General features: G+C 60.7%; 4 protein-coding genes across 5 annotated transcripts in view; 3 read left to right on the top strand and 1 right to left on the bottom strand.

Moving 5' to 3' along the window:
• The first annotated feature begins 21,932 nt into the window (after nt 1-21,932).
• On the top strand, nt 21,933-55,874 carry NHSL2 (NHS like 2). 2 transcript variants are annotated; one of them, XM_059824346.1, is made up of 10 exons: nt 21,933-22,156; nt 31,463-31,482; nt 33,335-33,361; nt 48,442-48,594; nt 49,349-49,485; nt 49,637-49,841; nt 50,824-50,955; nt 52,283-54,481; nt 54,587-54,719; nt 55,170-55,874. In XM_059824346.1, exons 1-10 carry the CDS (start codon nt 21,933-21,935, stop codon nt 55,480-55,482), a joined length of 3,543 nt encoding a protein of 1,180 aa, XP_059680329.1. In that variant the 3' UTR covers nt 55,483-55,874. The 2 variants fall into 2 exon arrangements, with proteins under 2 accessions (XP_059680329.1, XP_059680330.1); XM_059824347.1 differs by lacking the exons at nt 21,933-22,156; nt 31,463-31,482; nt 33,335-33,361 and adding an exon at nt 44,155-44,220.
• A 3,091-nt stretch (nt 55,875-58,965) lies between these two features.
• On the top strand, nt 58,966-60,176 carry PIN4 (peptidylprolyl cis/trans isomerase, NIMA-interacting 4). Its single transcript, XM_059824532.1, has 4 exons — nt 58,966-59,009; nt 59,108-59,172; nt 59,286-59,405; nt 60,001-60,176. Exons 1-4 carry the CDS (start codon nt 58,970-58,972, stop codon nt 60,157-60,159), a joined length of 384 nt encoding a protein of 127 aa, XP_059680515.1. The 5' UTR covers nt 58,966-58,969; the 3' UTR covers nt 60,160-60,176.
• A 2,750-nt stretch (nt 60,177-62,926) lies between these two features.
• Nucleotides 62,927-66,460, bottom strand: ERCC6L (ERCC excision repair 6 like, spindle assembly checkpoint helicase). The gene has a single exon (XM_009816646.2). The coding sequence runs from the start codon at nt 66,443-66,445 to the stop codon at nt 62,927-62,929; it is 3,519 nt and encodes a 1,172-aa protein (XP_009814948.2). The 5' UTR covers nt 66,446-66,460.
• Nucleotides 66,461-67,577: 1,117 nt separating this feature from the next.
• Nucleotides 67,578-67,901, top strand: part of OCRL (OCRL inositol polyphosphate-5-phosphatase) — a 22,103-nt gene continuing 21,779 nt past the window's right edge. Inside the window, 2 exon segments of the mRNA XM_059824223.1 lie at nt 67,578-67,689; nt 67,692-67,791. Coding sequence (XP_059680206.1) covers nt 67,578-67,689; nt 67,692-67,791 — 212 coding nt within the window.

The raw sequence follows: 67,901 nt of genomic DNA, 5'->3' as shown, positions 1-67,901 counted from the left end.
TGTTGTGTTCACTCAGTCCTAAGCTAATACAAACAAATGACAGAAGATGAGCATCAATTTGTGAGTTAGAATAAGAGGCAAAGAGAATAAAATAAAAGCAGTTCATAGGCAGGGAAACAGAAAATTGTACTTGTGAAGCCCTGAGCTTGCATAAATCATCTTGTCACTGAATGAACTGTCATGAAGGCTGACAGAAGCTCAATCCAGAAGTAGTTATCCCATTCTCAGATATCAATTACAATTGCTAATTTTGAAACTGAAACCAGCTAATGCTAACTGGGGACCAAGAATTAAACCATCAAGAGTTAAACCACCAAATGCATTTTCTGGTCGTTTTCACCAGGAATTCTGAGTTTGAAATGGCCAAAAACGCTGGGCCAGAAAAGACATACAACTGCCGTGAGATAAAAGAAGAAATCACAAACATCAGCTTTCATCTCAGGTGGATCTGCTTGTAGAAGGAAATGGAAGGCATTTCCACCATGCCTTTGCCACCAGTGACTGAATTACACTGGCGGACTGGTGTGGACACTGTCTGACTCCACGGGGAAAGAGCTGCTGCCTTACGCTGTCCCCGGGTGAGAGAGGCGAAGCAATAGGGAGAGGAAAACATGAGATGCCGTTACGGTCTCCAGCCCGTGAGATCCTGCATGTCACGAAGAGCCGTGGTCCTGACTTGGGCTCATAAGCTCGCATTTCCCAAGCCAGGCTCCAGAGTGGATCTCCGAAGGGTCAGGGGCTGGTGCTGCAGGGAGAGCCTGCTCACAAGGAAAGCTGAGCACCAGATCCATCTCCACCAGGACCTCTGCCCAAAGGTGCAGTGCCTCTTCCCTCCCCTCCTTACTAATGGTCCCACTGGGTAAGAGCAGACCTTCAGCTGGAGTCCAGGCTGGTCTCGTCTGCACTTCTGGGGAGAAAGATGACTAATGGGGTCAGGGAAGGCCGTGCAATTGCTATTTTTAAGTATTTTCTGGCTTCTGACTTTAGAAGCTGAGCTGCATTGGTGTCTCTCTGCAGAGCCACCACCTCCCTGCACTGCCCACCTCCCAGCTGGATTTGTAAGTGGGATGAGATGCCAAAAGGAGTGCGAGACCTGCTGATTTATCGATTTCCTGACAAGAAGAATCGCAGCTCCATCCGTTCCCTACCACTGTTTTCTTTCGTCGCTAGCCTCTGCTGCTCCGTTCCCACAGGAGCTGCTGCCGACAGCCTTGGGCTCAGCGTGAGCATCTTCTGCCTGTTCTCACGCCGCTGCGGAGGGGGGGCTTTGGAGGGTCTGCCACCCCTCCTGAGCAGCTGCACAGAAGTGTCTGAGGAACACGACTCATTCCTTCCCTGCAGGATCTTTCACTGTGGAAACTGAGGGCTGACGCTGGCCATGCCCAGTCTCTCCAGCCCCAGACACACCAGACCCCATCAGAGGGTCTCAGAGCTCTCCTGGGAGTGTTGGTCCATAGCTGAAGGTGTCAGCACTGCACTTGCTGCCTGTCTGCAGTCTGTAGGAAAAGCACACCGGCACAGCACCAAGGTTGAGAAGCTGTCCATGGGCTGTAAGCGCTCTCACCTGGTCCAGACGGCCAGCTGGAAGGCAGTGCTGGCAGCGGTGACAGGCAGAAATAATCTGCAAGGTCCTCCCCCATTTCCCTCCCACTATCCTGTGCTGTCTTTTGTCACCTCCTTGGGGAGTCCAAAGTTGCTGTGATCATTCTTTATGGCACTGTAGGTCCTATCTGTTCCCACCAAGACTGGGCCCACCTATGCAGGAGAAGTGGGATGGCTCCCCATCCCAAATCTGCAGCACAAGGAACCCAGACAGACAGTGTGGGGATGAAAGACAGGGGTGAGTTGCCCAGAGTCTGGGCAGAGCTCAGTCCCAGGTCTCTTATTGCCCCTTCATAGCTCTTCCACTTCTTATGGACACATAATACCACGCTGATCCTTCCATCCACCGCTCTAGGGCATGGTTCTTCCTCCCCTCACACTGCTCTCTGCTCCAAGAGGAGTCTCGGCTACTGCTTTCTGGAGTCCTGTGATACACTGGGATGCCCATGGTCTCATGGTCCCCAGCAGAGTCGGGAGGCCACGTGGGGTGCCAAGCTGCCTTTGCCTGCTGAATATGTCACAGGGCCATGCTGGGTTGAGCACGTCCCTCCCGGAGCCTCATCGTGCCATCAGTGGCCAATCATGACAAATTCCCCACGTGAGATCGTTAACCTGGATGAACCCATTTGATTGCAGTGCGGCAGAAACAGTAATGCCAAACTGCCCTGCAACCCTGGTAATTAAATATCTGTGCTCACTGTGAAGTACTGCGCTGACCCTGTGGCTGAGCTCTTTGGAAAAATTTCTTGACAGTTTTCTACTGCCACAGCACCTCTTGGCCCTTCCTCTCCCCAGCATCCGACAGGATCCAGCAGAGCCATGAGAAAAACCCCAGAAAACCCTCGCCAGGGCAATTCGGAGGAAGGAAATGTGGGAACTCGCCCGTGCCCGCACCCTGCAAGGCAGGAAAGCAGGGAAGTGCAGCGGACTGCGAGCACTTTGCTTCCCAGACTTGCTCCTCACCCTGCTGAGGACATTGCCCCTACTCTGCAAAGTACCCTGGGGGCCGCACAGCCCTCCCACCCCCTGGTCCCCACTCTCCAGAGGTGAACGCTGCTCACCCAGGACACGGCCACCTTCCAAAAGTCCCTAATGAATCTGTGCAAGCCTAGCCACTTCCTCGGGCAGTGCCGTGCGGGGTATGTCAGGGTCTTTCTTGGAAAAGGGTGCTAGGGGCACCCACCCCCACAGATGCGAGGAGCACCCTGGGGCTAATGCTCAGTGTTCCTTCCCATCTCATAGCGACCGCCCCAGGATGTCTGCAGGCTCAGGCCACTGCCTTTGAGCTGCTCGCACAGAGCAGGGCATCCAGTTCCAGGGAACAGCCCCTTCTCCATGATTTCTCAGACTCTAGCAAACATTTTCTGGGTGACTTAACCCACACTACGTTTAAAGCCTTCTCTTTACGACCGTGAGGGTGAGAGACGCTGCGGAAGGGCTGACTCCACTGCAAAAAACGTGCCCCCGGGAGCTGGAGCCCTCAGTGCCCACCGTCCTGGTCATTGCTACGGAGCTGCACAAACACAGCCTGGAAAAAACTCCTTCCCCAAGGAGCTGCTGCTTTCGGGCAAAAAATTAACAGGAGTAGAGAGAAGGGAGTGGGAAGGTGCCAGGGAGTGGTATGGTGTACGTGGCCCGGAGGGTGGGCAGAGGCTGCAAATGCCAGCAGTCTGCTGGGGTCAGGGGTCTTGTATCTGTGATGGGAGGAAGGGTCCTGAGCAGTGAGAGGCTTGAGGTGGGTTTGCCTGGATTTTTTCTATGTAATGAGCTCCTCCAAAAAGAGCTTTTATACTCAGAAAGTGAAGTTTTACCTGAAGAGAAACTGGAACAAGTTGCTTTTGAAAGTGTGAGAACCTCAGCAGCAGCCGAGCGTGTCAGAACAAAAATGAAAGGTGGTCATAAATAAACCTGCCCCCGCCCCGCGTCCTCCCAGCAGGGCCTTTCCGCTCGGTCCGCTTTCCACCCCAGGTCTGTGACTTTCAGGAGTTACAGCAGCTCTTCAAAGCCCCTCTAAAGCCTGTCCTCCTGCGCTCCCTCCTGCTCTTTGCGGCCGTCCCCAGCTGTGCCGTGCTGCCAGCACCCCCTCGCCCCCCTCTCCCCCCCTGCCCACCCCACCCCACACGCACCCTCCCCTCCTCGCAGGCTCAGTGGTCCCAGGGAACCGGCAAGGTGAGAAACTGTGTTTCTCTGGGAGGAAGGTACCTGGGGCATCGCCCGGGCACTGATGGGGCCGTGTTGCGAGCACGCTGCACCAGAGCAGCTCCTGGGCTGGTTTCTATCGCCCGTGCCGATATTTGCGACAAAGCTTTGGATGGGGTGTGGGTGAGGCAAGGTCCAGGCTGGGAACTTGGCAGTGCTGCCCCTAACGTTGCTCCCACCGTGCCTGGAGGGACAGGGGCTTTCTGTCCTGCAGTGAAAAACAAACCCTCCGTAACCCCGCGGGTGGCTCCGCACTGGGCTCCGATTTTCCCAGCTGCTCCTTTTCTTCGGAAGAAAATGTGTGTGTAAGGGGAGAGGCACATAAAGGTGGAGGAACAGAATCTGTGCTCCCCTCCGAGCTTATCGCAAGCATCACACACGGCGGCAGGCTCTGGACAGAGTGGCTGGACCAGCCATTCCTGTCTCATGAGTGGCCTTGGCCTCAGCCGTGCCAAGGACGAGGTGGCATCCGCAGCCCTACGCGCCAGGACCGCTTAACACCGGCAAACCATCAGCTCCCACTTTCCAGCCCAGTGCAGTCTCCTCCCCCGGGCAGGGAAGTCCCAAGCTCCTGCACTGGCCTTATTTACCTCTCTGCTAAACAGAAAACTCCTTTGGGGCCGAGAGATCTTCTGCAGGTTTTGTCACCCTGCTGTCCCCTCCATCCCTAACGAGTCACTGGACCCTAACTCTAGGTGTGCCATAGCCGGGGCATGGCCATTGTTCTCCTGCATGACGGAATACAAAGGACATGCAGAGGTGAAGAGATGCAGTCCCGCGCACAGGGACATGCATAGAGCAAGCCTGAGCTGGCGCGGCGGGCACAGCACCGCTGAGCAACAGCCGTGCACCCCAAGGGAGGGCACCCACTGCGGCAGACCTGCGCTGCCCAGAAGAGACGGGTGGGCACTGGCCTCTCTCCTCCTGGACAGCTGGAGATGTCGACTACTAGGCTATGAGCATCCTTGGTGGCAGCAGACCCAGCAGCACATCAAGGAAGAGTCCAGAGAAAGCAAAAGTCCTCTCGCCAGGCTGACGTGACCACTGGGTTCCCAGGAAAGGGATTGCGTGATTTGAGAGAAACCCTGGCAAATACATTTGCTCTGGTTTTGCCCTCCGAAGCCAGTCCAACCGTCTGTCTCCCAGCTCTTGTCTACAGGCAGGGTAAGTGTTTGCGGTAGACTAGGAAGAGTGAGCTCAGCTGGGCTGATCGTGTTTGTTCTTTGAACCTGCCAGAAGCCTGCTAAGGACTGAGGTATCCAATGCCTTCAGGTGCCCCTCTGTTATTAAAGTCTAATTCCATTTCCCCTTCCACCTGCAGTGCTATTTGTGTGTCCTAACAGCATCACCAACAAAAGATCAAACATTTTGGGACAAAACCCAGTACAGGCAAAGCAAAGAGCAGCAAAACATACCCACTTTCATGGCAACGAGACAAAAGGGTTGGCTCTCCACACCCCAGGATCGGCAGCCCTGTGTCCCAGATGGAAACCCCAGCACTCCTCAGCCCTGGCACCGACACACGGCCCCCAGGAACAGCAGTCAGGATGGGCCGGAGCGTGCCGGGGAAGGGCAATTCCCCGCACGGAGATGAGGGGTCTGCGGCAGGAGAGGTTCCCCCCATAGCCACAGCAGCAGCTATGGATTAGACCAAGCATAAGTGCTTGCTCCGTGGAGTCCTTGGGGCCTCTGCTGGGTTGGGAACGGGATCTCCTCCTCCCCACACCCCTCCACATTTCGTGGCTGAGCTCCTTGTGCGCACGGCCCAGGCTGCCCAGCATCACCCACCTCTTGCCCCGTAGCTGCGGGGTTCAGCATCCCCCACATCCTTCCTCCCCAGAGCCAAGGATTCTCCACATGGATTTTGCTGCTACCGTACAGCCAATGTAACAGGCACAATATAAACAAGCATCTCCACCTGCCAAGATTGTCATCTGCTGCCGGGGCTTTTCCATTTAATGAGTCTCCTCCTCCCCTCCCCAGGAGACCCTAATTAGATCCTATCCTGCTTAAGCAGCAGTAAGGACCTGTGCAGCGGAGGAAAGGGCTGGATGGCTGTGGCAGGACTCGGAGCTCGTGGGAGAGGACACCTCAGGGACTGGAGGCGTGAGGGCTGCTAGCCCTCCTGCTTGTCTTGCTGACACCGTAATTGGGTCTGCAGAGCCAACGGCGGAGTGGCAATTGAAACGTCCGTTCCCTGCAGAAAGCTCTCCACAGCTGCCCACGCACAAGTCCTAAGGCTGCTGGGCTGCGCAGGGAGCGCAGGCATGCCGTAATTATCTCAGTGCGCTGAATGGAAAGGGGGGTCAGCCAGAGATGGAGAGGGCCGTTATACCTGCAGAGCGTGCATGGGCTTGTGAGGGAGGACATGCTCCAGCACTTGCCTTGGCAGCTGTGTCAATGCTGGAGCTGCCCCGGGGCTGCCAGCGTGCAGGTACCTGTGGGACAGGGCAGGGACAACCGCCGAAACCCCGCGTGGGAGGTGCTGTGCCTCCAGACCTCCCTCCCCAGCCATCCCAGGCTGGACGGTGGGTGTAGAGGTCTCAGTCGTCCTGATGCAGCATGTCCTTGGCACTCTCCTCTGCTCGAGCTGAAAGCTGCACATGTCCTAGCCTTGAGACGCCAACAGCCTGTGCTTTTGTTGCTCATTTCAAATGAAAGCGTGAAAAAAGGCTTCTTTTCCCCGCCTGAGGTCTCCACCTGTGCCAGGGATTTATATCAGGGCTGGTGTGCCCCCCAAGAGCCTACTGGAGAGGGGCTTTCTCCACCATAGCTCCAAACTCCTGATCCCACCTGTGATAACTGAAAATTAGAGGATCCCAAATCCCAGCCAGGAGTCATTCAAATTGGTTCATTTGGACAGGTTTGGGTTGTGCTCTTTCAGCTTCAAGAAAGCCTCAAGGAATACAGACATGCTGCAGGGCAGCCGGCAAGGGGCATCTCCGGGAGAGTCCGCCAGAGCCTGGGCTTCCCAGCTCCGGGCCCTCCACCACGGAGCCACGACCATGGGGCACCAGCCGTCGCCGGCAGCCACCCCTCATCACTGGAGGGGACGCTGGGCCAGGTGTCCCGTGGGGCGAGCATCCCAGGGAATCGTGCTGGTGGCCTCCCAGGAGGAGAGGGAGCCGGAGCCGGAGGAGGAGGGGAGAGTCTGAAGGGGGTCCAGGATTTTGGCAGGAGGAAGGCGAGCGCTGCAACTGGAGGAGAACAGGCAGGAGCGAGCGGGTCAAGGGGGAAGAGAGCCCAAAGCAAGCCAGAGCGCTTGGCCATCAGCAGCACTGGGGTCCTTGCAGACAATGAGACATATTTTCCTCTCCTCTTTTGGGCCAAATCCCTTCCCAAGCAGTGATGCTCGGCATTTCTAGAGTGATTGCACAGTGACACCCAGAGGACAGGCCCCGAAAGTTGTCACCGTCACACCCAGCCGCCACGCCGGGACAGAGGTGATGGGGACGCCCGTCCAGAGGAGCTCTGCAGAGCAACCCCGGATCGAGATCAGAGGCAAACGCTCCCCTTCTGTAGTCTGCTTTGATGCTGGACACATCTCACACGAGGAGAATAAATAATTCATTTCTGTTCTAGAAATACATATTTCAATATTGAAAAGTAACACTATTTATTTCCAGGAGAGGAAGTCACCCCCCGGGCCCTATAAATATTTATATAAAGCCAGGCAAAAAATATGTTGGTAATTTAGTATGTCTTTAAAATATATGTTGCATATAAACTAGCCCATATTTAATTAAATATGTTGCAGCATTGTATAAGGCTGCTGCTCAGCCATTTACAGTCACATCAATATGTTAAAAGTTTAGACTAGAAGAGGACTAAAGCCACTGAATATAAATGTAAAATTGTGCTTTGGCAGAGAGGGACTTTGCTCTGGACCCCTCGCCAGCTCTCTGAGATGACCTTTGCTCTGCACTGGTCTGAGTCCAGCTGGGGCAGAGCTGGCCAAGAGCTGATGGACACACATCCCGCCTGTTTTGGGATGAGCCACAGGTCTGCCCCACCTGCCTGGGCTCCTCCCGCTCCATGTGGCCTGTTCTCCATAGGACTGAGTGGGATGTTCTCCTGCTGGGAGGAGATGCTGTCATCAGTCATGCGCAGCAAGAGGCAGCTCAGCACAGTCCGCGCACCACCTCTGTCTGTCCGGGCACGGCTACAAGGTGCTCAGACACCGATGCCACAGCCGGCGCCCGCCCAACCCAGAGCAGCACTCCCATGGCCATGGGCGAATCATGACTTCATGTTGACCAGCCAAAACCAGGGTCTCAAGGTACAGTGCCCTCACGTGCTGGCATCCTCAGCTCCATCCTCCAAATGCCCTTTAGGATCAGTGACGCTTGGTGATGCTTCTCCTGTTTGAAGGAGGCCAAGCAGATCAGGTCCTGGAGGTGCCTACACCTCTCCAGGGTGCCCAGGGTGCCTGGCGCAAGGAGGGCATGTCCACTGCAGGGAAGGCTGGTCATCGTCCCATGTTTCTCTTTATTAAGCTGCATTGGAGTGCGGTCCTGCCCCAAGGGTCCTGATCCCTGGTCCCACCCCAACTCCCAGCAGAGACCCTGGTTGATGCATCTCCCATGTCCCAGCCACCCCGGGCTGATGTTTTTGGGCTGCTGCACAGATGCCCTGGACGTGAGGGGTGTGTGGAGCCTGGTGGTACAGCCAGGCTGGAGCACGGGGCTCCTGCCTCCCAGAACCGTTTCCCTCTGCTCGCAGGTTGAAAGGACTCCACGGGGGAAAGAAAGTGTCCCCATTTGTGTCACAGGACTGTAGGGGAGAAATCCAGGTCGCTGGTGGTGTCTTGAGTCCTTTTAGGATGGGAGGTTCAGCAAAACTCACAGCTTTGCAAACCAGGAACTGGCCACACTTAAAGCTCTGAAAATCAGGGCAAGATACATCCAAAACCGATCTCAGTGCCCTCTGCCTGGAAGAGGTAAGATCGTGCATGCAAACACCGTGTTAGGAGCCAGCTTGAGTAGAGTAGGGCTTGAAGGAACTATGGGAAAACTACGCCTGTGATACATGGACATTTGAGGCATCCTGTGTCTGCCTGATCTCCCCGAGACATGGCTGACCCCAGGCTGCACGTGCACCTCTAGAGACTGGGGACAGGGCTGGGAGGCACTGGAATAAACTGCCCAGGGAGGTGGTGGAGTCACCATCCCTGGAGGTGTTCAAGGAACGTGTGGACGAGGCACTGCGGGACATGGTTTAGTGGGCATGGTGGGGCTGGTTGATGGTTGGACTTGATGATCTTACAGGTCTTTTCCAACCTTAGTGATTCTGTGATTCTGTGATGGCTGGGGCAGCAGCAGTGCACAGCATCCTCTCTGCTGGTGGCCTGCCCGCAGGAAGATGGGACCGGCCAGGTCCCTGTGGCAAAGGAGAGGTAAAACGGTGGTGCTGGGCAGCTCCTCCGTGTCGGGGAGAGCAAGCACCTGAGCACAGCGTCTGCCCTGGCTGTGACCATTAATTAGGCTCTGATCTGCAAATGGCCCAGTGCCATGGTTGCATCAGGACCCCTTGGGTGGTGTGGGCATGCAGGATTACTGCTCACAGCAGCTGGGTTTACGGTCCTAGGTGTCTCAAACTGTGTTTTCTTGTCTTCTATTGAGGTTTGAATGACTTGAGCTCTGCCAGGCGAGACCCTGGCTGGCCCGAGATGTGAAGGAAAGCTGCCTGCAGGTTGCTGGTCACGGCTCAGGAGTTTTGAATCAAAGTCACAGCCCTCTCTGAATCCCTTTCTCTTTCTGCCCCCTCTGAGGGGAAAAATGAAATGTAATGTATGTATTAATGAAACACTGAATTAGCTGTTCCAGCCAGTGAAGTGTACCCATAAAAAAGCTCATTTTCAAACCCATCCAGTAGTATGAAATAACCAGCAATCTCGATCAACAGATCATTTTTGAAACACTCATCTTCCCAAACGAGGCATTAGTTGAACTGCCACCGCCTCTCCTCCCCTCCTCCCCGGCTGCTGTTTGCGGCACGTGAATCGCGCGTGGTGCACACTGCACCGTGAGGCAGCAGCGGGCCAGCCCTGGCATGTGTTCCTGGTTTTCCGCTGAAACATCGAATGTCTCTTTATTAATACGAGCCTTGGCACCCAATGTGCCTCAGTTTCCCGCTTGTGCATCCCTCCCGGGCGGATGCACCAGGACCACCACCACTGGCGGTCCCTCAAGAGGGAGGGCCCAGGCATGGTGCTTCCCAGCTTGCACCCAGCTCCCTCGAGCACCAGCCATTTGCTTTGGCCACTGCTTCCTTTTTGCTTAATTTTTAAAGGCTTTCTCTGCCCTCTGTGTCCCAGTCAGCATTTCAGAGCCCCTTCGCCCCGGTGCCGGGGCTCCGGTGGTGTGGCAGCAGGCAGGGCAGGGGAGCTGCCAGGCTTCCTTCGCCTTGCACAGGGGTTTCCCACGGGAGCCTCGCCGGCGCCCAGTCAGACACGGGGTGCCCCGGTGCAAAAGCTCTCCGTATCTTTGTTTTCTGTCTGATTCTGCTGCTGCTTCAGAAAACGCAGGCCAACGACAGCTTACACATGCTCTCACCGGCTTGGCGCTCGCTCGTGGCCCGGGGCCCAGAGCTCATGGGTGGAACAGCTGATGCACAAGCAGCCATATGTGACCTTATCAACACTTGCGTTAGCAACGGAACAGCTTGTCTGATGCGCTGCTGTGCTGCTTGGGAGGATGGCAGAGGAAGGTTTTGAAACCGTATAGATAGCGATGGGGCCTGGGAGACAGCAGAAAGACGAGCTTTTGCCTCTGTGACGGCTCTGAAGCCTGGGGAGTTGTTTCGGGCAAGGCTCAGCACGGGACTCGGCCGCTGTAGGAGACTCAAGAGCCCTGTGCTGCTGCATTCCCAGTACGGCACTGGTTTGGGGACCAGGGCAACAAGTGTGCAAACCGCGTGCAGACACCTGCCTCCGGCTCCTGGATCTTCACAGGCGGCAGGGCTCCAGGAGAGGAGCTGGGCAGCAAAGGGAGGAGGAGAGCGCGTTTCCTGAGCACGTGGTGGTGCATCGTTAAGGGGAGAAGTTCTAACCAACGTTTATTTAACCTGCTGAGAGTCGCTTAGTGAATGACACGGACAGTAACGACAATGATCGTCATGCATTTAATATGTGTGGGGAGCACAGCCACGGCTGGCAGAACCAGGAGAGCAAATTAGGAAACAGGAGACATTTATTATCGTAATGGGAAGTGACAGTGATTGATCACCCTGAGTGACACTCCTCTCACCACCGCGTGCTAATGGAAGAGAATGAGCTGTTGAGGCAGGCTGGGCTGCAAGGAGCCCTGCCAAACCCTGGGTAAGAATGGGAGGATTTTAACACCTGTATCCCCGATTCTGCCTGGCATTGCTTAAAGGCAACGGCATGTTCTGCTCCCACATGTCAAGGGACTGTGGCAATACTGCAGGTGAGGACACATCCTTGTGAGGTTGTGCTCCCTGTAAGGAGGATGGGTCAGCTGCTGCCTCTGAAAGACATGAGGGGTTCCTCCACAGGGAACACAGCTCCATGAAAAACGGCGGCCCTCATCCCTGGTGCTTTGCAGCCATGTATAATTTTGCAGATTGGCAAAATCTCGGAGCCTTTGGAGGAGGAGCTTTCATGCACACTGTCCCCAAAGCCTGCACCGGGAAAGTACCAACACTACTAGGGCACAAGAGCAGAGCAGATTAGAAATTGGGTCAGGACATGGTGTTAAGCTCCAGGAACAGTCTGCAGGCAGGTGCTGGCTGCTCAGTTAAAAGCTGAATACTGGGAACGGGATGAAGGTTAGTGTTAGGCCAGCGGCTGTCGGGTGATGGTTCATGTTCAGGTTACTTTGGTGCCTACAAAAATGGAACTGAAGTTAAAGCATGCATTGGCTTTTGCATCGGAGTTGAGAACCAGGGTTAAGGGTAAGTTATTGTAATATTTGTTAGGTTTATGGGTGGATGGGGGCTGAAGTTGAGACAGGGCATGTGGGACTGTGATGCTCAGATGTTCTCCAGTGTCACCCATGGGCCAGTCAGGAAAATATCCCAAGTTTCACTAACAGTGCCGTTCCAGCAGAGGCAAAGGCATCCGTGAGCACCAAAACCAAGCAGCCAAGAGATGACCCCTGTGATGTCCTCAGCCAGCCACATCACCCCTGCCAGGCCCTGTGACGGACCTGGCTGCCGGATTGGCAGGGCTGGCTCTGAGATGCTGAGATGGACCATCCTGCCCCACATCACTGATGAACCTCAGCAGGCTGCTTATGCTGCAAACTCCAGGCAGCTACTGGGACATGGCACAGGTGCAGATGTCTATATAACCCTCCATAACCTGGTTATACGAATTCACAGAAATCTTACAACTTCTTCTGGGGAGAAGACACCCTATAACTCAAGCAGGTGGCTGTGGGCAAGGGAATGGGTCAAACCTGTGACCAGTTGGATACTGAGGCATGTACAAAGTGTCCCCCACACAAATAAACATGAGTCTCTGGGAGTTCTCCCCTGCCCAATCTGGCGGTACCTCCACGAGGATGCTGGCGGATGGTCAACATCCCTCAGGCAGTGACTGGCCATCCTGTCCGGAAGCTTTTTGGTTGAGACATACCTCATTTCAGACCCCAGTTCAGAAACTTGTTTCGCAACACATCACTGCAGTTGCCCATGTAACAGGGACTATCTCCAGCCGGTGGACCACAGAGGACCTGAGCCAGAGTCCAACCACTTGCACCTCCTGTCCTGAAGGTGATGGGCAGGCACGGACTCACCAGAAATGGTGAGACTCCTGCAGCAGATGGATGTCAAATGACCTGTTCCCAGCTGTGTCCTCATGAGCTCTAACAGCACCCGGTCTAAATGCTAAAGCCTCCCCAGGGTGCTGGTTATCATTTAACCTGGGGATCTAATTCTCTCTCGAACTACCCCAGAACCAGCCCTTGTTTCGGTTCTCAGGCAGCGAGTGCCACACCTGGTCCCAGCAGGCACATTGTTTTCATGTGCTGAGTGACAAGCACAGGACACCGGTGCGCTCTCCCCTGTCACGGGCACGGACCCGCTCCGGTTCTCCTGGCATCCACGGGTGCATGTCCTCCCACGCCGCTGCCGCATGTCCTCCCACGCCACTGCCAAGCCACTGCCCGCCACAGGGCTACATTAGCCCCTGGCTTTTAACCTGGTAGAAATCTTAGAAAATCTATTGGCTCAGCAAAAAATCTCATTTCATTTGCAAGAGTGAATTACCTTAAGGATGAAATAGAGAACAAAAATGTCGCTGTGGAGAATGCCATGCACTGTCAGCATGCCTGGAGCCCTCTGTTTCAGCAAAAGAAAAGGATAAGTAATTCCGAGTATGAGGCAAGATACATCCACAAAGGCTCTACCCAGGTGACCCATATATCAGGACTCATTCAAAAATCACAGGTATTCGCACAGTATCAAAGTGTCATTTCAGTACAGACACAAATACCTACAGTGTATCTATTAGAAGAACCATGTTTCTTTGCCCTGTAGATTGAATTTTGCCTGTGGGTTTTGTCAGATGATTATTATTTTGCACTAGTTTATTTAAGCACTTACTCATCGTTGCCAGCACATCAAATAATGAGTTCTTTGTCCCCAAAGATTAAATAGCAACATGCTGCAAAATACAGGGGAGGAAATATAGTTGAACTTTGCAAAGTTTTTAATGAACATTTTGATACTGAGAGAGAGCACCTGAATAGTAGGACATTTCCCAGGCACAGCTGAATGGTGCCCAGGATGAGTTTCATTCTTAAGGGCAACCTTACGCCTCCGTGTTAAGATGGGTGGGAGAAGTTCCTTGTGTCCCTGTCAGAGCCACACAACCATCCTGTTTCTGTTGGGAACAGGACAAGATGGATGCCACGGGGGCTGTCCGTGTAACAGGACAAAATAGCCCAACGCGGGGGGGGCTGAGCTGTTAAAAGCCCCGGGAAAGAGGAAGATTGCTTCCTCTGCCTCAAAAGAGTGGTCACAGCACAGAAAAGAGTTTAAAGCATTGCCCTTGCCTTGCACCCCGAGGAACAGCCTGGTGCTCTGCTGTCCCTTTGCACAGAGGCTGGTGGCACCCATGCACCAGCAGCGCAGAGCCCCCTCCCGCCCTGTGCCCCCAGGTCCCCCAGGGCCCGGCCACGGGCAGCGTTGCACAAGCTTGGCCCCCAGCACTGGGGCACTTTACACGTGGGTACAGCAGAGACGCCTCCTCCGTGGGAGGAAACCCCCAACAGACCCCACCACGCACTGCCCCCTTGCACCCCTGCTCGGTTGGTGTCCTGCGTCAGCCAGGGTTCGCGGGGTGGCCCGGGGAGCTCGCTGACAACCAGGCACCAGCACTGGTCTCGGTGTCGACGGAACTCTGGAGGGAGGACAGCAATCTGCACCCTGAGCAACCTATGAAATCCACATAACTTCTTTGCTTAAGTGCAACCCTTCATCCAACGTACCCTTCCAAGCAGGAAGGCCACTATGCCAAGAGTGTGCACGCACCCGCATCCGCGTCTGCAGGATTCAGCATGCAGGCTGTCAGGAGCTGAGGTTCGTAGGGGAATATTACCAGCCTCTAGCTCAAGAAAACCAACTAGGCGCACAACGTGACTCAACAGGGTGTAACAATGTGATAAAAAAGGGGGAGACTTTAATTGTCGATCTGTTTTCAAAAATATGCAGCCCTTTAATGCAGCCCCTGCTCTACCTGGCAGCAAATCATGTACCTGGACCTAAGAGGTCACTAGGGCTTGGAGGAATTACAGGCCAGTAAGCTTTGTATTTGTTCCTGGAAAATATTTTTAAATTGTGATTAAAAATAGACTAATGGAGCACAGATGGGATGACACGAATTCCATGAAGGGAAATGTATCGGTCTCTCCAAAACATCCCCGATACTGCTCCTACTTCCAACAGGATGTACGGCGTATTTGGGCTAGCCAGAGGTCTGAGCAAGGTGCAGCACTAAAGACAGGCAAGAGGGCGGGAGAAGAATACTGTTATAGGAAAAAAATGGCTCAGACAGAAAACTAAAGGGACTTAATCTTTAATTATTTGTGAACACTACCACCATGGATCTCATCACTACATATGTTAATGTTTTCCGCAGTGATCTGGAAAGGAGAAAGAACTGGACGGCAGAGCCCAGTTCGCAGATGACACAGAGGGAAGTTAATTGAATCCAGAAAAACCCATAAGCACCTCAGAGAAACCTAAGCCAGGGAACTGGGCAATGAGTTTGTAGCTGAATATCCACTTCAGCAAACAAACGTGTGCAGCACACAAGTTTCAGCGAGTGCAAAGCCCAGCTCCAGTGCATGCGGCAGTCCCTACCAGGGTAGAGGTGAGCTAATTTAAAGAGAAAAAGAGCTACTACTATAACAATTAGGACCATGTAGCCTACTATAATGATTAGGACCATATGTGAGCTCAGAACAGGGGATGCTGTATCCAATTTTGGTAGCGAATGGCATCAGTGAGAAGACCTGGTTGTAGGAGACGCTCTCGGAGTATCTGGTCTGCCGATTAATTTTTAGTGGGAGGATAGGGACAGGGAGGAGGCAGTAGCTGTGGTCTATTTGCCTGGGTGGGGACATCTACTGCTACTCAGATGAAGTTCTGGGGACCTTGCTTATAACTCAGTTAAAAAGGGGGTTGCATGGAAGAAAAGTCTGACCCCAGGCAATATTCCCTGTCCTGTCCTCGGTGTCCTGGGCCACAGCCCGTGTTGCCTGTGCTGGGCGCGGCTCAATAAAATTACCCGGGATGGTTGGAGAGTCCTGGGAGGAGGCGCAGAGTAAGCAGGGAGGCTGCAGATACTGATGGATTTTGGAGCAGGAGCAGGAAAAGGACTTTCCAGAGGGACCGTAAGAGATGGCGCGGGAGCCGCAGCCCCGCAGGCTCCAAGGCAGCGTGCCCCAACGCCACGGTGAGCGGCACGGCCACGCCACGGTGAGCGGCACGGCCATGCAGCGTGGGCTGGAGGCATTTATCCGCAGCTTGGGCAGATGGAGCAGCCATGCTCCCTCGGCTGCCGATCCACAAAACCACGGCCCCACAGCAAAGGCCTGGGAGGGTAAATAAACGTGGGGCGGGGAGGGGGGCAAACGAGAGGCAGGAGCTGGATCCGGGGAGTGCGGCTCCAGTGGGGGTCCTGCACGGTGCCCGGTGGGGTCCTGCACTGCCTCCTCGCTGGGGAAGGGACTTTACCTGCAGATCCCAGCAAAACCGTTCCAACCTCCACCTTATTTTTGTCTCACCAGTTGCTGCACCAAGGGCTGCTCGGAAGCATCTACGGCACAAACCTTGGCAGAGAGCACCCTCCAGTGGGCACTGGGAGGCCAGTGGAAGCCCCACGCCTGCTGCTCGCTGCACGCTGGGCACAGGAGGGACCCAGGCATCAGGGCAGCATGGCAGGGACCCGGGGTGAAGGGTCCTGGGAGCAGCTGGAGCAGAGCAGCTCTGGCCCGGATCCTGCACCCATTGCCTCTTGCTCCAGTCAGATGCTGCCCATGGGAGCACAAGCTTGATTCACCTCCGCGGCCGTGGGCTCCAGCTGAGCGTTGCCCTCGGGATTGAGGTCTCGGTGTAGTAAGAGGCGGTTCTGAAAAAAATGCAAGTTTGGCTGTTGGATGCTAAACGCCGTAGGCATCGGTCCCAGCCAGTGCTGCTGCTCTGGCTCTATAGGCTTCCAAGAGTGTATCTGGGGTGGACAATTTTGTAAAGAGATGATGATCCTTACTCATATCACCAGATGTTAAGTGAGAAGACACAAGGCAAAGGCATTTTCTCTCTCGCCCTTGCAGCATGTGCACTTGGCCGTCAGCCTCACGGGCTCCCGGCAGGGTTTGCAAGGCAAGGGCAGGACCGGGCACCCCAAGTTGCCCAGCTGGCCACCTTTCAGAGGCTGCAGCAAAACCCAAGGCTGGGTAGTTGCACATCAGCTTGCAGGAGTCCCCAGCAAATGAGAGAGCAGAGGAAATCCCAACCGTACAAGACATCTGGCAGCCCTCGCTGCCAAACTTGTCCACCCCCCTCCTCCAGCTCGGCATTACATCAGCTGCGGGGCGAGGGCGGCCGGGCGAGGCTGCTCCTCTGCCGCGCTTGGGGCTCTGCGCTCCTCGACGTGCCTCCTGCTCCCTCCCTGCTGCTCCTCTCGGCTGGAAGCAAAGTGGAGGCCAAGCCAGCAGCTGTCCGAGCCGGTGCGCTTTGGCAAGTATTTCATAGCTTAAAAGCTGCTGCCTGTTGCTTGCTGCAGTGGGAGGCCCCAGGACAAGCAGGGGAGAAGGAGAAAGGTCAGGTTCCCCTGCTAACCCCCTCCAGGATCCTGGCACCCCCATCCCCTGCCCCCTCACCAGCACGTGAGACTCATGCAAAGCCCTGCCACCCAAAAAAGCCCGCCTGAGGCATCACCTCCAGGGCATGCCATGTCCTCTTCCTCCGGGGAGACACTCCGCTGCAGGGCGGAGCGGAGCCGGAGCAGGAAAAGCATCCTCTGCAGCATCTGGTTGAAATCAATGTTTGCAGAACTGGCTAAGCTCTTTCCCGGCCAGTAGCCAAGTGAGCTGTTTCCCACAGGATCCTGAGCCCATTGCTCCATGCGCCGGGGTTTCGCACGTCCGTTACAGCGAGTTGCATCTCTGGAGCAGCGCCTGGCTCCGGGCTCTGCCCATGCCAAGGGGTCCGGCCCCGGCAGAGAATTGAGACCCTGCACCTCAGGGGAAACAGCCCAGTGCAGGCACGGGGCTACACTGCTCCCGCACTGCTTCCCCACAGGATTTCTTCCCTGGGGCTTGTCCAGCAGCTCCAGAGCTATCGCAGCTCATGTCCAGCCCTCCAGCCCTGGCCAGCCCCGCTCTTAATGTAATGATCACCATAATAATGTGGTGACTTCATTATTCAGCTTACTTCACATTTAAAGGGTCATTTTAGTTTTCTCATGCTAAATATTTGACAGAAGACTTAAGGAAAACACACTCCAATTAGAAAAAAGCCAGTTTAAGTTCCTAAGCAACCAGATTTCATGATTTATTAAGGCTCTTGCACTGTGTGATCGTTTTATGAATCCCCTGCCTACCGGAGTCAGGTGATTACCCGAGGATTTCTGCTTGCACTTGATGGTGAGGTGTTCAGACCTCTCCAGTTGCAGAGAAAGACTTGGAAATGAGGCCAAAGGTGCACAGAAAGCAAAAGAAAAAGCCCTCGCCACTTACCAGGCTTAAAATCCCCCTGCTCGCTAAGCTGGCCTCAAGACCTGGTAACGAGCCGAAGCAAACACTGCTCACCTCAACGCTGCTGCTGTAACAGACCTGCATCACGAGGCAGAGCAAGAGGAAACCACCTCGAAAACAGAAGAAAATCAGATGAACTCATGTTTTGGTAGGGCTCCCTGCCTTCACCCCCAGGCACCAGCCGGATCGCGTCCGGGTGTGCATTGCAGCTGTTAGGAAGGACAGTTTAAACCTGGCTCTTGAATTTTGCTCTAGAAGGACATAAGCAGATCTCTGCTGGAAAAGCCACAAAATTAGGCACATTGTCCGTGTGTGTTCTTTCTCGTTTGGCAGTAGGAGAGGTCAGTGCCGGAAAGGCCGGGTGGGCTGGGGATGGCAGGCGAGCGGAGCAGAGCGGAGCGAGCTCCCTGCACTCAGCACAGCCTGTTCTTCCCCGCTAGACCTATACCAGTGATCCTGATGGGCTCCAGATGCTCTCCTTACGCGGAAGATGATTCATGATCAGGGAGTCACCAGGCCAAAACAATAGCGCTGACTTCACCCTCTTTACCTCCCGGCAGGATGCGACCTCGTGCCTCAGTTTCCCCATATGCAACATGCAGAGACCTGCATGGTGCTGGCAGGGGAGGTGCCTCAACAAAGCTACTGTGAGGTTTCACAGGCAGTACACAAAAGCTGGACACTTCTGTAGAGGGGTACACGGGGAGACACGCATCTGTCTGGGGTAAATAGGTTCAAACCCGTCATCGCGATGCCGTGGTGAATTTGCCCTCTCCAGCTTAACCCCTCATGCTGGAAGGGCTCCCATTCAAGGCGTCAGCCCACATCCATGCGCGCAGGGGAAAGCCAGCCCTCGCCTCTCCACCACCTTCGCGCCGTCTCTGGCAGCTGCTCCGCTTATCTCCAGCCATTCCATCGGGGTTCTCACGCTCCACCCTCTGTCCTGCTCAGACTGGGACAGCCTGCATCTCCCAGGCTCTGCCTGCCCATGGCTCCCAGCCGCAGGTCCAGGCCAACCGGGTGCTTGCAGGCTGTCCTGGCTGCCCCCCAGCTGCTTTGAAACCAATCAGACTAAAAAGAAGCCATCCTGCAGGCTTTCTGCTACCCCTACAACACACCTGCCTCCCCTGACCCGCTGCCATGCCACACATGTGTGCACGGGAGAGAAAAGCCAGGCCAGGCTCCTGCCTCCCAGGATTTGGGCCCCATCCCCGGCATTGCAAGGATCTCAATCCCGTGCCACCTGTGCCCTTGGAGAGACCTGTGTGCAGCGGCGGCTCCCGAGGGTGGCCAGGCTCGAGGGGGGTTCATCCCTGGTGACACCTTGCAAGCTGTAGGAACGCACCTACAGCGAGGTGCCGATCTCTTCTCCCTGGGATCCAGGGACAGGACGTATGGGAATGGTTCAAAGCTGCACCGGGGGAGGTTTAGACTGGACATGAGGAAGCATTTCTTTACTGAGAGGGTGGTCAAACACTGGAACAGGCTGCCTAGAGAGGTGGTCAATGCCCCACGCCTCTCAGATGCCCTTAACATGCTTTAACATTTGGTCAGCCCTGAAGTGGTCAGGCAGTTGGACTAGATGATCGCTGTAGGTCCCTTCCAACTGAAATAGTCTATTCTATTCTATTCTATTCTATTCTATTCTATTCTATTCTATTCTATTCTATTCTATTCACCTAGGAGTCTGGCCGCAGGGAAATGCAGGCAGCAGAGTATAAACGTGCAGCTACAACCTAAAGTCCTGGAGCATCATCTGCTGGGGGCAGAGCCAAGCCCAGCAGTGCTCCTCAGCTCCTACCTGCTGCCCGAACTCCACCTGGGAAGGTGCTGACCACCATGGGAAGAGTCAACCCAGGGAAGAGACAACACAGGAGAGCTCCAATAGTCTCCTGGAAAAGACATTGTCGAGCTCTCATCACAGAGAAGAGCTAAGGGGCACTTAATTAAGCTAAAAAAGGGAAGGGAAGGGAAGGGAAGGGAAGGGAAGGGAAGGGAAGGGAAGGGAAGGGAAGGGAAGGGAAGGGAAGGGAAGGGAAGGGAAGGGAAGGGAAGGGAAGGGAAGGGAAGGGAAGGGAAGGGAAGGGAAGGGAAGGGAAGGGAAGGGAGCGGTGTGTTCTTCACATGGTGGTAGCAGCCCTGTGGAGCTGGGTTTGGATGCACAAACATTTACACGAGCCCAAGCAGAGCATGAACAGCTCAGGAGTCCAGCAAGGTTCACCGTGCAGGGAGAAATGGCATCCAGCTCTGGAAATGCCCAGTAGGAATTCCATTCCTACTCTGCCACAGGCCACTGGGGCTGCTGGGCACGGGGTGCCAGGCTAGCTGGGTCTGGGGGTGCACCACCACGGCCGCTCTTCTCTTGACTTTTGCTGCTGCATGCTGCCCAGGACATGTGCCAGCACAGGGGCGGATGCAGGCCAGGAACTAGTAAATGCATTTTCAGATTAAACCTGGCCTCCCTAGGGACTCTTCTGAGCCACAGAAGGGTTCCCCCAGCCCTCCCGCCCTGGCACTGTGCTTCAGCCCTGTGTCCCTTCCAGGGGACACCCATACATCCTCAAGAATATGCTGCCAATGCACATTTTTTCTTACTGAAGAGGAAAAAATATTGGCATGAAGAACGGATCAAATAAGAACATGTTAAATTTAGCCTGGTTAGGGAAGGGCAAAAGGCTTCTCGAGTGCTGGCAGGGATCCTGCCCTCACCGCTGCCCTCACTGCTGCTCCTGCCGAGGATGCCGAGTTCCTGCGCTTGACTGGGGCCCCGGTGCGAGCAGCCTGGCTGAAGGACTGGAAAACCCAACTCATCATCCTGTGCCTGGCACCCTGATCCTCTCCATGCTTGTCCCTTGGACTGGACACAGCCAGGGGCACACAGCACTGGGTCACTCATCAGCGTGGCTCCAGGGTGACGTACAGACCCGCTGTGGCCGTAAAACGAAGCTTAAAAGTCCAGGGACCTGAGGGAAGAGGCTCTAGAGGCTGCAGTGAGATCTCATTCCAGATGACCACACTCCCCCAGGGAAGAAAGCAGCCCCACATCTCTGCTCAGTGGCTTTGCCTTGCCTGAGCTCAAACCCTGCCCAAGCCTTGCCCAAACCGGGCTGCCCAGAGGGCTGGGGAGCACCCCCTGCACAGGACCGGCAGTGACCTGGGAGCCAGCAGCCAGCACATCTCCGCAGCATCCCAGTGCCACCCCAGACGGATGGCAGGTTGCAGTTTCAAACAGGGGAATTTTTGCTACTGGGCCAGCACAAATATTTGCTTTAGTGTGCGCTGGAGAGAGGGGGGACGGGCAGAGGAGAGCAGCTGCTGGGGGCCAAGAACATCCACAGGAGAGGAATGCCAGAAAAATGCAAGATTAATGAGCTTTCCCTGCTGCGTTCATTGGGCTTCCGCCCTCCTCTTGGAGAACAGCAACCCCAAAGGCCACACCAAAACCCCAGAGAAGCTGAGCCAGGGATCCGTGGGAAGGCCCTCACGCCCCGCCAGCCCTGGCACGGAGGAACCGCCGACGGCGGGGAAAGCAGGAGCCGGCGGGATGCCCGTGCCCTCCCGACCGGGCACCGGGAGGGAGAAGCCGGCACCGGGGGGTGGCCGTGCCCCCAGCCCGAGCAGTGCCAGCGCCGGGGGGCCCCGCCGGGAGACAGCCCGGAGCGGACCCGCGGCTCCCCGCAGCGCACCGCGCCGGCTCCGGTCTCTCCCTCCCGGCTGCCGGGACGCGCCCCCGGGCCCCGCCGCCGGTCGAGCATCCCCGAGCGGGGCCGCCCCTCCCTCCTCTTCCTCCTCCTCCTCCTCCTCCCACCGGCCGGCCCCGAGCCCCGGCGCCGCGGCCGGTCCAGAGCCCTGGCAGCCGCGGGGCTGGCCGGCGGGGAGCCGCGCCGGGCCGGGCCGGGCCGGGCCATGCCCTTCTACAAGCGGAGCGTGGTGCCGCGGCGGGGGCGGTCGGCGGTGCCGCTGGCCGAGCTGCGGGACGTCTGCAGCCTGGCGGCGCTCACCCTGCTCCGGCAGCTCGCCGACCTCTGCGGCCACTCGCTCGCCCTCCTGGGAGACATCGAGGGTCACGTCCTGGCCTTGGGCCGCCGCACCGGGCGGCTGCACCGTCGAGCCGCCCGCCTGCAGGCGCTGCTGCGGGGCCGGCCGCTGCGCGGGGCGCACGCCGCCCCAGGTAAGGCCACCCCCCCCGCCCGCCCCGCCGCCCCCGGGGGTCCCCTGGGTCCCCCAGCCCCGGGGGGATGCGCGGCCGGGGGGTGCCACCCGGCAGGGCTGCGGCCCGCCCCGAGGGGGACCCCGCCTCCCCTCCCCCGCGCAGGGCGGGCTCCGCCGCTTTCCCCGGCGCGGTCCCCGGCGGGTGCCCCGCGTCCCCTCCCCGCGGTGGCTGACCCAGGCCCGCTGTCGTGGTCCCCGCTCCTCCGGCCGTGGGGAGGTCTGGCGGAGCCGGGGAACGGGGCGGCTGGGGAGCGGCGATGCCACCGCCAAGCCCCTTCCGTCCCGGCAGCCGGGGCAGGCCGGGGAAGCGTGCCGGCCTGTTGCCTTGGGGTGAGGCTGGGACAGCTCGGCAGCAGCCTTTCCCTCTGCCTGGCCCTTATTTTCCCGCACGCAGTGGGCATTTTCCAGGCTGCCGGCCAAGCACGCGTTTCACGCTGCGTCCCCGATTACTGGGGGCTGTTTCATTCCAGGCTCTCCGGGAAAGGGGGGATGCTGGGCTGCGAGAGCGGGTCCTCGGTTCCGCCACGCTGTCCCTGCCTTGGATGCGTCACCCCCCTCCCGGGGCTGGGGACCGAGGTGGCCGTCCCTTCGCTGTGCTTTCAGCCAGTGTGTAGCCGCAGAGCAGCACGGAGCAGCTTTCACTCGGGGTTTTGTGTGGCCGGGGAAAATGACAAGCTGTATCCCGGGCGTCCTGTCTGCTCATCCCCTCTCCTGGCAGCGAGCGGCGTTTCTTTTTGCCTGGACTGCTTTCATTTCCCATTTCAAGCGTTTCGGTTTGGCACAGGCTTCTGTGCTGGGTCAGAAGCGGGCAGCCTGTTTCAGAGGAGCTTAAAATAAGCTCGTTTTGGAATTGTTTATAAAAGTTTATTTTAAAAGGCTTTGCGGGGCAGGGAGGGGGAGTGTTGTTCGAGCACGTTTTCCCCAGAACTGCAGTGCATTTCTCAGGCCCTTGGCAAAATGCGTGCCTCTTGTGCTTTCTGCGAACCCCCTTGCAAGCACTGTTTTGCTGCTCCGTCTGCGTGGAGCCATGGGAAATGACTGCCAGACCCTCGCAGCGTGCTCCCCGGATGCAGGGAGCAAGCGGAACGCTCAGCCTTGGCCTGGGAGATGTGCTGCTCTTGCAAATGCTGGTGGAGTAAATCAGTTATCGGGGTAGGAAGAGGCTCCCGCTGTCCTATGCATCAGCCGGTAGAGAAACGAGGGGACAAGGAGGTACCACAGTCGCCCAAGCTGACCCGTGCACAGCACCAGTGCAGCGCCAAACCCTGCAGCGTTGTCACACCATGTGCTGGACCCATGTCTCCCGGAGCAGGAGCTGGCCGTGACGGTGACCAGATGGTCCCTCACTGCCCGCGTCTGGCCGGCAGGTTGGGAATGCTCTTGGTGGCCGCGGGAGCCTTGTGTGCTGCCGTGATGGCTGTGGGAGGCGGGTGGGACAGCGTGGGGGACGGCAGGGATGGCTGCAGGGCGGTGAGGGTGGGGAGGCAGCAGCTGGCGGGTTGGGTTTGTAGCCCCCGGGTTGTGTTTTCAGCTGCGCGTCAGTGCCGTGCGCCTGGAGTTTCTCGTGGAGCAACATCACAGCTAGTTGCAAGGGGTGTGCGTAATGCAGTGGGTAAATAGTCCTCCTGTGCTGCAGCTCCTCATTAGAGCCCCGTGAATATGCATGTATGCAGATGTGCAGGGATGATGCTCTGAGCTGGCTGGCTAGCTGGGGGTCGGAGGTGAGTGGTGATAAAAATGCTTTGATTTTTTTTGTGGGAATAGCTGGGGTGGTGCGAAGCGAGCGGAGCCGTGCCCGCTGCACCTCCAAGGTCCACCCTCGCTCCAGCAGTGCAGAGACTCGGGGGGGGGTTGCATTTCTCCCGCACCCCAAGGGGAGCACAACTCACCCACCCTCCTGCCTGCTCTTCATCCATCCACCACCGCTGTTCCTGCAGCCAGGGGGATGCGGGAGCCTCCGGCTTTACTGAACCCTTTATTGCGGGGAAGAACAAAATTCCGATTGCTGTTTGTTTTTCTAAAAGCTCCAGCATCAGCCTGTCGCGGGGGAACGGTTCATGTCTCTGGAGGCTGGGAGCTCCTTGCAAGCCCCCGGCGCTGCGGGGAGAGCGGAGGCAGCCCCAGGCTGCGCGAGAGCGCTTTGCACAGAGCCGTGGCACCACGCGGAGTCCCTTGAGTGAGGAGCAAATACTTAACAACACCCCACTCGGGGTCTGGGGTTTTTTTTCTCCATTTTTTTCCATTTCTTGAAGAGGATCCAATGGCAAAAATCACATTTCACCTCTTAAACTGGAATAAAACCCCAGTTTCTTGTCCCTGGGAAATGCAGGGGAAAATCACCCAGGACCAAACGTGCCCTGGCGTAGCCTTCACACAGCCAGTGAGGTCTGGGCGACGTGTTGCAGCCAGCCTGACCAGCTTGTAAGGACAGTGATGGATCAGGCCCTGGGAGCGAGTGAGTGCCATCCCTCCCAGGCAGGGCTGGAGCCAACACCAGCCCGGCGCAGCGCCGGCTGCAGCACCTGCTCACCACAACCTCCCCTGGGCTGGGTTAGTCCCATCCGCTAGCTCCTCGCTGACACCGTATAGTGGGGATCAGAGACTTCTTGGGGCTTTCGCAGCAAGTGGGAGCGCTCCAGGTGTTGCCAAACCCCAGCTAGGAAACCGCAGCCGCACTGGCTGGGGGGAGGCAGGGCGCAGGGTCGGCCGCCCAGCCCTGAACGGCCGAGCTCGCTCCAGCTCAGGTCGGCACGTGGTGGTTTGCCCTTCCCAAGGACAGTCCTTGCGCCGCTTCAGCTCCCAGGTTTGGGCATCCTCAAGTGGGTCAGGAGCCTTTGCCTGGCTTCGGTTCCTCCCAGGTGGGTTAAAAGCCGTGGGTCTCCTCGCCGGCAAGGGAAGCCCCACGGCTGGGGAGCTTGGGTCACCACAATGCAGCAGGATGTGTTCATCCGTTTGTCTGGAGGCTGTGAGCCGGCGGGAGCCGCCTCATCTTCTTCATCAGGAGGGGGAGATGCTGGTGTAGTGGCGTGGCTGCCAGACGAAGGAATCACACCGCAAAGGGCCGGGGGAGCACTTAATCTGACGAGGCAGCGTGGTTGTTTCCAGTGCGAGACAGCAGCCAAGGGCTGTTGGATTCTTCTGCTCTTATTCATCGGCAGTTGCATGAGAGCGGGGAGGGTGCGAGCCTGTCCCCAGGGAGCTGGGCACATCCTGCCCGCCAGCAGCAGCTCCGCGCTGATGCCTCCCTGGGCGCGCGGAGGTGAGGATGCCGGGGCTGGGCGCGGGGGTCCTGCTGCGGCCGAGGGCAGAGCAGGGGCCAGGCTCCCTGTCCCACTCCCTGGTCACGTCCATGTCTCAGAGGGGTGGCACTGAACCTGCCAGCACTTGGCGCTGAAGGCGGGGGCCACTTTGCAGCCCAGGAAAGGCCCTGGCAGTCCAGCGGCTCTCATGTTGATCTCCAGCTGGGACACAGCTCCATGGGCACCAGCTGGGTGACGCGAGCCAGCGCTCCCGGCTCAGCCCTCTCCCCTCGGGACCCAGCAGCTCTAGAAATAAACCTCAGCAAAGAAGAGGATGGGGGCCAGGCGCCAAGAGCTATTTAAAACGTCGTCCCTGAAGACGGTTCTCTGGAAGAAACCCTGGACTGTGCTGGCAGGAGGAGCTGTTTACTGCTCTTGCTGAAACATGCAGCGTTCACCGTCCTCTGACCTCCCAGCCTTCGTCTTGAAACAAGCCATCGAGATAGGCAGAGCCACCAGCCAGCCCCGGGGGCTACTGTCCCCTGCGCCCTTTGCTCGGCTCTCTCCTCGATGGGTGGGTAAGAGCCACTGCCAGGGACAGGGGCTGCAGCCATCTCTCACAGCTGTGACCACAGCCCCAGGGATGCACTGGTGTGAACCTACCAGAGACCCATGGCTCTGTTCTGGGGGCTGTTTAGCTGAGCCCTGCTCCCCCTGGCCCCACAGCTGCCCCCGCCAGCTCAAACCCTGAAGAGGCTTCCTAGAGAGGTCGTCGATGCCCCATGCCAGTCAGTGTTGAAGATGCACTTGGACAATGCCCTTAATAACATGCTTAACTTTTTGTCAGCCCTGAAGTGGTCAGGCAGTTGGACTCGGTGATCATTGTAGGTCCCTTCCAACTCAACTCAACTCAACTCAACTCAACGCAACGCAATGCAACGCAACGCAACGCAACGCAACGCAACTCTGATTCGATTCAATTCACTTCGATTCTTCATCCTTCCTCCTTCTTTCCCTACCAGTACATGCTAAGGAAATCTTTGATGACATTTCTTCCCAGCCCCACACTAGCAGAAGGGATTGAATGGGTAATCATGCCCCATCCTAGGCATCCATGGGGTCAGTGCCCTTCAAGCTGGATCAAAGATGCCGGGAGCAGTGCAGGGCTCTCGCCGTGCAGAGTGGAGACACCCCAAACCCAGGGGACGAGAAGGGTTGGTTCGGAGTGAGACGTGCCTTAGGTCCCTGCCTGCCAGCAACTGCTGCCTGCAGGCACAGAGGGAGCGGTGCTCTCCTCCCCGGCAGCCCTGACAGGCTGCAGGCAGCACCACTGCCGGGAAGGGGCATTTGTCACGGGGCAGCTCTGCATCTCCTCGGCCATCAGGACAGGCTGTGGCAAGTGCAGGGTGAAGGCTGCTCGCCCCCATGGCGATGCCAAAGCAGTTTGCAGAGGTCCCCGCCCTGGGAGCCTGGCACTGCTCAGCCTGGCCACAACCCGCCGCATCCTCCTCTGCTGAGCAGAGCAGCTCCCAAAAACCTCTCAGACCTCCAAGATATTTTTTCCGCCTGCTTTTTTCTAAACCAGCAGTGATTTCAGCGTCAGAGAGGAGAGTGCATTTCCCCCAAAGGCTGCCTCGGCGCAGGCAGGAGGTGGGAAGCTGATCAAGGCTGGGATGGATGGCTTTGGCTGCCAGAGGAAGGGGAGCGGGGAGCCGCACCCTCCCTTTTAACAGGAACCGTCTGCAGGAGCGGCTCGGCAAAAAGGCGGACAAATGAATAACGCACGACTCCCACCCGGACCTGCTTTGGCTGATAGCCATCCTCAGTGGTGGGCTGATAGCCGCTCTCCAAAAATGTGTGCTGCAGGCAGAGAGGTGGTTAGGAGGAGACACCGTCCCTGGCTGCAAGGAAAGAGCAGCCCCGGCTGGGCTTTGCCACCCTCCGTGATCGCAAGCCCCGGCCCAGCACACCCTGCCCGTGGGATGGGCAGTCACTGTGGTGCCTGGCCCTGCTCGGGAGGACACGCTCGGGATGCCTTGGGAGCTGACATTGAGGGTGGTGTCTCCAGTTATTGCCGCAACCTCTCTCCCTCCCTGCTGGAGTTTTGCTGGGGCTGGGATTCCTGCTTAGATGGACCGAAATCCTGCTTCCAACTGGAAGCATTTTTCATCCTTTTGAAAGCCTTGACGTGAGAACTGATCTGGCTGGCGGTCTTTCCTCAGGAGCTGGGCTGTGGCGCTCAGGGGCAGCAGGTCCCTTGGGGGCAGCAGGTCCCTTGGGTGCAGCAGGTCCTCAGGACCACCGTCACCCAGCAAGGAGTGCGCAGAGTCAGGAGGGAAGGTGGCCACCACTGTCCCCTTGCAGCCTCACACATCCCTGGTGTTCACGTTTCCTCCTGCCTGGGCCAGCCCCTGCGGCGTGAGCTTGGAAGAGAGACTCCTTTAGTACCAGCATTTCTGCAGTAGAGTGGTTCCTCAGGAAGCACTTACATCACATCGGCTGCAACTATAGCAGCAGTTACGGTGCACAGGAACATGGATTAGCTTCAACTATGTGTCACCAAAGAAGCTTGCATCATCTTAAAGCAGTTTGAAGGATGCATTCACCTCCATGTGGAAGCAAGAGTTGGAGCTCACTTTGGCAACCCATTCTCCAGCTGCGGAGATCTCCTTGATGCTCAGAGAAGGAAGAGGTGTGAGCATGCAGGCAGGACCGCTTCCCGTGGCACGTGTGTGGGTTGTCTGGGCAGCGAGGAGCAGCAGGGATGTCATTTCACTGGCTGGATTTCTGCCCAAAGGAGCATCCTGACTTGCAGAAGGGCCTCCCACTCTCTCCTTCAGCCAATTGCTTTGTAAAGCGCCAGTAGCTGGTGGGGCTGTGTTTTGGAGAGCAGGTGACCCCCTGGGCCAGGCTGGAGGGCTCTGTCCCACCTCGAGAGGATGCCGCTGGGTGGACCCAGGGGTGGGTGGACCCAGGGGTGACACCACAAGCACCCACACTGCTGCGGATCAGCAGCTCATCCCCCCAGCGCCTGCCGTTTGTAGGACTTTCCCAGTTGGCAGGTGCCAGATGCTGTGCAAACCTGATGGACCATCGCCACACGGCACGTGGTGCAGCCCCAGAGCACGGCAAAGGTCATCTTGAGACTGTAATAACTCAAAGGCGGGAGCTGCTCACCCCAGGACCAGCCTCCCCACTGCCAACAGGGACTGGGACACATCCAGCGGGCATGGCCAGGGCTCCTACCCCTGTTTCCAGGGCTGAAATATATGGGGCCAGTGTGTGGAGTGCCCTGTCACAACCCAATGTGGAGCACAGGGCTGCGTGCTGGGGTGTTCAGGGCACCCCATAGACCTGCCCCATGTCCAAAGCCCAAGCCCTGCTTCCCAGCGAGGGGGGATTTCAGGAGTGCAGGCAGCACCGGGCTGCTGTGGCATCGGGGCTGGGGCACGTCAGGGCTGGCAAAGCAAGCAGGGTGCCCAGCTGGCAGCGCTCTGGCACCCGTGGGTGCTGGCTCTGTGCTGCCCACCCGCCCATGCCCTCAGTCACCTCGTGGGGACAGCCACAGCGTGGGGAGGGGATGCCAGTGCAAGCTGCCAGCAACATGTCCTGTTCCCAAACCCCGCAGCACCCCAGTGACCGGCATCCTCCCCCACAGACCCCCATGTCCCAGTGTCCCTCACCCAGCCCTCACTGTCCCCACTGCCCAGCTGATGCTGCCCTGTCCCTTGCACAGCACTGGGACTGAGGGCAGTGGATGCCACTCTGTCCCCCACCCTGGCTGCCAGCCTCCCCGCATGCTGCTGTGGGTGCCAGGGCTTCAGCTTGTGCCTCCAGGCAGGCCAATGAAACCCCCACTCTGACACCCCTGTGCAGCGGGGTGCCATGTGCATCCCCCCAAAGCATGTCCTGTGGCCTCGCTGCCACCCATGGGGGACTGTGGCTGGGGCTGTGCCTGGCACTGCTCAGCACAGCCCAAATACCTCTGAGGGCTCTCACGTGCCAAGCCTGTGCCTGCTGGGCACCCACTTCTTCATTCCTGGTGGGCATGGGGGGGACACAGGGACCCACCAGGGACCTTTCCTGGCTGCTTAGGAACCCATCAGTCCCTTGGGGACTCACATCCAGCTCCCAGCATGGTGCATGCTCCCGAGTACCTGGTGCCCACCACCATGCCCACTGGCCATACCCAGCACCCCGTGGCCGCTGGCACGGGGCCAGGCAGCACGCTGGCTGCTGCGTGCGCACAGGGGCCGTTTGCTGGCAGCACAAAGCCTGGATTGAGGGAGAGCTGGCACGGCGCTGAACGGGCCAAGTATGCTGGCGGGGAGAATCGGCTCTTCTTCTTCTGGCCCATGCCAGCAGGCTCTGCCGCCCTCCTCCTGCACTCGTGCCTGGCAGCGAGGACAGCCGCCCGCCACAGGCACCAGGATGCTGCTGGCGGGAGAGCAGGCTGGCGCTTTGGGCTCCAGCAATGGTGCGTGCACTGCTCTGGGTGAGTACTCGCCGGCACGCTGGGGTGACAGACCCCCCCCGACCCCCGGTGCAGATGCCAGCCTGGCACGGTGTGATGGCTAGCAGCTGGTTGCAGCTCCAGGAGCCTTAGTGGAGCTGCCCGGCGCGGAGGGGGAGACTGAGCGTGGTGGGCAGTATAGAGATCGGGAGCAAGTTGTTAGCCCCTCGAGTTAATCTAATGGTGGCAGATTGAAGCAGCCACATGGGGAACAAACTAATTCCTCCAGTTAACCAGTCAATGGCTGTTAGCGGCAATTTTCCTCCCTTCCCAGCACCTTGAGTCACCGGTTGCATTCTGTACTGAGCAGCATGGCGCCAGCGTGAGCTTGGATCCTGCCTCAGTGTCCCCGTGGCCAGGCAGGAGGATGGGGACAGCAGGGCACCCCACATCCCTGGCTCCAGGTAAACACCATCCTCACACGTATGCTTACGTGTCCATATGTGTCTGAGTGTGCACGCATGTGCCTGTTGCAGAGGCGAGGGGCTCCTGCCATGCAATGCGTGTTGGGATCTGTGCCGCCAGTGCTCCACGACAGCTGCTCTCGGAGGAGCCTCAGCCAGTCCGTGGCTCTCGTGGTCTCTGAAATCCTGAAGGAAAGGGGTTCCTGTAGCTCGCAGCAGGCGCCAACAAAGTTATCAGCCCCCTGACTGCCCGGGCACTGCGAGTTGTCTTGATGTGCTTGCTCTGTGCACAGTGAAACTGGGGGGTCTTTGCTGCTGTGGGGTCAGCCCTGAGACAAACCCCATGCATTTGCAGGATCCCTGCTCCAGCGCCCTTTGCTGTCCCTCACAGCTTGTTTGCTGCACCCATGACTGCCAGCCCCAGCGCGTCAGTGGAGCCGGGGCTGCCCGGGCTCCTTCCCTGCCTGCAGCACTGGGTGCCGGGGCTCTTTCCCAGCACTCCCAGCAGACGCTGGCATCTCCCGCCGGGCAGGGCTCGCCCATCGCCATCCCGGGGGCTCTCGCGTGGCGGCATCCTGCTGAGCGGAGGGAGCAGATCTCTCTTTGCAGATCCAGCTTGTGGGTGCACCCTTCTCCGGTGCACGGAGAAGCTCCCCGGCTCTGGCCAGCCCTCTGGGGTGTTCCCCTTCCCCGCAGCTGCGGCCGGCAGCCGGCAGCCTCCCCGGTGGTCCCGGCTGTCAGGCAGTGCGTGGGCTGCCGAGGCCACCTGCAAGGGGCTGCCTGTGTGGGACCGGCTTCCCTTCCTGCCCGTGCCGGGAGCCCAGCCAAGGAGGGGAGCCTGGACGGCTGCCTCCCCAAAGGCCATGGGGTGCAGTCAGCCCCAGGGGGGCTGTGGGGCCGGCTTTGGGCTTCTTTAGGCTGCTCCCCAGTGATCCCTGGGGCCGATGGCGTTGGCAAAGGGCTGCCAGGAGTCTGAGATGCTCCAACTCATCCCCTTGCAACCCACACTAGAAGAGAAAGCCGACGGCTGTGGGCAGGCCAGGTTTGGGCAGCGGCTGGACGAGGCAGAATGTCCTGCCGGCTGGTGGGTACCCAAGTGAGACGGAGAAGAGGGAGGGTCTCCGAGCTCCTCCAAAGCAGCTGGGGTGTTGCTAATGGGAAGGGGGGTGATAGCGTGTGTTCATCCAGGGAGTTGCTTCTCAGGCTCTGCCCCCCAGGCCCAGGGCTAGAGATGATGTCTGGCCGTAGGAAAGCGTGCGTGGTGGTGGGAAGGAGCTGCATTTGCTCCTTAAAACCCTCCAGACCTGCCTGCACCATCTGGTCTGGAGGTGGCAGATCCATCTTGTACCGCACACCTGACCCACGCACAGGCAGTTCATGGGTGCACGTCAGCTGGTATTCTGTGCAGCATCGCTGGCACGCCAGGTTCGCCTGCACCCGAGCAGTCCATCCATGCATGTCACGCATTTTGGCTGCGCCATGCTTGCCACCTGGCACCTTCACCCTCCACTGTCTCGCAAGCGGCCAGGCGGCATCTCGCACACAGCAGATCTCCTTGCACACCACATCATGGGCACGCACAGCCTTTCCAAACGTGCCCAAATGACCCCCTGAGTGATGGGGCCGGACGCCCAGGAGTTGTTTGCCAGAGCTGGCAGACAGGCAGAGGCTGCCAGATCGTTTCCTGAAGTGGCAGAAAAAGGCTAACGGGGATTTTCTGCTGCAGCAAGCAGAATGGGCAACAGGAGCATGAAGTGAAGCTACTGCACACCTGAACTGGCAGCGGGTGCCTTGGGACGGGAGCTGTTGGAGGGTCGCTGACAGTACTGGTGCCTTTCCTGCCACAGCCCACATTGGCTCCGCGTGGCCATGCAGCACCCTGGCTTTGCAAACCCTCTTTTCCTGGTTTGGCCGGGACAGGCTGTGGATGCCTACGCTGTGTGCATGGGAATGGCTCGTTTCAAGCTTACGTGGAAAGCCCGAGGGCTCCCAATGCAGAGGACTTGGCTGGAAGAAGTCAGGCAAAAGGCTGGGGGGGATTTCCGCCGGCAAAAGCTGCCTGCTGGCCCCCAGGACAGGCATAGCAAGAGGTGAGGGCAGGGTGGCAGGATGCCTTGCCTGCCCCACACGTTGTCCTGCTCCTTCCCTGGGACTTCTCCAGCTCCGGGGAAGGGCCATGGTTAAGGGAAGCCCCCAGGCAGACCCAGGAGCTCTGGGCAGGCAGTGAGGGGCAGGTTGGTGGGTCGCGCATGGTGCCCATCAGCCTGTACCACCCGTGCTTTGGCAAGGGTCTCCTAAAGCCTTTCCCCGAGCCCCCCTGGGAGCGTGCCTGAGCCCAGTGCTCTTGCTGGCATGGAGAGCGCTGTGGGACCGTCCCCTTCCTGTAGATAGGCAAGGGGGGGCTGCTCGACCCGCTCCAGGCTGGAGTCTGGAGCAAAGCCCTTCACCCGGTTGTTAATTACAGGAGAGGGGAGGCTGGCGCTGCCCACAGCAGCCACGCAGGCTGGCACAGCGCGGCAGCGTGGGTGGTGGGGTGGCATCTCCTCTCCAGGGGTCCAACCAATCGTGCCCCTCATTGCGGCTCTCGGGACCTGCTGGAGGGATGCCAGCTGGCAGCCATGCCATCTGGGGCAGGCTGGCAGGATGCTCCGGCCCCGCTCCGTCTCCATGGCTCCGGCATCTGCAGCGGGGACGTGTAGCTATATCTTTAAGAAGGGCCTGGGCTGGGGTGGGAGAAGCATTTCCATCCAGCCTTTCTCCCAGCAAACCTGGATCGAGTTAGCGTTAGCAAGTGAGCAAGCGGCAGAGTTGGCGCCGTGGCTGTTCCCCCACTCCCGGCTGGGGTAGCCGCCAGCTCACCCCATGAGTGGCCATGGGGGTTCGGAGCAGCCCACAGGGCACGGGGCAGTTTTCGTACCCCGTGGCCACGGTCCCTGCAAGGAGAGGAAGAGGAGGAGGCAGAGCTGGGTACGTAGAAGTTTTATCCTCCTCCCCGCCCGCTGGACTCACTGGCAGCACGGCAAGACGAGAGCAGGGAGCATGGTGGGTGCGCGGCACGGGATGGGCAGCCATCTCCAAAGGCGGGTGCTGGCAGTGGGCAGCTCCAGGGCTTTCCTGCATGGCTGGGGCTGGCAGAGCCGCCTGCTTGGCTCCTTCTGGCTCCTACCCTCACGCGCTGAGCGATGGGGATGGCGGTATGGGGCCGGCTGGGCGCCCCGCTGCCTGTCATGCGAGAGTTCACAGCGCTGGGACACACCGATGGTGACAGCGGGCAGAGCCCCATGAGGGGGGATGCAGTGCCCTCCGGTCCCTGGGCAGTGCCCATGCCCAGCCCTAGGGCTGGATGTGTCCCTCCTCTTCCTCACCACTGGCTCGGGCAGGGAGCATCCGCAGGGACCCTGTCAGGAGGAAAGCGCCCAGCATGCCCCTGCGCTGCTGCCCACCTCCTACCGCTGCAGGCAGAGGTGCTGGGGGATCCGGTGGCTGTGTGGGGGGAGATGCCTGTGCCATGCCTTGCACCCCGTCTCCTGTGATGGCTCATAAATGACACAAACTAGTGATGGAATCGTGGCTCGCCCTGGCAGTGCGGGTCTGCGCTGGTTCTCTTGTACAGCAGTTTTGGGGTACGTTCAGTTTTCCTGCGCCAGAGGAAGCTCTGAGTGACTGGGTGTGAAGGTGCAGGTCGTTGGGGTGATCAGGGACGGGGTCCCCGTGTCCCCTGGGCCTGACCTCTGCATGGGCAGCGGTTGCCTTGCAGCGTGTCCTGTGCTGGTGGCACAGTGGCTGTCAGAGGACCCCGGCGCTGAGCCCACCGTGTGTTTTCCCAGCCCTGAGCAGCTGGGAGGGCCCAGAGCGGTGGTCCTGAGCCTGGAGAAGAGCCTGGCTGTGCCACGGCCATAAGCCAGCTGGGCACCGTGATGCCAGGCTCTGGGGCTCGGCGCGCGGGGTCGGCAGGCTGGTGCAGCCCCTTGCAGCACTTGCAGGATGTGTCCCCCCATACGCCCGGCCCGTGCGCGGCTTAGCGACGGGCTCCGGCGGGCTGCGGGGGACAGGGCTGCTCGGCGGGACCAGGCTGCCGCTTCCTCCAGCCGCGGGCAAAGCGGGAGGACGGAGGGCACCGCCGGCGATTCCCCGTCCCAGGGAGGACGGGTTCGTGCCTCGGTGCAGCTCCCGGGGCACGGAGCAAGGAAAGATGTTGCTGCACGGGAGGAATGCCAGGAATGCAGAACCCGGCGGGGACACGAGGTGGCACGGCAGTTTCAGCCCAGCTTTTCCGTCGCTGCAGGCAGATTCCCTGCCAGGGCCGGGCCGGGGCAGCGCGGCCGTGCGGGACGGCGGGAGGTCACCTTCAGCGGGGCGAGCGGAGGGGCTGCCCGCCGTGGGGCTCGGCGGCCTGGGCTCAGCCTCCCAGCTCGGCCGGGGCCCTGCCAGCGGCCGTGCCCCCGCCGGCACCCGCTCTGCCGGCATGCGGGACCCCTCAGGGTCTCGGGCAGCCGTGGGAGCGACGCGCGGTGCTGCCGGCGCCCCGCAGTGCCCGTGCGGGGCCGCGCAGCCCTTGGCCCGCTCCCCGGCCGTGGCCCAGCCCTGAGCCGCTGTTCTCCAATGAGCTCATCTGCCTTGCTGGTTATTGTTTTTTTAACATGGTCTCTTGGCCGGAAAATAATCAGCTCGTCCACTTAGCGAGTGTTTATGGCTTCTTCCAAGAAGCTGCTTTCTCTGCCAGGAGAGGGACTACTTTAGAAAGGGAATGCTGAGCCACTCCCTGCGCTCGGGACTGGATGGAGCCACCGGCGCGGGCTTTTCCCCTGCTCCACGCCGGCAGCGGGCAGCCAGGGCACGCTCGGCCGCGTGCACCCTCCAGCCTTCGCGGGCCCCGTCACGGTGCACCCCTGTGCTGCGGGTGGGAAGGACCCTCCAGGAGCCACCCCGCAGCGCGCGGGGAGCTCGCTTGGGCTGCACGAAGCGCACAGTTGGGAAGGCGCAGGCGAGCTGCATGCACCCACGGGGCTCGGAGGAGGACACGGGGTCTAGGGCTTCGCTGCAAGAGACGACGAGTAGCTAGGAGTGATGCGTAGCTTGCTCGGGTCCCCAGGACTGGGTGCGGAAAGCCGGCTGTGCTGTTGAATTGCGGACCCCATGACCCACAACGGGGCCGTTTGCAGAGGTGCCACTGCAGCCTGGCTCGACACTGCGTGCCTTGGCTTGGCTGGGGGCTTGGGGGAATGGGAGAAAGTATTTTCTCAATGGCTTTTCTACAAACCACCCCAGGCTCGCCTCCATCCTTCATCTTCCTCTTCCTGGAGAGTGTGCGGAGGCCAGGGTGAGGTGATAGCACGCCTGCACTGCCTGCAGCGCCTGCCGTGGCCCCATCGCCGGCTGTCCCTGCGAGCCAAGGCGCTGCCGCAGCCCCGCCCCGGCACGGGGGCACTGCACAGGGCCACGGGAGCTGGGGGTGCCACCGCGGGGCCCCCGCACCGCTGCGGCTGTCACACCCACCTGCTCCCACATCAGTCACACAAACCGCTCCTTGCGCCAAGTACTGATCCAATTTGTGGCTGTTTCCATAACAACCTCCCAGCGCTTTCTGGTCCTTTCTGTCGCTACGCGGATGCAGAGCTTCGGCGTGTAAGGGATGCTCCAGCCTGGGACGGAGCAGCCGGGCTGAGCTATCACCAACTACCTCCAGCTCCTGGGTGCAAAGGGACATTCACTTGCTGGAGGCGGGGGCACACTGAGCAAGTTTACCCCTACCTGGGAGTGTTTTTTTTCCCATCAGAGGGATATGGTGAGGTTTGGGCTGGGGGAAGAAGGAGCCCAAGGGCAATAGTTGATCCAGGCGTGCAGCCCTCTTGTAGGGGGTCCCTGAGTGCAGCTCAGCCTTGTGCAGATGTGGCGCTGCCTGGGATGCTCAGTGCCAGGGATGGGGCTGCTGGAGATGCTGCCAGCCAGAGACACCTCCCCCCCCGCCATTTCTCCTACCAGAGACCTCATCACCCACAGGCCTGGCTCTTGCAGTGTCCCGTGGCTCTCACACAGGCTTTCCCCATGGGGTGCTGGGCGCAGGAGCTCACCCCGCACCTCCTGTCTCCCACCGCACAGTGCACGGCTCAAGCTGCTCTCAGAGCTGCCACGCTCCCCGCCCTCTTGCCTCCCTCCATCCCCTGCTCAGCCTGCCACCCCACCGGGCCAGCCCCGGGTCCCCCATCCAGCCCCAGGACACCCCCACCCAGCCCCATCAGCCCAGGGGCCTGCCAAGCGCCAGGACCCCCCACCCAGCCCTGCCCCCCGGGGGGCTGCCCAGCCCCGGTGCCCCCCACCCTCTCCCAGCACCTTCACCCCAGCCCCCCGGGGGGCTGCCCAGCCCCGGTGCCCCCCACCCACCCCCAGCCCCCCGGGGGGCTGCCCAGCCCCGGTGCCCCCCACCCACCCCCAGCCCCCTGGGGGACTGCCCAGCCCCGGTGCCCCCCACCCTCTCCCAGCACCTTCACCCCAGCCCCCCGGGGGGCTGCCCAGCCCCGGTGCCCCCCACCCACCCCCAGCACCCCGGGGGACTGCCCAGCCCCGGTGCCCCCCACCCACCCCCAGCCCCCCGGGGGGCTGCCCAGCCCCCACCCCCCCCCCCCGCCCGCCCGGCCCCGCTGCCCCCGTCCGTCCGCCCCCCGCAGCAGCCGCCATTGGGCGCCCGCCCGGCAGCGCGGACGCTCCCGGCGCGGCGGCGGGCGGGCTCCGAGGGGGCGGCCGGGCCGGCGGCCGCCGCGCGGATGCGGCGGGGAGGGGGGCGCCCGGTGCGGCGCGATGCGATGCGGCCCGGCTGGGCCCGGCCCGGCCCGGCCCGGCGGCTCCTCCTCCCCGCTCGGCGCGGCGGGGCGGCGCGGCGCGGCGGGCCCGGCGGCGGGGGAGGCATGGAGCCGGCGGGGAGCGGCCCGGGGGCGGCGGCGCTCTGACCACCTGGGCCGGGCGGGCCGCGGCGGAGGATGGGCAACGCGCAGCGGAAGGCGCCGCGCAGCCAGCGGCGGGGCAGGATGCGCTCAGCAACAGGTACCGGGGGACGGGACGGGGCGGGACCGGACCCGCTCCCCGCGCGGCCCCCGCCGCCCCCCCGGGCGCCGCGGGCTGGGATGGAGCCGGCGGCAGCAGCAGGGGAGGGGGGGCCGGCCTCTGCCGCCGCCCCCCCGGGCCACCCGGCCCCTGTGGGTCGCTTGGAGGACGCGGGGAGAGGTCACCTCCAGCTGAGGCTTGGCCTCGCTGGCGGGGCCAGCGAGGGATGGGGCTCGCGGTGGGGCACGCCGTGGGCCTCCGGCGTGTGGAACAGGTGCTGACCCACACCCTAAGCTGCAGGGAGCCAGCTCCAGCCACGGGGAGCCGGCCCCGGGCAGTGGGGAGCCGGCCCCGGGCAGTGGGGAGCCAGCTTCAAGCAGCGAGGAGCCAGCTCCAACCATGGGGAGCCAGCCCTGAGCTGCGGGGAACCAGCTCCAAGGGTGGGGAGCCAGCCCCAGGCAGCAGGAGCCAGCCCCAAGGTGTGGGGAGCCAGCCCCAAGGTGTGGGGAGCCAGCCCCGGGCAGTGGAGAGCCATTCCAGCAGCGGGGAAGCCTTGCGCTTGCTGGCCCTGGAGCTGGGTCCTGCCCAGGCAGGGAGCCCATGCCTGCATAACCCCCCGCACCCCCAGCCCCTTTTCCCCACCGATAGTGAAGGCAGTGGGTGTCTCTGAGGGACCTCATACCACAAATTATCTAAGACAGGCAGAAGGCCCTGCAAATCTGCAGGGAACATTTGCGGGGAGCAGGACGAGCGGAGGGCTCGCTCTGAGCTGGGAGCGGGCAGCCGAGCGCAGGTGCCCTCTAAAAAGCTGGGTCGAACAAGCAGGCAGGACCTGTCCGGTCACTCCCCACCCGGCTGGCCCAGGCAGTTCAGCAACCCTTTCCAGACACCCAGGACTCCAGCTCCCCTCCCCGACCCAGCCCAGCTCCTGGAAATGCCAGAAGACCCGGGAGGCTGGGGTCTGCCATGGCTCCTGGCTCAGGGGCCCATCTCAGGTCTGTTTCCCCATGTGCCCCGGAGTGCAGCGTGACGGGCTCTCCCAGCCCCGGCTCCCGCGCCCACTGCCCTTTGCCTGGCCACTGGCTCGGGAGTCGGGACACAGCAGTGCGGGCAGCAGCAGGGAGCTGCCAGCCCTGGGAGAGACCTCAGGAAAATTGCTTAGAAGCTGCAAGAAAATGGGGAGTGATTGTCACAGCCCGACTGTCACAGCTTAATAATTAGCGGGCAGAGGGGGTGGAAGTACAGCCTGTCTCTTGTCTAATTTTGCAGCCGACGTTGTAGCGATTGTTGCAGAGCACTGAAACGGGGCAAAAGAGCTTTGGTTGCACGGGGGATCAGGAGGGACGCTGATCTGGCAGGTCCTGAGGGATGAAGGATGCTGTGCCGGTTGGTACCCAGCACATCGCCCTCGGCTCCCATCTCACGGGGCACGGGAGGCGAGCAGGGACTGGACTGCTGGGCTCAGAGTGGGCCAGGGGATGCTGGCCTGCTCCCTGCCTGCCTCTCCCACCCTTGCAACTGTCCGGCGCGGCTCAGAGTGGGACAGGAGCTAATCGCACTTCTGCATCATCAAAGGGATTCTTGGGAGTTGCAAATCGCCTTCCCAGCGCTGCCGGGAAGGGCCCAAGGGGGGTTTGCGAGGCCAGCCTTTGCACCGAAGCTTGTTCATCTCCGTCCTCGGGTGCAGGGTGCGTGCGGAGATCTCCAGCAGATCTTCTTCCCTGTGCCTGGCCTCCCCTGGGGAGACAGCAGAGCTGTGCGTGGCTGGCTGCTGGGAGCAGGGAGGAATGGGATTTGGCACTGGACAGCTCGAAACTCATCTCGGGCGTGAAGCTGGGGCGAATGCTTGGATGCTCCCAGGCCATTTAGGCTTGGGGCTGCTGGGACCTCAATGGCTTAGGCATTCCTGAGCAGCTACACGCAGGCTTCCTTGCGGAGAGGCGACGTTGGGTCCAGGCTGGAGCTTATCTGCTGAGGGAAAGGAGCTGAAACTTGATAAGAAGCAGCCCTGCGGTGGGTCTGGGTCGGCGGCAGGGTGGGACACCCGCCGGCTGGGAGAGGAGGGCAGGGACCTGCTGTGCCAGGCGGTACCTTGGCTCATCTTAGGCAGGATCGTTCTTCTGCCCCATGCACAGGGCAGCACACAGAGGGGTCTTTACGCTGGCATCCCTGACCGTTAAAATCCAGCCTTCCTCATGTCTCCATGGGCTGGGAAAGGCTGCATGAGTCTGGGGCATTCGAACCTTGGCGCTGCACACTTGGCCAATATGCATCTTGAATGCTCCTCTAACTCTGGTGAGGGCTCGCGTCCCCCTGCACCCCTTCCTCGCCATCGGAAGAGCCAAGCAGGCTGCTCCTGAGCCCAGGGTGCTTGCTTGCGAGTGTGGCGGTGTGTGGAAGGGCTCGTCAGAGAACGCAGCATGTTCGTAGGCTGCTGGAACCGATGTGATGAGTTCGCAGGTCTCTGTGCCCAATGGTCTGGTGGGGCTGGGGGGCAGCTCTCCAGTTATTGCGTCTGTCCTCGGCTGGCACTGTAACTGAGGGACAGGGTCCCAGAAGAAGCACCGGCCATTGGGGCAGGTCTCCGCGTCCCCCCGTCTGTCAGAGCCACGTGCAAGTGCTGCCTGGGTTGCCAGGGGGAAAATGAACTCTGCTGGTTTGTTCCATCCTTTACCCATCCCATCGTTTGGGTCTGCGGTGTTGCTGCATGCCTGGCATGGGGGTGGACGGTACCAGCCCCTGGCAAGGCACGTGCTCCCTGCGCTGCCCCAGCAGCCCCAAAGCCAATTCCTGAAGTAAGCCAGGGCTCAGGGCTGCATTCCCCATCTCTGCTGCAGTCCTGGCTCCCAGGGGCCTCCGTCCTCTGGGAAAAGCAGGCTCAGCTTTACAAACGCCTGGGGCGCTGGGAAAGTGGTCTCTGAGGAGCCTTTGCTTGCAGCTCTTGGAAGGAGCCAAAGCGAGAGAAAGCTCTGGGGGCTCTTACAGCTTCCAGGGCAAAGTCAGGTGAATTCAGAAAGCTCCCCCACTTTTTTTAGCTAGTAAGTGTTGAGAGCCTGGGGGAAGAGGCAGCTCGACCCAGCTGGGAGGCAGCGGCAGGCTCCAGGGCGCCGATTTCCAGGTGAGGATGCCGACGGCTGCTCCAGCTGGGCTGCTCCAGCTGGGACACGCAGGAACAGCCGTGCTCTGCTGGGGCGGATGAGCCAGCATGCGCTGGTGTCCCCCCAAGTCACCCGTGGCTCTCAGGCAGTGCCGGTTGCTGCTCTGGACGTGGCTGGGGGATGTTTTGGCTCCTAGCCGGGGGGAGCCCAGCCTGTCCTTGCCACGGCCCCCAGGACCCCGTCCCCTCTCCGGGCACTGCAGCGGGGACGTACGGAGAGAGGGACGGGCCCCTCTGCCCCAACCCACCGCCTTTGCAGGACCCCCGGGCGAGCCGCCGGCAGGGTGGTGGACAGGGTGGATGGACGGAGGATGGGCTGTGCAAAACCACAGCCCCTCCGCCATCCCTCCCCCGGGCCGGTGGCGGGGAAGGAAGAGGGGCCGGGGCCGGGGCCGGGACAATGGGCTGCGGCGCTGACTCAAACAGCCAGTTCCTGGTCGCTTCCTCTCCCCCCGGGCTGGAGCCGGCCGCGGGCGGGGAAGGCGGAGGAAGCTCGCTCCGCTCAGCCTGTTTTTGAACCGAGGGCTCCCGGGCGGCAGGAGCGGGCACCCTCCTGCCCGCGCCCGCAGCCATGGCCAAGGCGGAGTGGCTCCTGGCGCCCTGGCACCGGGCAGGTAAGGCAGCGGCGCAGCCTCCTCCGAGAGGAGCGGGCAGCGAGGGTGGTGGAGTTTGCAGGTGCCTTCGCTCTGCAGGGCAAGGCCCCGGGTTGGCGTGACCTCTCGGGCATGGGGATGCGGAGGCTCTCGTCTCCGGAGGCCGTGCAATAGCCATGGGGTCGGTGCTGCCCGGCAGCGTGGGTCTTGTCCCGCCTTTCCCAGCCTGGCCTCAGCTGTGGTCTGTCCCCTTCCCTTTTAAATCCTTGCTGCTGTTCCCCAGCCCCTTGGGGCGTCCTTGTTCTCTGACAAAGCAAGAGAAGCACAGAGAAGCCCGTGCGTCCCACTGACGGCTCCTCCGGCTGCGGCTGAGCCCCTCTGGGACAGATCCTAGCCGGCCCTGTGGTGCTGTACCCTCCTGGCAGCTCTCCCTTGCTGGTGGTGGCAGGAGCGGGGACTGCAGGAGCGTGGGTCAGCCCACATCGCAGTCAGCCGGGGCCCTCACTGCTCTCGCCATCGCTCTTGCTGTGGCTGATTTCACATCTCGGGCCCCTTTGTCCGGGGCCTGGCCGCGTTCCCCTCTCAGGCAACTTCCTCGCATTGTCCCAGCCCCGTGGAGTGTAAAACCAGCCAGGCACAGGGGAAATGGTGCTTTCCTGGAAGCACCCCTGCCCGGTGAGGGGCTGCAGCCTCTCTGGCACAGGCAGCCCACGCGCCTGGGAGAGCTGCGAGCGCTGCCCCAGGCATCCACGCGCTGCCGAACCATCCCAGCCAGGCTGGGGACATCATCAGGGGAAAGCTAGCGGGCAGCTGGCCTCGGCCGCCCTGTGCTTGGGGTGCCCTTGGCCGCGGTGCACAGCAATGCTGTGCCGGGGTGCCAAGGACTGGCTGGGGCTGGGGCTGGGGCTGGCAGGTTGCCGTGCCGGGTTTCCTGAGGCTCTCGGGAAAGGCTCGTGCCTGGTTTTTTGGCTGGGAAGCGCATGAGAGCGAGGGTTGCGATACGAGGAGGAAGCCGGGCTGCTAGGGAGACATGGCAGGGCTGGGAGAAGGGCTCCAAGGGGTCTGATCCTGCCACCCGTGACTGGTGGCTTGCTGCTGGGACCTGGGTCCGGCCAGGCTCTGGGGCGGCAAAGGCAGGGTGATGAAAGCACCCACGGCCAGGCCCAGAGCATCCCCCACCAGTACCAGGGCTGCTGCTCCATCCTCGGGAGCGGCAGCTCTCAGCCCCTTGGCACAGAGCAGCCTGAGTTCATCTTGGCCGGCTGCGGTACCAGGCCAAGCCCCGCTGTGAGCGCGGCTGCGGTCGGTTCCCGTCCCCGCAGCACAGGCGGATGGCGCGCTGGGGCTCCTCCTGTGCCGGGCTCGCTGGCCAAGTCCTCCCCACAGCACACGCGCCTTCCCTGCCTGCCAAAAATCCCTGACAGTGTCCCGGCTCGCGTTGCTGGAGCCAAACGTACCTGGCGCGGCTTTTCACTAGTGGCCCTCACCCACTGCCCGGCCGCCGCACCTGCTGGGCTCAAGGGCAGTCACCAAGCCAGTGGTGCCGCAGCTCACGAGGACTTTGACCAGCATCAGCTGTTCCCCTGTCACCCTGCTGCCACCGCAGCAGGGCACCCCACTGCAGGAGGCTCCCCTGGTCTGTCTGTATGGGGTCATGGCTGGCACTGTCCTTGGGGAGCACACACATCCCCTCCGCTCCTGCCCTACACAAGGCGTGAGGCGAAGGTGATGGATCACTTGGGATCTGGCTGGAGAAAGAGGGCTTTTATCTGTTTTACTGGATCTCATCACAGGGCCAGGCAGGCAGAGTGCCCTAGGACACTATTAACTCTGAGCCCTACTGATGGACAGTGACCTTATTGACTGTTTTGCTGCTGGTGGTTTTAATAGAAACCTCTCAAGTAATCCAGCCTTCTCCCCACAACTGAGCGACCCTCACAGCTGCCAAACCCACCACCCCTGCCAGCAACTTCTGCGGTGCTGTTATCTCCTGCCAGTACAAAAATCAGCTGATTGCATGTTAAACAGGGAGAGTGAGAAGAGCCAAGAGCCTCCGGCAAATTCAGTGCAGCAGGGTGGTGTTATTCTTCAGTGTCCCACGCTCCTGCTGGGCACCTGTGCAGAAGCACGCAGACTTGCTGTGCAGGGCAACATTGGCATCCTGGCATGGGCACCCCCCTAAAAAACTTCCAGCCCCTCCAGCCTCAACCACCAGCAGGTCAGACGGCTGTAAGGATGGCCCTGCCTTGCTGAGGGCTCAGAGACGTGCCCACAAGACGTGTAACAGAGGGACGATGTCCCAGGGAGGGTCCGGATTTGGACAGGGGCACTCTCCAGCCCGCACACGGCAAGCGCTTGCGGCAAGGCGAGCAGGTCCGCATCCCGGCAGGGCAGCTGGACCGGCGGGTCTGAGTTCAGCGGGGGGTGAGCTTGGGACAGGAGGTGCTTTCTGCGGCCACTGCCAGCTCCCGCTGTTTGCTCTTTTCTCTTCCTCTGCGCTCGTCACAGAGCAGTGTGCACTTTGGCTCCGTACCACAGGGAATGTCATCAAGCCGCACGCGCCAGGAGCGAGCAGTCGCGGTGCCGGCGGCGGGCCGGGGCGCTTGCTCGAAGCCGGCGGCGTATGTTGCCGGCACTGCGATGCATCATCTCCTTGCCAGTGGGGTTTGGGTTGCTGTCGGGATCAGTCTCAGCCTCCAAGCTCGCAGTCCTCATCTTCCGGTGTGCTAGGACCGGCAGCGGCGGCTGGCTTGCCGCTGTGCCGATACCCGTTGCCATGGCTGCTCTGCTAATGGTGCATCGCCTGCTGCTGCCGTTACATCACTCCTGTGGTACCTCTGCATCGGCAGCGAGGAGCCGAGCGGCACCATCTGCATTGCTGGTGCTTCCCGCTTGCTTGAAGAGAGCTTGAGAAGGAAAAGTTTGGCGGCGAGCTCGAGTAAGAGGCATCATCTCATGGGAGCTTCGGCCGGAATTGAAACAACTCCTGATGGCTCTGTCGAATATCTCCCTGTGGATCCGGGATGCCTGGGCAGTAGGTAAATAGGGATGCTGGTGTGGAATGGGGGTGACTTGGGGAGATGCTCACGGAGGGCACGTATTCTGTGCTCTGCAGCTGGGGGTCCTGCAGGAACACTCTTTTCCCAGGAGAGAGTGCAGCTCAGCTCCCCTTGGAGCAAACTCCCCTTGGCTTCAGCCCCGGTCCTTATACAGCCACAGTTGCCACGGCATCCCGAGCCTGAACACTTGCTCGCGCTCAGTAAGACTCTGCAAGCAGTTACAGAGGTAGCAGCAGCTGCTGCGGCTGATGGTGCTGGCTCGCACCCCTGCCTGGGGCAGCCCAGCAGGGACCATCCCAGCGGGATGCTGCCGTGGCCCTGCCTGCCGGCACTGCCCCTGCTTCCAGCCCCGGGCGAGGGGCAGAGCTTGCTGCTGCCAGCCTGCAGCCCAAGAGGGGCAGACCCCCTGGGAGACATGGGGACATGCGGGGAGCAGCCTCTGGCAGCCCTGGCCTCCAGCTGCCTGTCCTTAACACCTCTGCCCATACCTGCGCCAGTCTGCGGTCAGCACCGGTCTGCTCCCCTCCACAAGCCCCAGGGCAGGGAGGGGGGACTGACACCAGCAGGGAGCTGTGCCTCAGTTTCCCCCCAGCAGTGAGGCTGGCCAGGCTCAGGTCAAGAGTCCTGGGGGTGTGTGGGATGGAGCCAGCCCTCCAGCTCTGCTCTCCCAGGACGCCCTTTGCCTCCCGCAGGCATTTGCCACGGGGTGGGGGCCCCTCAGAGGCATTTCGTATTTTGAGCCTGTCACCGATAAGCTTGGCAGGAGGGTCACCGCCAAGGGCAGCAGGCTGCACCGTTCCCGATGGCCACTGTGTCCTCCCGCCGGGTGCTCCGGCTCAGCTGGGGCATCCCGAGCCCCCACGGATGCAGGTGGCAGCCATGGTTTGCACAGGCATCCCAAACCTACTGTTGCACCAAGCCTGCACCGGGCCGCTACCAAAAACAGCCTAGCCCTCGGGAGCGCAGGCAGCAGTGCCGCTTTATCAGCCCCTGCTGCGGGCCGGGCTGCTGGCTCCTTGCACCACATCGCAGAGCCGCCGTGTGATGCCGGGCTGAGAGTGGCTGCAGGGCTGTGCCCAAAAAACCCTCTGAGCGACTGCTCCCAAGGAGCAAAAGCCAAAACATCAGGGTGTTACGCTTGCTCTTGCACGCAGGGTAGTGCAAGCAGGATGCATCCCCTCAAGGCACGGGTTTGGGGTGCCCGAGCCGCCCTTTCCCACCCCTTCTCCTCCTCAGCTGCTGCTTCTGCCAGGAAGATGAAACCAGCCCAGCTAGCGCCTTGGCGATGCCCGCGCCGCTGCCTGCCTCAGCTCAGGATGTTGCCGGCTCACTTGTATTCCCAAATGAGCGCGTGTCTGCGAAGGGTGGAAAGCTCTGTAGGACAGGGACCCCCACAACTGCCCTGCGCTGCCCTTTCCCCCTTTCTCCAGTGCCAGCTGGCCGTGCTGCCCTCTCTGCCCTGCCTGCAGCTCGGTGGGCAGGGCAGGGTGCTGGGCCCCCCCGCGCTGGCTGCCTGGGCACGCTTCCGCTTCGCCCCAGGGCGGCCCCGGGTTTTGGTGCTGCGGTTTGCCCACGTGGTTGGAGCCCGCAGGGTGGGTGCCCGGGGGTGCTGCGGCAGCGGGGCCGAAGCTGCGGAGGTGAGCTCCCATACTGTGGCTCCGGGGAGGGCAGTGGGGGGCTGCGCCCCGGCAGGATGCTGACGCCGGGCAGCTTGGGGAGGTGGTGGGGGTGGTGGGGGGCTGAGCTTTGGGGGTGTCCCCGAGTCTCGGGGGGATGCCACGTAGCCTCTGCGGGGGGCGGTGGGGGTGGCTGCCGGGGGACGTGTGGGCAGAAGGCGAGGAGCATCGGCACACGCTGAGGCCGAAGGCTGGCTGTGTGTGAGCCGGGTGGAGGGGTGCAGCAAGCTGGGGTGTGGGGTCCACCCTTGGGGTGCCCTTAGAAATGGAGGGGGCAGCAGTGGATCCCCCACCTCGCCAAAGAGAGTGGGTTGGGTGGCTGGGGTCTGCAGAGGTGAGCGCGTGGCCCCTGGCCCCTCTGTGCCCCCGGCTCCCTTCCTGCGGCCCTGTAGGTCAGGTTTCTGGGGAGATGCCCTGCCCCTGCCCCATGCCCAGCCGCGCTCCCAGCTTCTATCCCCAGGGGATGACCGGGCACGTGGGGCGAGCCGGAGGCTAGGGCACGGGGCTCCTTCTGCCGTCACCTCTGCCAGGACCCCTGACCCCTGCGGGCATCGCAACCTGGCAGGCACCAAACTGGGAGGCGAGAGGAGGAAAAGCCACATCCCTGTGTGAGAAAAGGGGGCTCTGTTCACCCGCAGCAGGGAAAAGTTCACCCCCAGCTGCATGGCACTGCCCTATGGGATGGGGCTCTGCAGCCGGGCGAAGCCTCAGCGTGGTTTACACACACACACGCCCCGACACCTCTTGGTTGATATGGAAACAAGGCAAATTATTTAAAGGAGGAAAAAAAAAAAAGGGGGAAAAAAAAGCCTGGTGTTAAGGCACGTCGTTATGGTAACACAAATTATAAAAGTAACTAGGCTAGGGACGTGGCATCTTGCTTTCGGGTGCTGGGCGTTGTGCAGGCTCTGCCGCTCGATCAGCGGGAGCTGGGGGGAAGGGTGGGCAGGATGGCACCCCCAGGGAGGACAGCACCCGTGAGCAGCAGGGTGATGCTCAGGATGCAGTGCCGGGTGAGCCAGGGCACGGCTGACCCAACAGTGCAGGAAGAGGGGGACGTGGCTTGCGCAGGGTGTGCCAGGGAGCCCGACCCTGTTTTGGGGCCGTTAGCCTTCACCCAGGCAAGTGGGATTGGTGTCACTACCTGCCTGGGGTCTGGCATGAAGCAGGGTGCCGTGGCCAGAGACGGCTGCGTTTTGGCAGCTGGGGCGGTGGTGTGCTCGCGGGGGACGGGGACCCCACAGCCTCACGCGCTGTGGGCGGCAGAGGGGAAGCATTTGTCACTCTGGTAATAGGAGCACCTTGACTGATGGGACGGGGACAGGCACGCAGGCAGAGCATGCCTGCACCCCAGCGCCATCGGAAAGCTCTCAGCCCCCTGGCCCCCGCGCTTGCCGCTCTCCCCTGCAAAATGTGAGTCAAACTCGGGATGTGCATCACTCGGCCCAGGCGGATGAAGCAGTGCCAGCTGCCGAGCGGGAACATCCCGGATACCAAACAGGGCGAAGGGACATCAGGCCCTGGTCCCCAGGGGTGACAGCCAGCCCGGTGGGTGACACCAGGCACAGGACCTTGCGCAGTGCCCGGTGCCGAGAGCAGCTGTCCCTCTGCCCACAGCAGAGGCAGCTGGAGAATGATTAGCCCTAAATCCCCAGGGATGAGACCCTGGTCATCCACCAGCCCCGTTTAAAGCTCACAAACACACTCTCTGCCTTCACTGCCCGGCTCGGGGCTTGGATGTGCTCGGCAGGCAGCGTGCTGGCAGGAGGACTCCCTTGACTCCGGCACAAAACCGTGCTGGGTAGGAAACCCATATCCACTCGGGGCCAGCACTGCACCGGAGCAGAGGTGCCAGAGCTGCAGGGGTTCCGGTGGCAAAGCCTCTTTGCCGGAGCGCCGCTCAGCTCCCAGCATGGCCAGCTCCCCAGCGAGCCCAAATCCTTCTCCCAGGGACTTTTCCACCCATATGGGTGTTTCAGAGGGTCTGGGCAAGTGCCTGGCCCCATCCTCGCAGAGGTTTCCTTCCCAGCAGACCTTTGTGGGGTGCCCACCGCCGGGGCAGGGCGTTAACCTCGCTGAGCGGGCTGAAACCAGTGTGGTGAAAGGCACCGTGTCCCCTTCGCTCCCTCCTTTTCGGTTGCAACTTCTGCTCTTCTGCAGCCAAGAGATTGCTTCACCAGAGCCTGCAGCATTTCCTGCGCCCAGGAGCAGCCAGGCAGTCACCCGGGGCAACAGGTCTTGCTTCCTTCCCCAGTTTCACCCTGCTCCCTTCCTGGCTTGTTCTGGCAGCCCGTGGGGACAGTGTCCAGCCCCTCGAGCAGCAGCGGTGGCAGTGATGGGGTCTGGTCCCACCCGGCAGCAGCTTGCCTGGGTGGCTTTGTCGGGACAGGACACATGTTCCTGGAGAGACCTAGGACAGGATGAGCGCGCTGTGCCGGTGCGGCGTTGGCTGGCAGCCCGCGGCAGTGCTCGCAGGGAAGCCGCCCGCCCGCCTCCCTCTCACTCTGCTCCTTCCCACTTGCAGCCACCTCTAACCTGGACCTCGAGAGCAAGAAAGCCGGCCACGCCAAGCTGTCATGGCAGCAGCCAGTGAACGTCTTCCTGGCGGCTGGGCGCCCGCCGGGCATGGAGCAGCTGCACCAGGAGGCCCAGCTCAACCTCCAGAGCTTGCTGCAAGGTAGCGGGGCAAGAAGGGCCGGCGGCGGGCTGGGTGAGGGTGGCGGGGATGGGCGCTGCCTTGCGTATGTGACCGCCATGCAAACAGCGAGGTCGTCTCCCATGTGCACGTGTCCAAGCTGCTCTTCAGACCTCACCAAGCCGTAGAAGCCTGCCAGCCCCACCGCGGCACGGTTCTGCCCACGAGAGCCTTGGAGGCCCAGCCGCTGATCTGTCTAACCGGATCAGCGTGGCCGTTGATTGTGTTTCCTTCCAATTTCTTAACCAAGCCATCACGCGGCCTCAGCTTGGATGCTTCGCAGGCATCGATTAGATCAGCAGCCTGGCCTTCCCCCGGCTTGTAATCTCATTAAGTCAGCCTGAGCAGACCTGATTTCTGCCAGGCCATAGCGACCAGCGTTAATTAGCTCAACAATTACAGGATGGGGAGACACTGAGTTCCCTCCTGGCTGTCCCCGGCGGTGGGACTCTGCTTCCCCGCGGGACCCACTGCGTCCCCAGGCTCCTGGGAGGAGCAGGGCAGGCTGCTGGGGTCCCAGCGCTGCCTTGACTCGCCCCCAGCCCTGGCATTGCTCCTTGGAGTCTCCCTTCCTCACCTTCTGAGCTGCCCGTGTTGAGCAGGGACCAAGCCAGCCTGGGGACAAGCAGCGGGGACAGCCACACACGCCTTCGTGTTCCTCCTGCCCCGGGGGCAAAGCTTTCACCCCTGGCCGGCTGGTGGCTGGAGCAGGGTCCCAGGCTCGTTTCTCTTGCAGAGGAGTATGAGGAGCAGTACGCCGAGAGCAGGGTCACCGGGCAGACCTTCCGTGCCGCCGGTCACCTGCCCCCCGACACCCCCCCCGAGCCGTCGCCTCGACCCCCGCCTGCCAAGCGCCTCGAGTTCGTGCTTATGGTGAGTGCCGGGGCGGCGGGGCAGGGCAGCGCGGCCCCGACATCGCCCGGAGGACAGGGGTTGGCGCGGCCGGTCAGGCGGTGAGGCCGGGGGGAGCCGTTTGTGTCCCACCCTCATCCCCTTGGTGCATCATGTGCCTTTCCCCCTACAGCCCCCGAGCTGGCGAGCAACCGAAGAGGAGACTGCTGGCACGACCGCGCTCGGTGCTCGGCCGCCCGACACCTCCCTGAGCCTCCCCACCAGCCCAGACAAGCAGCCAGCCTGGACCAGGGCCTTCCCCCTGCCCACTGTGGAGGAGAAGCAGTGGCACCAGTCCTGCTCCGTCCAAACCAACATCGTCCCCATCAATGTCTCGGGTAGGGCAGCACCCCCGCGGCGCGGCGGGGGAGAGGTGCGAGAGGCAGTGCCGAGCCGGCATCGGGGGGGGGGGGAGGATGCGGGGTGCAGGCAAGGATGTGCCCCAGCATCCAGCTGCGGCAGGGTGCACGGCGGTGGGGCGGGGGGGGGCTGGGGCTGCGAGCCTGTGTCCCCGCCGGCCAGGCGGGCACCGGGGGCAGAGCAGGGGACAGCAGGGCCACGCTGGCGTCTGTCATTCCCAGCCATCTCTCCTGCCATCCACAACTTGTTCATCTCACCCACCGGCCACACCGCCGTCCGGTCTCTTGTTTCCGCCATGCTGCCCAGCCAGCCGGTTCTGTTGTCACCTTGGCTCTCGCCGCGCTCCATGCGGCCAGCCTGTCTCACCTGTCTGTCCGTCTGTCCGTCCATCCTCATGGGGTTGCAGCTCCCAGCAGCACGGTCCTGCCTGGTCCTTGCAGGCACCAGTGCCACACTCTGCCCCCAAGTAGGAGCCTGGGGCTGAGTAAGGTGCACCTTCTGAAGGCAAAAGATATCTTTCTGCCCTTTTCCTCTGCGATGGAGAGACGTGCCGGGACCTCTCCCCACCCTGCTGTTCCTCATGTCCGTGTCCCCAGTGTGGCTCAGCACCGCTGCCCCCATTAACGATGAAGCCCAGTGGTGCGGGGTCCAGCCTCACCAGCACAGACCAGAGTCCCTCGCGCAGAGCGGGGCCGGTCTCCGCAGCTTTCCGTGCATCCCACCTCCATCTGCAGCATCTCTGTCTTCCCTCCTGCCGGCAGTGCCCGCTGTGCCTCCATCTCCTGTGCAGCTCATCCCGCATGGCTCACCCACCCTCCTGCCATCCCACGCTCCTGCCTGCAGTCACCATCCCAGGCCCGGGGACACCCAGGGGACACACGGCGATGGAGGGGGGCCGAGCCCCCGCCCTGGCAGCCCCTCCTGGCACCGCCACGTACAGCGTGTTTGTTTTGGCTACAGGGCAGCACTTTGCTAGGCACGCGAGTGCTCGTCACTCCCTGTTTAACACAGAGACCGCGATGAACCCCAAGTCCACCCTGCGGCGTAGACGGACCATTATCGGATTCCCTAACCTGTCCCTGCGAGACCAAGGTGACGGCAAGAACCGCGCAGCCACTTTCATGCCCCGGCAGTGCCTGGGCAGGGCTGGCACCCGCCAGAGCTGTCCTGACGGTGGGCAGAGCTACCCCAGGGGCTGGCAGCCAGCCCAGGCAGAGCGGGGCTCCCCAGGGATGCCCCGGCCTTGGGGAGGTAAAGGCCACCGCACTGCATCTGCTCCCTCCTGGGGCACCGAGGTGCTGGACATGCTGGTGACGCCGGGCTGGCCCTGGGGCTGGCGTGGCATCGGGGACAGCCCCTTCACCCCAAGTTGGGGTCCTGCACACTTAACGGGGCGGGAAGGCCGCCGGAATTTCTCCTAGTCACCCAGCCTCAGCTCCGGCAGCTCCTGCCCCGGGCCCGCTCTCCCCGGCTGTGGGCAGACCTCGCGCGCAGGGTGCCGGGGCTGCGGGGCACGCACGCTGCCTGGGTCTTTGCTGGGGCTGGCGAGCCGGCCTGCACCCACGTGCTGAGGGTGCTTACGCAGCTGAGGGTGCCTGCAGCACTCCCAGCATGGCCACGGACCGTGTTGGACCCCGTGGGGACAGCAGCCACCCTGGCCGGCGGCCTTGTCGTGCCGTCCCCTATGGAAGGTAGAGAGAAACCAGAGCCAGCCTCTTCTCAGAGGCAGGGAGGGACAGGAGGAGGAGAAGCCATGGCACCAGCTGCACCAGGGGGAATTGTCACTGGATAGGGACAGTGGTCAAAACTCCAAAAGGTTCTCACGGCTCCTCCCTTGGAGACAGTGAGACCTCAACCTGCTGCGGCCTTGAGCATCCTGGTCTGCTGGGCGTGCTCTGAGCAGGGTCCCCAGGTCCTTCCCCATCCAGGCTGTTCGGAGATGAGCTGGCACTGGGAGCCATTGCGTCCCTCCCCGACCTGGGTGGCAATGCCTTGCTCTGCTCTTCCTGGTCTCCATCTGTGTCCCCACCACGGGGCAGCATTGGGGCAGCACTTTGGTCGCTGTGGGGCCGATGTCCCCATGGATGAAGACTCCTGCCATGGCTGCTAAGTTGTCCACAGCACGTCCCAGCCAACAGATCCCAGGCTCGAGGGTTAACACAGGCCGGGGACTGTCCCCAGTTGGGTTATGGCCACACCAGTACAGGGGGTAGGAGAGCATCTGGTAAGGGGATGTTGACCCGTCCCCTCCAGTCTGCCCAGGCACATTTCATGCCTGGGCAGAGATGCAGCCCCAGAGACGGGACACAGTGTGGGACAAGTCCTGGCCCCACGGCAGGCGGGGCAGGACTGTGCCACTGACCCACTGGCAGAGAGCGAAGCGGGACGGTGCTCACCCGGGCCGTGTCTCTCCTCGCAGGTGGTGCCAACGGCCCGGTGTTCAACACGCGCGCACCCATCGCCGAGTCCCTCTCCTGCAGCTTCGTGCCCGAGGCCGCGAGCGGGAAGGCCCCTCAGGAGACCAGTCCTCGCCAGCCCCTCTCTGCCCCACTGAGGAAGACCTTCAGCGACCTCGGGGCCCGCTGCTGCCAGCCGCCCGCTGCCATGGACAACGCGGCCACCCCCTGCACCGGCACCTGCAACGGGCCGCAGAGTACCCCCTTCCCCCCACCCTGGAGCACCCTGGGCTACATGAGCCCCCCCAGTCCTGCCGCCGGTCAGGGCAAAGGGCCCGCCTGTGCCTCGCCGGGCGGCTCCAGCCCATTGCCCAGCCCGGGCTCGCCTGCCGCCGCTGCCTCCTTCTTCATCACCACAGAGGAGCGCATGGGCAGCAACGGGCCCGGCTCCTTCTCCGGCACAGTGCCTGAGTCACCCCCGACCTCCGGGGGTGGCCAGAGGTGTGAGGGCCAAGAACCCAAAGTGAACTTCTTGCCAGGAAGCCAAGAGGAGCTGGAGACGGAGCCGGCGACGGAGCCGGCACGGCTGGAGGTGGAGAGGGCTGGGTGCCGGTTCCGCGAGCGGTCACTGTCGGTGCCCACCGACTCGGGCTCCCTCTGCTCCGTGGACATCGCGTACGCCGAGACCCGGCGGGGCAGCGCCAACTACGCCCTGGGCTACCCCAGCGCCAGCTCCGAGGGCAGCACCAGCACCGACAACGTCTCCCTGGGGCTGGAGCAGGAGGGCCAGCGGCGGCGGCGCTCCAAGAGCATCTCCCTCAAGAAGGCGAAGAAGAAGCCCTCGCCACCCACGCGCAGTGTCTCTCTGATTAAAGAGGATGGTGCCGTGGGGCCCAGCTCAGCACTGCCCAAGGATCAGCGACCCAAGAGCCTGTGCATCCCTCCGGAGCCCCAGGGCCACCGGCTGGTGCACGCCGACCCCCATGGGAGCGTGGGGAGGGAGCCTGACGGCACGGCCACCCCACACCAGTGGCATCTCACGGACTGGAAGGCTGGCGATCCCTACCGGTCCCTCTCCAGCTCGAGCACGGCCACAGGGACCACAGCCATCGAGTGCGCCAAGGCACAGGGCAGCTCCGAGTCCCTCGCATCCCCCTCCGTCTCCAGGGCCACGACACCCTCCCAGCTGTCCGCCGAGGCGGACCTCAAGACCTCCTCCCCGGGCAGGCCCACGGGGCTGATGTCCCCATCCAGCGGGTACTCCAGCCAGTCGGAGACTCCAACCCCCACTGTCCCCACCTCTGCCATCCTCGGACACTCCCCGCACCAGGTGCGGGTGAGGCCGCTGGTCCCCGAGAGGAAGTCCTCGCTGCCCCCCACGTCCCCCATGGAGAGGAGCCCCAAGTCCAGGCTTTCCTTCGACCTGCCGCTCACGCCGCCTGCCCACCTTGACCTCTCGGGGCTGAAGATCTCCCTGAAGGGGAAGACGAAGGTCAGCCGGCACCACTCCGACTCCACCTTTGGCACCAAGCTGGCCCAGAAGACCAGCCCCATCACACCCATCATGCCGGTGGTCACGCAGTCCGACCTGCGCTCTGTCCGCCTCCGCTCCATCAGCCGCTCAGAGCCGGAGGACAATGCCGACGGCCTGGAGCATGCCGAGGAGCCGGCACGCGGTCCCTGCCTGGGGTCGGAGAGGAAGGTGAAGCCACCCGTGGCAGAGAAGCCGCCCCTGGCCAAGCGGCCCCCGTGCATCCTGCCCAAGCCCCCAGCTCTGCGGGAGGAGGGTCCCCTGTCCCCCACGTCCCCACCAGGCACGACCACCAAGGAGAAGGGGCTGCTGCAGGACGGCTTCGTGGTGCTGCGGAAAGGGGAGCTGAGGAGGGGTCCAGGGGAGCCCCCCTTGCTCCTGAACCTGGCGGGACCCCGGCGGCTCTCCCAGGGCAGCCTGGAGGACGAGCCGCAGCCAGAGCGGAGCAGTGCTGGCGAGGGGGAGCGAAAGAAGGCCAAGGTGCCACCACCAGTGCCCAAAAAACCCAGCGTGCTCTACCTGCCCCTCGCTCTGACCACAGCACAGCTGGGAGCTGGCATGGGGGACCAGGCGCCCACCCCCAGCCCCATCATCACGCTGGACGCTGACCCCACCTGCTGCAACCCCGACGACCTGCCGTCCCCGGAGGCCCTGGGCACAGCACAAGCCAGCGACCCTGCCTGGGAGCAAGGTGAGGGTCTCTCTGCTCCTACAGTGGGTTTCACCCCAGGGACAGGAGGTTCCCCCCGTGCCCGCACAGGGTGGTTCACAGCTGCCTTCTCCTCCCCATCCGCAGGCAGCTTGGTGGAGGCTGGCACAGAGGAGAAGAGCTTCGCCAGCGACAAGACGGCTGAATCCATCGTGGAGGAGGATGACGATGTGTTTGTGACATCCCGCACCACGGAGGATCTCTTCACCGTGATCCACAGGTAGGGCTGGTGTGTGGCACTGGGTGCGCACAGCACCCTGCACCTCCTGCACCCTGCCACGGTCACGCGCCGGGCACAGTGTCCCACTGTGACACCTTAAATTTTCCACACCGGGGCTGATGCTCACATCTGGGGACAACCTGGGTGTTGCTGCCTCAAGCGCTTCAGAGCTTAGCACCCTGAGTCTGCGTCCAGGCTGGGTCACCAGCTTGTGTAGGGGGGGTGTCCACTGCCCCATCAGCCTTGGGGTAAGTTGGACCTAGCTGCCAGGAGAGCGTTTGCCAATAGCTAGGTCCATCACCGTGCACGGGTTGTCTTCTTGCCCCGGCAGAGCAGGCACAGCCACAGCTGGGCAGGCATCGTGCCCCTTGCTGTAGGACCTCGCCCCATCCAGAGTGGTGGCAGCTCCCACCCGGGGCTGCTCCCACTGCATGTCTCTTTGGTGCCTAGGTCGAAGAGGAAGGTCTTGGGGCGGAAGGAGCCTGGTGACACCTTTAGCAGCCGGCCCAACTCCCACTCACCTGTAAAGACTTCAGGCTCCCCGACCGGCGAGTCCCTGGCAGCAGCAGGCAGCACCGGGAAGTCTTCCAGCAGGAACGAAGACTTTAAAGCCCTGCTTCAGAAGAAGAGCAGCAAAACCAGCCCTGGTACCCGGCCATCTGCTGCCGAACTGCTCAAGACCACAAACCCACTGGCTCGGAGGGTCATGACGGAGTTTGCCCCCGAGCTAGATGGTGCAAACAGCCCCAAAAGCCAGCCCTAACCTTGTATGGTCCCTTCTGGCCATGAAGGGCTGGAGATGGCTGCAGAGGGAGTATTGCTGTGGAAGGGGTGTCCTAGCTGCCCGGGTGAGTCCATGTGTCCTGCCGGGGGTTTTCTGCTTTTGTTTCTTCCCTGGAGAGCTGCCGGCAGAGAAGCAGTGTTTGGAGCCCAAGCCCCCGTGTGTTTGGCAGAGCTGGGCCCTTTCCGGGAGGGAAGAGGTGGCACCGTAGCTGGGACTGTCCCTGGCTGAGCCGGCTCCCAGGACCGAAGGCGCCTGCTCGGGAAACAGAGGGGGACTGCAGCCCCTGGCGTCACTCAGCGCCCGCAGCGAAGCTAGCTTGAAACTGTTTGGTCACTCCGGCATGTGGTACTTTAAATGGCTTTTCTAATGCACAGTGGTGATGATGTTTTATTCTCTTTCGTTTGACATTGTACCTTGAGTTTCCCAGGCAAAGATCCTCGGTTTGAGTTCGGCTGGATATATGGAGATGTACTTTGGGAAGACGTAAGGGGGCCAGCTGGAATTGGGGTTGCTTTGGAAGAGCCACAAGCAGTTCCCCCTCGTCGTCCTGAGCATCCTCCCTGCCGCATGGGGAACAGGCACCCCGGCATCCACAGCCAGCGCGACGACCTCAAGCCAAAACCCAGCCCCTCGAAAGCCCCCAAAATGCTGCATTTCAGAGCTCCTCAGCTCTCAATCCAAAAGCAAATCCCAGGGTCGCCTCCGCCGCCAGCCCCGGGGAGCCTAACCCCGCCAGCCGCACCACACATGGAGGTCCGCCAGCCTCCCCGCTCCCTGCCAGCCTCCCAGCGTTAGCGGGTCCTGCACCAGGCTGTCGACTTCGGGCAACGTGGGGTGTGGGCGGCCCTGCCGCCGTGAGATGGAGGGGCTGCGGCAGGCCAGCGCTGCCCGGGGAAGCCCTTCCCCAGCTCTGCCTCTTGCATCACACCGAAGTACCCTGCGACGGCAGCTCCTGCAAACGTCAGCCGCTGGAGGTCCTAGGCTGCCGCCAAGCTGTTGGTGAAACCCAGCCAGACGTCAGCTGAGCCACCTCCCAGGTGACTCCTGGGGTCCCTCCAGGGTTACCCACCACTCCGCCTGTACCGCTGGCTGCAGGGGAGCTGTGCGAGGCTGAGCAGGATGTGTGCCAGCACCATTGGCAAAGCAGGGGCTGCACCCTGCCGCTGTCCAGAGTGCTGCTGGCAGTGCCACCGTCCGTCCCCCTGGTCCACGCAGGTCCCTGAGACAGCCAGACTGCGTTCCCCCGAGCGTCCCGTGGGCTGGGACACGCTGTCGAGGCGTGCAGCGGACGCCCCGCGGTGTGTGCCTCCCCGCCCACCCACACGGCTGCCCATGTGGGTGCTGCAAGGCGATGGCACGTGCCGTGGCAGCGCAGGGGAATGCGGTGCTGGCACAGCCATGTTGCCCAGCCCTGCCAAAGGGGTGGTTTGCACGTCCCTGGCTGGGGTGCCAGCCCTTGCCCGGGACTCAACAGAAGGCGCAGGGTGGGATTCGTCCGCCTTGCCCCCAGCTGCTTCTTCCTGGCTTGGCTCCAGCATGGGAGCCCCAGCTGCCAGTGACAGAGGCCACGGTGAGGAGCAGCGGGGCAGGGACAGCTGCCGGGGCCAGGGCAGAACTCGGGAGGAGGGCAGGACTGAGAGGACATGCCAGCCCCAGCTCAGAGCACTAGCGTGGCTGCGCACCCCTAGCAAGAGAGAAAGGGCCAGGCTGCGGCTGACAAAGAAACAGGGTGTTTAGGAAAATTTCCGCTTTATTTCTTGATACATTTCTGCAAGCTCCAGCATGCCCCAGCCCTCCTGTACATGGGGGAGAGTGATGCGGCTGGGTCCGGGCAGTGGTGCGGGCAGGAAGGCACCACGGCAGCACTACAGCTGCCCCTCCGAGGGGCCAGGGCTCGTCTCGGGGGGTCTCTGTCCCCCCCAGGAGCTCTGCACACAGCCTGGGCCCCCGGGGAGCACAGCCCTCTGCAAACACCTCCCCATCCACTAGCCCGTTCTGGATTTGACCCTAAAAGAGGCTCTGCACTCCTTGCGGTTGGTTCCCCCTCCCCTCCCTCCCATTACTTGCACATTGCTCCCTTCCCTCTCCCGGGGTTGCAAATTTAAGCCTGTAATTAAGATCCAGGCTGAGAAACTCAGGAAAAAAAAAAAAAGCTCTAACAAATTTCCATGCTACATCTCCATCCCACGGCACCCAGAACTCCTGCTGCTTCTGGGCCCAGCAGCAGGGTGCTGGCGCGGCGGGGATGGGGCCGTGGGGACTGGGGACGGGTACATTTTGCACATGACTGCTCAGGAAACTGGTGGTGGTGGAGGCGGCAGCGGGGGGATGGCAGCTGGCAAAGTGGGCTGGGGACAAGCACGGGGAGGGGACACCCCTGCAAAAACCCAGCACCGCTGGCAGCAACAGCGGTCATCCGCCACCAAATAAGAAATGTCTGGGAGGCCTGGAGTGAATCCTGGCTGCTGAGCTGGGGGTCGGGCCATGGGACGGATATCCTCATTTCCCTGGCCGGAGGAATGGGCTCTTCCTGGTGTGAGCTGGCCAGCTCTGGGCTGAGAGCTCGTCCCTTGCCGCTTGCTTTCCTCCTCCCTCCGGCTGTGGATGCAGAACCGTTTCTGTGGCTGCTTCACTGTGGGAAAAGCAGCTTGTGGTCCCTGGGGAGAGCCTGGCCGGCGGCATGAACCCCTGGTCCCGCGGGGTGGGGGCCAGCCCGCCATGGTGCGTACTTCTGAATGTTGTACTTTTTAATCTCGCCAGCTTGGTAAACTGCTCCCTGCTGAGGGCTGCCTGTGCGTGCTGGTTCTTGCGGCTGCCGAGGGGGCCCACAGCCCCAGGGAAGGGTGCTGGGAGCAGGGGGACGGGCAACCCCCATGACCCCGGGTGGCTCGAGGGGACGCTGGCAAGTGCGGGGCCCACGCAGCCCCATCTGCCGGGGCCTCTCACAGCGTCTGCCCCGCGCTCGTGTGTCCCCAGTGGCTCTGGGTGGGCGCAGGGACGCTGCAGGGTGCCGGGGACAGCCCGGGGTGGGTGCTGGGAACAGGCCGGGGTGGGTGCTGGGGTTAGCGTGAGGACTGGGGACAGAGTTGGGGTCCTGGGGGCAGGTGGGACGGGTGCCCGGGGCTGCCCAGGGTGCTGCGTGGGTGCTGGGGACCGGCCTGGGGTGCTGGGGGCAGGCAGGGTGGGTGCCAGGAACAGCCCTGGGTGTCGGGGGCAGCCCGGGCTGGGTGCTGAGCACAGCCCGGGGTGCCGGGCGGGCTCCGCCGGGGCGGGCTCCCGGGACAGCCCGGGGCGGTGTCCAGGCCCAGGCCCAGGCCGCCTTCAAGCATCCGGGCCTCACGCGGGGTCCTGCGGCCGGGGGCGGCTCTGGGGCGGCCGGGCGGGCGCCGGGGCGGAGGTAGGGGCGGCCCCAGTCCGGCGCGCCGCGGGCAGCCCGGGGGCCTCAGCGCGGCCTGACGGCGGCAAGATGGCGCCCAAAGGGAAAGGCGGCGGCAAGGCGGGCAAGGGTGAGCGGGGCCGGGGGCCAGCGGCACCGGGAGCTGGGGCGGTCTGGCCGGGCGCGGGGGGTGAGGGCCGGGCCGGTCACAGGGTACTGCGTTCACAGGCGGCGACAGCGGCAGCAGCGAGGGCAAAGCCCAGGGCCCGAAGGGAGGCGGCAGCGCCGTGAAGGTGAGCCCGGGGGGCTGCGGGGGGCCGGGCAGGGTCCCTCGGGGGCGGTGCCTCCCCGCTCCTCCCTCGGCCCGGCCCGGCTGCCATAGCCCCGCTTGGCTCCCCCCTCCCAGGTTCGGCACATCCTGTGCGAAAAGCACGGCAAAGCCATGGAGGCCATGGAGAAGCTGAAGTCCGGCCTGCGCTTCAGCGAAGTCGCCTCGCAGTACAGCGAGGACAAAGCCAGGCAAGGGGTACGTGCCGCGCCTGCCTGCCGAGGGGAGTTCTCAGGGGAGGGGAGCGCGGCCTGGCAGCGGGGGCAGCGGCCTGCGGGGTCTCCGACAGCCTGGTCTCCCGCTGGCCGTCGTTGCTGTTTCAGCGCTGCGTGCCTGCGGGAGACTGCTGTTGGGAAGTCCTTCCCGGGTGCCTTCAAGAAGCTTGCCTCAACAGCTTCGAGCACAGCACCCCCAGAGTTCCCAGTGGGGTGGGCAAACACTGGTCATGGGCAGCCTTAACTGCTGGGCAAAGACACAAGTAGGTGCCGGCAGCTCAGCCGTGAATACTTTTTTGCAGCAGAGCTGAGGCACACGAGCCCCAAGCAGGCCAGCCCTCGGGGAGGGTAGAGCCCAAGCCTGCCACGGCTTTAGCCAGCCAGTGCTTGCTGAGAAGCAGCCCCGTGCGAGGAACTCTTCCCTGTGCTGGCCTCCCTCACAGTGGTGCACGCTGACAAGACAGATGCTGCTGGGACAGGTTTCCAGTCCCACAGCCACATCAGCCACCCTCCCTGCTGATAAAGCTGCTGTTGCAGTGAGGTTCTCAAAGCTTAACCCTGATGGTTCCTTTTTCCAGGGAGACTTGGGCTGGATGACCAGAGGCTCCATGGTGGGACCTTTCCAGGAAGCAGCATTCGCCTTGCCCGTGAGCAGCATGGACAAGCCAGTGTATACAGACCCTCCTGTCAAAACAAAGTTCGGGTACCACATTATCATGGTGGAAGGCAGAAAATAAAATATGAATGACCATTACTTTGTTGACTGCTTGAATCCTGAGAGCTTCCCAGACACCTTGACCTTGGAGCAAGTCGGTCATAACCAGCGGCATGCTTGGAGGCAGCCGGCCATCCCTGCCATCATGGCAGGATGCACAGATTACAGCTGGCAGAGAACAGGGCCCTGCCTAGAGAGGTAAAGCATTCCCTGGAAAAGGTCAATTAAGAGCTTTACACAGTTGTTGAAATCTGTTTTGTCTGGCAGGCCAGCCTCTTGCTTTTCCCATTGCAATCTGTCCACCTGAATAAGGTGCTCAGGCTTCTAATTGCAAATTAAATGATGCAGAAAGGGAAAGAGGGGTTCCCCAGGGCCTTGATCTTTATCCCCATCCTCATCAGTGAGGATGGAAACAGCTCCTGTGCTGCAGTTTCTGCTCCAGAGCTCAGACTTGGGCTGGGAGGATAGTCCCTTTGGTAGAGGGTGGGTAGCCCTACAGCTAGAGCTAGTGGTCGCTGCCCCGGGCAGGCGGCTTGTTCTTGCAGTTACCCAGCAGAGGCCTGGGTCAGGCCGGGGCTGGAGGCACCCTGGCTGAGCACTGGTGGGGAAGGCGAGTTGGGGAATGGAGTCTTCCTGAATAGAAAGTTATCCATACCTAAAGCTGCGTCTTATCCACTTGAAGCTGGGGGAAGAAATGGTGTAACTTAGGCTTGAATGAGAGAAAAGCCACTAAACGCTTGCTTGTTGCTTCCTGCACGCCCCATGCTGCTAGGTGTGCAGTACGTGTCTCAAGCCTAGCAGGCTGCGCCTCATCCTTCTGGTAAAATTGCCTGAAGGACAGTGTGATTGATGCAGATGTGATGGCGCATTATGTCTCCTACCTCTTGGATCTTAGCAATAAATACCCCAGCGCAGTGATCTCCTTTCTGCTGAAAGGCAGCACTCAAACTAGGCACATCTCTACCACCAGACTCCGGCTCTGTTCACAGGTGAGCATCATGCAGCGTCAGAGGGCTCAGAAAACATCAAAGAGAACAAAACGCCTTTCTCAAGATCGTATACAAGGAAGAGGTGAGACCAAAACCAGGGCAGGTCTTTCTCTTCCCTCCCTTTTTGGGGTGTTTGTTTTGTTAAGAGAATGGAAAGCTCAGAGAGGCCAACGAATGATTGCAAAGCTCTAGTTCATTAATATTTTGTTATGAAAGGCAGACAGGCCTTTCTACAGTATGAGAGTAGATGTGGCCTCATTTAAGGAATGCTCTGTTAAAAAACTACTTGTTCCCAGGCTGCCGGAGCTTTCTTCTACCCATTAGCAAAAGCACATTGGCACATCTCCCGTACCAACAGGATCATTGTTTGTGTTTGTCATGTCTCCTAGTAGAAAGGATTCAAATTCAGCAGACCAGTTTCCTCTCCAAAAACTGAAAAACTCAGCAAGGTGTGAAAGTATCCCTTGCTATCACACTGTGATACAGAAGGCAAACTTGCTAGGCACTAAACATGCACATGGCATGCAGAAGCATTAAAATTCACTGCTGTATTGTCACAAGGAAAGACTGTACAGAAGATGGTTGTAGTGATGAGCGTACCCCGGCCAAGTTTTATCTCAGTGTGGTGGCAGGGGGGCGAGTCAGATAAGCAGAGCATTGCTTAAAGCCAGAACAAGGTTCTTCTGATTTTAAGCTTGCATGGTTCTGAACTATGAACCCACGTCATAGGTTTAACATGCCTACAGTACCAGAGAGAAATGTTTAATCTACCACAGCTAAACTGTATGTGGGAAGAGGGTTAGAGGACTTCCTTACCAGAAAAAAAAAAAAAAAAAAATAAAACCAGTATTTCCCCCTCCTGCTGCCTTTGTGCAAGAGCAGGCTTCTGTACTACTCAGAGGGAAATAAACAGGGGGGGAGGGCTCCAAACAAGGTCAGTCTAGAGACTCCTTTGAAGTCCTTGGCTCCTCCAGCAATACCAGAAGGTTTGAGGTGTTCAGCACCTTGCAGCAGTCAAGGTCTAATTGCTATTCTAGTCCTTCTGCAACCCTCCCCCTACATACCCCTTCCACAGCAGCCACGGCCTGGCAGGGATTCGAGCAGAAGGGTTTCTGCAGTGCCACGTTCGGTGTTAGACCTGGCACCAGACAGATGGTGTGCTGGCCTCCATTGCTTGGAGGATTTATAGCAGCAACCAACTTCTTTTTTTGTCTCCTCCACAGCAAATAAATATATTCTCAGACCAACTTAAAACCAGGCTGCAGTAGCTCTGTTTTCCCCTTTGCACCTGCATCCAGCTCACCCAAATGGTGGGTGATGTTCAGGCAGACAAATCAGCTTGTTTCAAGTCAAGGATGGAGGAACTATAGCAATTTGAGTTTAGACTGTGTGCAGCTGTTGAGGAATCACACCCTCAGCCTCCTCTCAGGAGAGAGGCAGTTGCAGAATCTGAAGGGCAGAAAGACAAAGCCAGGGCTGCAAGCTTGGAGCGGGGTTTAGACATAAAGACAACCTTTATTATTAAATAATCAGAGAGGAGCATGAACTGTTTTCATCTTTGTGAACTGAGTCCACAGTGAAGTCCCTTCCCCAGCACCCAACACCTGACAAAGAGATTCTTAGACTGTTTCTTCACGCGGGAGGAGATGCTGAATTTGTTCAGCCACTCTGAAAGAAGTGTGTATTGCAGCCATCAGTCTTAAGCTAGATAAAAGAAAAAAAAAAAAATCACAGTGAAGTAGTTCAGACAAACATTTAATGAGAAAAAGTAAGACTGTACTTAATAAAGGTATACATATTTCATTTCTGGGCTAGCTGTCTATACAAGGTTAAAGTCATAAGCATAACTTCAGGATCTCCACTTTTTATGTCAAGAGCTTGCAGGAAACAGTTCAATGCCTCCTGTAGTTTTCCATCATCTTTAAGTTTCTTCCCACTGTCTACCAAGGTATTGTAATCACCTACAGCAGAAGAACTCTGACCAACCTCTTTTTCAGAGATGCTTTCCTGGGTGAAGTAGTCTATCTGCTCACCCGACTGAAGCTCGACATCACCACTGGATCCCTCCTGAGATGACTCTGTCTCATCTGCTTCAGACTGCTCAGAGGGCATGCTGTCTAGATGTTCAGCTGTATCAAGCGTTTCTCCAGCAGGTTCTTCTTCAGGTTCGGCAGATTCCCCACTACACTCTTCAGCTTCTTCTTCCACAAGGTCGTCTTGCTCCTCGTCACCGTCATCATCGTCGTCTTCATCAGTGGTTCCCATGATTTCTCCAATATCCTCAACCTCATCTACCACCTTGTTGATCAGAGATCGCCTGGAAGCGGTAGACCTGTTACCACTGTTAATTAGTCGGGGAGAAAAGATGGGGTTTGCTATACTTCTGTCACATTTAGGAGTGGATGCACTAATTCCTCCCAGAAACTGATGCAGCGGGCTGTTCATGGGAGAGGGCCTTTTTTCAGACTGGCTTTCCTCCAAGATCATAATGGAATGGTCTTCATCCTCACTGTCTGAAACAATTCTTTTTAAGCATTTCTTTCTACGAAAACCGAAGGCACCACTGCTTTCCTCTGATGCTTCACTCTCTTGCAGGGAGTTATTTGGCTCTTCTTCAGTTGTGTGACAGGGTTTTCCACAGTTACTGTTCTCACTTAGCCCAGTTTTTGTTGGAGATTTTTTTGTTGGAGACTTACAAAAACTTTCTGCTTTTAGTTGGAAGCTGTCCTTTTCTGGGTGCTCCAGTGATCTTTCCCTATTAGAGGCATCTTGCCATCCATCTTCAGACTCTTCCAAGACCAGATTGAAGTCAACTTGATCCTGGAGAGAAGGCACAGACGTATCCTCCAAGCTGGCTTCCAACACACGAGACTTCTGGAGCTCAGCGTGGATTTCTGGCGTAATGTTTGATAAATCTGGCACTGCGGCAGCCCAAGCTAGCTCAGGAACGTCATTCTTATCTGTCCCCAAGGCAGCACGTGGGTCAAGTAGCTGATCTGACACTTCTGCATCTCTTAACCTGTTGGGATCGTCATCCATACCAGACTCATTAGAGGAATGCTGACTATGCCCAGACAGGCCATTCCCTGCCTCAGTCAAGCTATCTGAATTTACATGGGAACACCGTTTCTGTTCAAGACTCTGACTCTCTTTATCAAGTGGATGAAGTCCAGGCGATGATGGTATAATGCTTGAGTCAAGATTTTTCTCAGATTCTTGTATGTTGGATTGTTTCACTGTCTTGCTGGTATTAAGCAGCCCTGTATCCATACTGGACACATCTTGTGCCAGTTTCTCTTCATCCAAGTCATCAATAGTCAGACTTGTCATTTTGGAGCTGACATTAAGGACCTGGACCTCCTTGTCCTCTGTGAGATCAATAACTTTGTCGTTTTCGTGTTTGTCAGCTGCTGGTGGTGAAACAAGGTGGTTTATGTTGTTCAACCCTGGAGACAACTTCTTTGGCTTGGAGACCAGTTCTGGTGGTCTTTGCCATATCTCTTCACAAGCATTTCTGATCCCCTCCATCCTCTGGTCTCTAAGCTGAGACTCTAACTGAACTAGCTCGTGGGCTTTCTGTACCCTCCGTTGAATGTACTGATGGGCTTCTTCGCTGTCAACCTGCTCCTCATGAGCTATTTCCCTCGTATATATCAAGTCATGATCAGAAATGCCAAACATTTCCAGAGAGTGCAAATATGCAATATGTTCATCCAGCTGCAGGTCAGTCTTTCTTTGGGTGGCATGCAAAGACTGCAGCTGGATCTGAGTTGCAGATGTTCGAGTATCTTCTAATGTGAAAAGCTCCCTTAGTTCCTGTTTGGAGAAGTATCTAAACGGGTTCTTTTTGTCACCGGTAGTCTGTCTTATTAACGAATCCTTAAATACTTGTCGTCTGTATATTTTCTCTTCCACTGTACCACAGGTAATCAGTCTATAAATTACTACGTTCTCTTTTTGCCCGATCCTGTAAGCTCTGTCTACAGCCTGAGCATCTGTAGCTGGATTCCAGCTGGGATCAAAGATCACCACTCGGCTGGCTGCTGTTAAGGTTATACCAACGCCACCAACTTGCGTAGTGAGCAGGAAGACGGAGTAGTCCTTGTTACTCTGAAAGGCGTTAATGCGCTTCTCCCGTTCTGTTAGGTGGGTGACTGTGCCGTCAATACGCATGATTTTGAATTGTCTGTGAGACAAGACATGCTCTATGATATCCAGCATCTTCCTTGACTGTGAGAATACCAGGGTTCTGTGTCCCTCTTCTCGCAGTCTTTCTAGAAGTCCTACGAGGAACAGCATTTTCCCAGACTCCCGAATCACAGTCTCATCAGAGAGATGATCTATTTTATTAGCACCCGAAAGCATACCTGCTTCACTCCTGTGATCCTGCTCGGAGTACTCCTGTTCTTCCAAGCCCAGCTGGATACACGCTCTTGCAGACAGAAGCCTGGGGTGGTCACACAGCTTCTTCAAGACAGTCAGCTCAGCCAAAGGCGACCGGGTTGTCATCAGCACTTCTTTCACGTGATCCAGAGAGAGAAAGTTCCTGTAGATTTCTTCCTGCACTGGTGCCAAGTACACCCACACAACAAAGTCATTTTTCCTAGTGAGAGATGGCATGACAGGAGCACTATTCTCGCTTGGATCCTCAGGAAGAGGAGCGTCTGGTTCGTCAGCACGATTGTTTTTGATATCTTCTTTGGTTCTTCTGAGGAAATACGGCTTTATAATTGTCATTAGATTCTCTGATATCTTTAGCCCTAGTGCTTTCTCGCCTAGAGTTGCATCCTTCTCCCTTGCCCTAGTAATAGGATTCTCGTATTCCATTCTAAAAGTTTTGGCCGTTCCCAAGAGAGAGCCTTGGCATGCAAAGTCAAATAAGGACCACATTTCCCGCAGGTTGTTCTGCACTGGGGTGCCCGTGAGGAGGAGGCGATGCTTCGCAGGAATCACATATACACACTTGGTCGTTTTGTTGGACGGGCACTTGATTTTATGCGCTTCGTCGAGAATGACATAGTCCCAGACAAACTCCTGCTCTTGGCAGCTGGCAAGCTGCTTCCAGTTGTTGATGAGCATCTGGTAGCTGGTGACGACGATGCCGTTCTTCCTCTGGACTCTCTCCAGGTTCCTGGTGCGCTCCATCTTGCTGGTGCCGTGGAACTCCTTGACGCGCAGGCCGGGGGTCCAGCGAGCAAACTCCGCCAGCCAGCTGCTGACCAGGGTGGTGGGCATGATGAGCAGGACGTGCCGGATGAGCTCAGCGTCGAACATGCCCGAGAGGAAGGCGATGACCTGGACGGTCTTACCCAGGCCCATGTCATCTGCCAGAATGCCGCCAGGCCTGCCCTCCCGGTGCAGGCGGTACAGGAAGGCAACGCCTTCCCGCTGGTGCTGGAAGAGCTTCCCATGCATCTCCCCGTAGATCAGCAGGCCGCAGCCGCACACGTCCACGAAGCCTTCCTCCTCCTCCTCCTCCTCCTCCTGCTCCGCCGCCGCGGCCAGCGCCTCCTCCACCCGCTGCATACGGCCCCGCAGCTTCTCGCTGGGGCGGATGGCGGCCGCCAGCCGGAACAGCCGCAGCGCCTCCTCCAGCTCCCCGCCGCCCGCCGCCGCCTTGGCGCCGCTCACCAGCCTGCGAGAGCCACCGTGGGCACCGACCGGGACGGGACTGCCCGGCCCGGCCCGCACCGCCACCCCCGTCCCCGGGGCCTCTGGGGCCTCCGCCACCCCAGCCCGCCCTCCGGCCCGCCGCTCCCCCCCCCCCCCGCCCGGCCCAGCCCAGCCCGGCCCGGCGCCGCCGACCCCCTCCCCAGCCCGGCTCCGCTGACCCGACCCGCCCCCCCCCCCCGCCGCTCACCTCCGGTACCGCTCCTCCTCCGCCGCCGGGGCCGCCATGGTGCCCGCGCTGCGGCTGCCGCCCCGCGCTTCAAACGCCGGCCCCTCCCGTCCTGCCCTGCGCCGCCTCACGGGACATGCAAACGAGCGGGGTCCGCAGCCAATCAGCGCCGGGAGGGCGGGGCCGCGCCGCTGCTGGTGGCCGCCCCGCTCTGCTCGTGCCTTTTCCTCCCGCAACGTGGCGGGAGGCGAGGCGCGGGCACCCCGGGACGGCTGCACCCCGCCGGGAGCCTGCCCGCAGCCCGGTGCACCCACAGTCACGTTCGCCGTCCCCCACGTCCGCGCGAGGACCCCCGCGGTGCACCCCCGAGTCCCCGGAGCCCCGCCCCCTGGTGCAGCCCCGCCCCCTGGTGCAGCCCCGCCCCCTGGTGCAGCCCCGCCCCCTGGTGCAGCCCCGCCCCCTGGTGCAGCCCCGCCCCGGGCACGCCTCCGCCGTTACGGAGGCGGGTGGAGCAGTCCTCCTGTCGGCAGGGGGCGGTGTGGCGGGCGGCGGGCGCCTCTCTGCGCCGCGCCGGTGACCAGCGCGAAGTCGCCGGGAGACCGAGGCGCCGCCATGGAGCCGCCTGCCGCGGCCTGGGGCCTCCTCGTATCCGCCGGGACCTGCCGGGGGCCGGGGAGGGGCGGGCGGGCCCGGGCGGGCGGTGGGGAGGCGGGCAGTCGGCGGCGGTTTCCTTAGCTGCGGCGCAGAGCGTTGCCGGCACGGAGGTGCGGGCTGGGCGGCGGGAGCCGTGCGTGCTCAGCCTGGGCCGGCGGAGCGGCCGCTACGGGTGAGTGCCGGGCCGCGGCGGGGGCTGGGGGCCGCTAACGGCCGCGTCTGCCCGGGTGGGGCCGGAGCAGCTCGTCCCTGGGTCGCTCGTCCCGGTAGCGGGACGCGAGG

Source organism: Gavia stellata, chromosome 14, assembly GCF_030936135.1.
Source record: "Gavia stellata isolate bGavSte3 chromosome 14, bGavSte3.hap2, whole genome shotgun sequence".
NCBI lineage: Eukaryota > Metazoa > Chordata > Aves > Gaviiformes > Gaviidae > Gavia > Gavia stellata.
This window is presented reverse-complemented; position numbering and strand designations above follow the sequence as displayed.

Coding starts and splice junctions, on each gene's coding strand:
- NHSL2 (XM_059824346.1), top strand. CDS start 21,933: ATGCCCTTCTACAAGCGGAGCGTGGTGCCGCGGCGGGGGCGGTCGGCG. Junction 49,842..50,823: donor CGTCCCCATCAATGTCTCGG/GTAGGGCAGCAC, acceptor TTTTGGCTACAG/GGCAGCACTTTGCTAGGCAC. Junction 54,720..55,169: donor CTCTTCACCGTGATCCACAG/GTAGGGCTGGTG, acceptor TTTGGTGCCTAG/GTCGAAGAGGAAGGTCTTGG.
- PIN4 (XM_059824532.1), top strand. CDS start 58,970: ATGGCGCCCAAAGGGAAAGGCGGCGGCAAGGCGGGCAAGG. Junction 59,173..59,285: donor GAGGCGGCAGCGCCGTGAAG/GTGAGCCCGGGG, acceptor CCCCCCTCCCAG/GTTCGGCACATCCTGTGCGA. Junction 59,406..60,000: donor AGGACAAAGCCAGGCAAGGG/GTACGTGCCGCG, acceptor TCCTTTTTCCAG/GGAGACTTGGGCTGGATGAC.
- ERCC6L (XM_009816646.2), bottom strand. CDS start 66,445: ATGGGCCTGGGTAAGACCGTCCAGGTCATCGCCTTCCTCTCGGGCATG.